Source organism: Mytilus edulis, chromosome 4, assembly GCF_963676685.1.
Source record: "Mytilus edulis chromosome 4, xbMytEdul2.2, whole genome shotgun sequence".
NCBI classification, from domain to species: domain Eukaryota; kingdom Metazoa; phylum Mollusca; class Bivalvia; order Mytilida; family Mytilidae; genus Mytilus; species Mytilus edulis.
This window is the reverse complement of record NC_092347.1, coordinates 81,689,219-81,761,307: the sequence shown is the minus strand read 5'-3', so window position 1 is coordinate 81,761,307 and position 72,089 is coordinate 81,689,219. Positions and strand designations below refer to the sequence as shown.

General features: G+C 30.8%; 3 long non-coding RNA genes across 3 annotated transcripts; 1 reads left to right on the top strand and 2 right to left on the bottom strand.

Annotated features, from left to right (window-relative positions):
* Positions 1-17,138: 17,138 nt before the first annotated feature.
* LOC139520713 (uncharacterized) lies at positions 17,139-21,916 on the bottom strand. Its single transcript, XR_011663946.1, has 4 exons — positions 21,846-21,916; positions 20,161-20,384; positions 19,069-19,128; positions 17,139-17,756 (listed from the first exon to the last, which is right to left on the bottom strand). It is a non-coding gene; the product is annotated as an uncharacterized lncRNA (long non-coding RNA).
* LOC139520712 (uncharacterized) lies at positions 21,860-28,815 on the top strand. Its single transcript, XR_011663945.1, has 2 exons — positions 21,860-22,019; positions 28,266-28,815. It is a non-coding gene; the product is annotated as an uncharacterized lncRNA (long non-coding RNA).
* A 5,058-nt stretch (positions 28,816-33,873) lies between these two features.
* LOC139520710 (uncharacterized) lies at positions 33,874-50,580 on the bottom strand. Its single transcript, XR_011663944.1, has 4 exons — positions 50,271-50,580; positions 36,348-36,571; positions 35,081-35,140; positions 33,874-34,384 (listed from the first exon to the last, which is right to left on the bottom strand). It is a non-coding gene; the product is annotated as an uncharacterized lncRNA (long non-coding RNA).
* Between the last annotated feature and the right edge of the window lie 21,509 nt (positions 50,581-72,089).

Below are 72,089 nucleotides of genomic sequence, written 5' to 3'. Positions count from 1 at the left end.
AAGAGACAATTATATGCAGGAAGAAATGTTATTTCTAATTCAATCAGAAGTTGAGGATAAACTTCAAAAACCGTCTGTCATACAAATTACAGTGTTATATGACAGTTAACAACGAAAACCACTGAACAATTCCCCTTCTTTTATTGTGGAGTTCTCGAGAGATACAAATGAGCAGGGCCAATTTTGAATTTCTTGAATGCATTTCACATAAGAAAATTTTTCTAAAATTCTTCGACTCTTTACTTGTTTTCGTATTATCACAGCCCAAAGTATCTTCTCTTAAATTCAACAATTTCATGGCTTATTTTTGAACATGTCATCAAATTATTAACGCTGAAAATTTTACAAAACTGGAAAATTTTACATATTTTGACAATTTTGGCAGGTGTCCCAAAACTTTATTGGAAGGACAACGTTAATTTGAACCAAAAGTATGCATCACGTAATTATATGTATGCATGGTCCTTCTGCTACAAATTAATGTATTTAGGTTAGCCATGTCCTTCGACGACACACTTGATATAAACTTGTAAAATGAGTACTTATCAGTGATAATTTCCACAACAGCACCATGTAGCGAGAAATAACTTTATGATTTTATTGAAACAAAATTAGGGGGATAAATATTTAAATGCCGATATGATATTAGATTCTTAATATTAAAATTCCAATGAGAATTTGATAATGCTAAATAAAGGCATCAGTAGTATACCGCTGTTCGAAACTCATAAATCGATAGAAAAAAACAAATCCGTGTTTACAAACTAAAACTGATGGAAACGCATTAAATATATTAGATTAAAATATCCCATTGAGTGAAACAATTACAGTGAAAATTGGTCCCACTTATTTACTGTGATATTGAGTTAACACATTCAACATAAAAATGATATTGCGATACTAGCAAGAAAATGAACCAATATGTTATTTAAATCAAGTTTCTCAGATTTTGTTTATAACAAATCTAAATTGAATGAAAAGAATTCTTAAAAGAATAACTTAAAAATATATATTTGTCAACAATTATCAATTTGATTATGTAGCCATGGTCAATCTTGTAGCCTTATGTTCGATGTGAGCTAAGGCTGCATGTTAAACGCCCTACTTTGACCTCCAATTTGTTAACTTTTTACACATTGTGACTTGAATGGCGAATTGTCTCGTTGGCACTAATAACACATCTTCATATTTCGATTATGTTTGACATAATTATGTGAGTGCAACACCGAGACCAAATGCAAAATAACATAACAGAAGAATAAGCAACAAACGATACTTTAAATATTGCTGATCAGTTGAATCTTTTCAAGCTGAAGAAAAAAACAATAATAACATGGAAAATCCCTTGTGTCAGTAGTCGCATTTATTTTGTCTTGCTAGGGTACTGTTATATATAGAAAAGAAAAGAGCAAAATTACTGATTTCCAAGGAAAATTCGAAACTAAAAGTTTTGTATTAAATGGCAAAATCAAAAGCTCAAACACACCAAACGAATTGAAAACAACTGTCGTGTTCCGGGCTTGGTACAGGCATTTTCTTTTGTAGAACATGGTTGATTAAACCATTGTTTTATCGCTATCTAAACCTCTCACTTGTATGACAGTTGCATAGAATTCTGTTATATCAAACACAATCTGCGGCTGACCTTTCTTCGTGTCCTATTATTCAGACGACCATGCGCTGGATTTCTTTTATGAACCTGATCTTGTGTAATTGGCTTATAAAAACTTCTACTTAAATGTCATTTGATCTCCGGTGGAGTTTTTTCATTGGCAATCATACCAGATCTTCTTATTTTTATATTTACGCACTTTATGAAATGCAAATGAACTTTCAGTCATATCATTTGGTAAAAATCGTGTAAACAATTAAACCACTTCAATGGTAATGTATTGTAAAATCATTGTTGTAACTTTTCTAATAAATATTTGTTTTGGTCACATCATCGTTTTACCAAACTAGCATTGAACCTCAGTGTTTCGACGCCCAGCTGATTAAAAGAGAAACTTAATCCTTCCTTAAAATATATGACTTATTTACGCAGCCTCACAGAGTAAACATTCCCATTAAATGCGGTTCGTTTCTTCCAATTTTGGATGTGATTGTTACTGGAGCTCTTAAAAAAATACGCTTATACCATTTCCATTCTTAATTTTAAGAATAATGTTTTAAATAATAATTTTGGATACATGAATATACTACACTCTTTATATGAGTGTTAATGCATAAAATTGAGGATGGAAATGGGGAATGTGTCAAAGAGACAACAACCCGATCATACAACAAACAGCAGAAGGTCTTAAATGCAGCGAGAGATTCCCTCACCCGAAGGCGTCCTTCAACTGGCCCCTAAATAAATATATATACTTGTTCAGTGATAATGAACGTCATACTACACTCCAAATTATACACAAGAAACTAAAGTTAAAAATAATACAAGACTAACAACATAATACCACACATAATGGGTTTTGGTATACACGGTGAATGTGTCAAAGGGACCACAACCCGACCATAGATTAGACAACAGCCGAAGGCCACCAATGGGCCATATTATTTCTCTGTTTTTATTTTAACAAGGTTGCAATTCTATATACCCTAGATCTTTTATTCATATGAGAATTCACAAGCATGTGGCCCGAGAACACAGTTATTTCGTAGTGCATTTCTTTTAGACAATAAATTCAAATTAAAAAAATCGCACCTGCTCTTTCTCAAAAAGATTTTTACAGTGTAGTGTACTACCAGTGAGACAAATAATATAAAAATTATAGAAACTTCTACCAGCTCTAACTCAAAATATTGACAATTCTGTGTTAAGGGGGTGTAAAATTCAGTTTGACAGCTTCAGACGTGCTAAAATTTGACCTTTTAGAACTGGACCAATTTACTTCTTAACATAAAGATTCAGCACCCAATTTTTTTTTACATGTAATTACATCCCCCTACTTGATATTTCATGCATTTAATATCAAGAAATAAATTGGGAAAGTGTATCAAATAAGACATGCAAGTTATACACTGTTTACACTAGGGACTATATTCGTAGACAACGAAAACCAAAGGACGATAACTGTGTCCTTGGACCATGTACTAGTTAATGAGAGTGCACGTGTCAACTAGGATCCTTATCATACGTTTATTAAGAGAAAATACTAAAAATTTTCAATAAATACAAATAAGATTAAAAAAATACGGGGTTATAATGATATTGTTCTAGTTACAGTATTAAAAAATATCAACAGCGCAATTGTTTCTGTTGAATGTTCTTGCATTTATTTGTTCTGTATTCCTGTCATGTAATGGTGTCACTTAAGTGTTATATTTAACATTGCAATACAAGTGCGAGGTTCGGCTAGCCACTAAACCAGGTTCAACTCACCATTTTTTCTTAAAATGTTCTGTACCAAGTCAGGAAAATGGCCGTTGTTATATTATAGTTCATTTCTGTGTGTGTTACATTTTAATGTTGTGTTTTTGTTGTGTTGTAGTTCTCCTCATATATTTGATGTTTTCCCTTAATTTTAGTTTGTAACCAAGATTTTTTTTTTTTTTTTCTCAATCGATTTATGAATTTCGAACACCGTTATGTTGCCTTTATTTATAGACACAATGATTTATCAAAGCGCCATAATCACTGGCCAATTTCTACAACTACAGGCGCATGGATCTAAATCTTGATTCAAACATTGAACTCCTTCCACGAAGTCGAACCAAAAAACCTAACTGACAAATGTTTAGAACTGCATGCAAAGGAAAAGCCATAGAAAGATATTGAAAATTAATAAGGACAATTTACAAAATTGTGCCATTTCGTATGTTCGTACATAAAGCAGTCAAGGAATGCATTAAACTTAGAAGTTCATAGGAGCTGTACGCAGAAAGAAAGAGTTGAACTACAATTTTGAATTTGATGAAAATACATTGTTTCATAGATGCATTGTATTTATTTTATAAAAATTTATATATTTCAAAAGTAACATTTACGTAAATGAATTCTGGCTCATAAAAAGGATTAATTGGATCGAATGTAGAATGTTTAAACACCTACGCTATGGATAAGCAGTTTTATTCCAAAAATATACTGTTTTAAATGGGTTTTTACCTTATATTTATAACTGCATATTTCATTGATATAATTGTATTATAGGTGACACTTTCTCTCACGAGCTCACCTTTCACAAAAATATACAATACAAAGCATTTGAAATATTTAAATACCATTGTGTATTCTTTTTCAAATTCAACGTTGGAATGTTTAACTGCTCTTAAGAACATAATTGAAATCTACCCACATCGAAATTTATTATTACTCAGGTAATATTCTATGAAATGTACCAAAATATTCTATTATTGTTATTCTTGTCTATTTCATATCTAATAACTACATATATTAATTTAAATATTAAATATCTACTAGATATTAAAATATCTAGACACGCTAGACAAACATTAGTTAATGAAGATTACCTATGTTCAGGTTCTTTGCTTTTAGAAACATTTAAAGCTTGTGATGTTGACACTGCAAGTTTTAATGTAATGTTTACTTTATAAGACTAATACTAGCATTAACATGACTGATGTGATTCAAATGTATATAGAACTAATATTTGTAACGGTTCCTTTGAGTTACTCACTGAAAACCTCAATAAATTCTCTAAGAAATGACCCACAAAAATATTTAATACCAAATATACGTTACATAATTATAATAGCGGAACAATAAGAAACCAGCCGACATCTCAATTTATTTATATTCATATGAAATAAAAATGATACCTCGAAAGTACCTGCTCATAAATGAATTTACTTACAAGCTCCCTGATCGACTAATTAATTTTTAGTGAACGATAGAAGAGATGACACAGATGTGTCAATAGATATAGGAAGATGTGGTATGAGTGCCAATGAGACAACTCTTCATCCAAGTAACAATTTATAAAAGTAAACCATTATAGGCCAAGGTATGACCTTCAACACGGAGCCTTGGCTTACACAGAACAGCAAGCTATTAATGGCCAAAAAAACTAGTGTAAAACCGTTCAAACGGGAAAACCAACGGTCTGATCTGCATGAAAACGAGAAGAATGTTTAAACCATCCGAGAAAATGGACAAGAAGTCTAATTACCGCCGATACAGACAAATAAAACCTGAAGAGATTTAAAATATTTCATGTAAAAATGACAATTAGAATGATGGTCGTAGTATGAACGTAGTCAGGTCGTAAGAAGAGCGTGATGAGGACGGCAAGGGCGTGCTAGAATCGTACTATGGTCTCGAACAGCGTGGTGTAAACGTGATATAGTCTTAGTGGAAGCGTAGTTGGGTCGCGGTGAGAACGTGATGGTCGTAGTGAGGTCGTAATAACTTCGCTGTGAGATCGTAGCGCAGTCTCTCCGAATAGAATCACGCTCTCGCTACGATGATACAGCGACATTTCAGTGCGATGGTACTACGACCTTAGTGACCGAACAACACTAATGATTAACTCATGCCGCGCATGCGTGAATCAATGTTTTGTTCGTCACGCTTTGAATTTATTTCTCTATTTGAGTTATTCGATTAGTTATTTCATAATGAAAAAAAAGGTATTATTTTATGGAAGATTGATAATATTCCCTCTTTTTCTGAAGTCAACACTTCAACTTGTATCCTAGTTATTTGATTAATTGAAAGTATTTTCGTAAATCTGGCAAAACATAAAAAAAAAACACACACAAAAACTATAGAACACCTACACTATATAAGGATTTATTTATTACTTTTTAAGTTAGCTGAAAAAAGTTTGTTTATAAAAGTTTATTTTCTTCCTCATATTTAAAACTATTCAAAGTTATAATTGATATATACTAAACATAACATTTTGCATCACGATATCATGTTTGTTTAACAATTGAAAACATTTGAGACATATTTATTTCAATATGTATTCCTTCTGAATTCAATGGAAAATCAAACAACTGATGTAAGCAAACAACAATAGTGTATTGACTTTAACATAACAAGGAAATAAGAAAGAAGTGTAGGAAAAGGTCAAAGTCGAAGTTCAACATTAACACGTAATCTAACTTTTGTAAATTGCTAATATCTCTGAATATATATACGTACGTATAGAGTTCAACTTTTATTAGAACCATTCAACGTACATTTGTACTTTTAAAACACTAAACAAATATTAGTAATCAAATGACTCTTATCATTTATTTTATTCTAGCACCAAAAAGTACACAACGTACTATACTACCCATGTGTATTGCTGCAATTATTTATGGTCTCAACCAGTTTATTTTTTAAATTGCTAATATCTCTGAATATATATACGTACGTATAGAGTTCAACTTTTATTAGAACCATTCAACGTACATTTGTACTTTTAAAACACTAAACAAATATTAGTAATCAAATGACTCTTATCATTTATTTTATTCTAGCACCAAAAAGTACACAACGTACTATACTACCCATGTGTATTGCTGCAATTATTTATGGTCTCAACCAGTTTATTTTTTATTAGTTAAAATATTACTTTCTCGTGGCTAACAAGACGTTGATATAAATATGTATTTAAAATCTGTAAGATTGTAAAGAATAAATGCCAGCTATATTCATGAGTGGACCAAACAGTAATAACTGTGTTCAGAAAACGACCAAAATCTCGATAATTTTAATCAGAATCCTCTTTTTTAATAGTACTGACCACCAAAAGCGTTTACTTCATATAGCGTGAATGTTTTTGTTGCACTTCAGGCTTCCGTTGCTTTTATATATTGTACTGTAACAATTTGAAAGGTCTTGAAAAAAAAATTGTCATATATATTTGTCATATGAAGAAAATAAAAAGGGAAAAGTCAATCGATCGTTCTAAAACGTCACAATGCCTAACCATTCATGAAAGGTAACAATTTCATTAAGTTTTGAACCGTTCAAATGAAAACTGATGTAAATATTTTGAGAAATTTCCGCATATAATTTTATAAAAAGTACAAGAGACAAAGTCCATATTTGTTTAACGAAACGAACAAAAAATAACCAGGAAAAAATGATGTGTTATTATCAGTATGACGCAATAAAGTTAGTTCTCATTCAATTCTAATGTAACATTTTGAAGATTTTACGTCATCAAAATGTATCGTATGTGGAATTGGAAATTATCAAATTTGATCTGATTGAAAATAAAATTTGTTTCGTTGAACATAACTTGATATGCAAATCACTGCTCTATCTCATTTTAAACTGTGGCGGATTCTTTCGTATATATATTAATTATCCGAAATGTCGTAGACACGGCATTAACTTTATATTCATTGCTTATTAAATGTTTAAATCATTTGAAACCCCAAGGTTTGCCTAACAGAAGATATTGGTTTGAAAAAATACCATCGTTATCGATTAAGCTTTTATTTTACGACAATTTTGACTCGAATGCCACAGAAATGTCTTATGTTTCCCTCGGTTCATCATCCGAGTTAGAATCACAAGTCATGTCCACTTGCAAGTTTCACTTCTGTGTAAGTGACAAAACTGGAAATAATGTCAGATAATGTTTGATATATAAGTTTTATGCCGTTATAGTTAAATGTCTTTAGTAAGTTGCATCATTTAAATATGGTATGCCGAAGTCTTGTGAAATAGGCTTTAAATCTAGATATAAACAAAACGAAATGATATCAATAAGCAAATTTTGCTACAACTAGCTTGGTACCATCGATGCTGGACTGAGAGACCATTTGATTGTTAAATGATACATAATGATAGTAGATTTTAAATGTCTATAAATGTTCAGGTTAAGCAACTGAAATTAGGACTTTGTACTATAAACCAAGGTTCAAACTCCTTGGCAATGTTTTGCTATTGATTTTAAATACAAGACTCGTGTGTTTCAAATACCGGGATTTAAATGCATGAATGAAACTACAAGTATGATCTAGAGATAGAGATTTTTGTAAATTGAAATAAGGCAAATATATATTTCGTGCTTCCGTAATGTCTATACTACGATTAACCCCCACCAGGAACGTTCAAACCTAAACATTTGAAAAACACGGATATACAGAATACTAAAATTCTTAAATAATATTTTCAAATAATATCAGTAACAATTTTAAAACAACTGACAACTTATAACACTTTAGACGCTGACTAACGGATTAAAATTTTATGACATGGGAAAATATTTCGTCAATCTTAAAATATTTATGAAGACTGAGTTGTAGGCATAATATTGTATACAGTCGGGGAAAAAATAGTATTCTTTGTTCCTCCCCCATCAAAAATCCGGATATAAACATTTAAAACAATTTTCTTAGAATCTTCTGATGTCTGTTTTTAATAACAATTTGAAAATAATCAATATTAATTAAATACCAAATTTCCCTTTAGAGAATATAATGAATCATTTAGATACAAAAAAAAAAACATCGTGTAAACTGTGTACGATCGTATTTCTTAAGAAATGTCAAAGTCATATTATATGCTTCAGATAATTTAAATAATATTCTTATCTTTAAGAAATAATTTACCTGATATATTATTTAAGGACACTGCTTTCTCTCTTAGCAATTATCATTTGTAATACAAATTTTATGGTATTAATTACTTCTTCACGGCCGACACTCGGCTAACCGAGAGTTTGGTCGGTTAATCTATGTTGAGTATGCGGCTATATGGGCGGTTCGTCTGTTAATCGAGTGTTGGTTATACGTCTGTTAAGAGTAAAATGCACAATTTAATGTTAAACTCTGTTAAATAAACAGATTTTTTGGCAAATTATAAGAACCTAATCAAAAAAAGAAAAGTGTCTGACAAAATGATATATATCATAGAACATTTTCCACCTGTAAAAAAATTCATAGTCTGCGCAGTTTTCAGTAAAACTAAAAGGCGTCGCGCAAGTATGCAGTATTTATGCTTATACGCATAGCAATTTTCTTAATAAAAGGCGAAACAAACAATTTAAGATATATTCACGAAATAGTACTTTGGTTCTAAAAAAAAATTGGCATTAGTAAATATTTCGTAAATGTAAAATAACGTGAATAATAGCACGTTTTAGGGGAAAATATTGGAATAAAGTCTGTTAATGGGTTAGACAATTAAAATTGTGTCAGTTAAGAGTTATTTAGCCACGACAATAGTTTTGCTACCTTTATATTTTCCCATTGAAAAAGTTAAAATTGAGATGTTTTTGAGTAAAAAAAATGACAATACGGTGCAACAGTATCCTTCTAGTAAGAGCATTTTTATTTTGATTTTCTTTGCATTTTATTGAAGGGTGTGTCACTTCAATATAGCGTGAATATGGCCGCTGGAATATGTATGAATTTATGTGTCTGTTCAAAGTAGCACGTTCTAAAACCGATTGAAAGTGTCTATGCACATGCTATTTGTCACTGGACGTTAAAGCCTAATTCGTCAGCATCATCAAATTAATTCTTTTCTTCTATTACTTCATCATAAGTTTTTTTTACAAATCATTCTAAAGAAGTAAATGGAAAGGAGCGGATACAGCCATATTTGGTTATCTTAAATTTTAATTCATTTTATTCCGTTTAGTTCCTTTCTACACCAGTATAGAGGAATTGCAGTTGTCCGCATGTAAACGTCTAGCATTTATCACCAATTTGAGAACATCGCAATCCGTTACTGTTTCAACACCCAGGGATGTTTCATGTCTGTATTCTTAAACAATAATATTTTTTCTCTCTTTTTTTTAGCAATGCATCACTCTCTACTGTCCTTGTATATTATTCTATATTATGCGTCTCCATCTAGATTCTCGTGTATACTATGAAGGTCTAGATTGGGGCTGTTTATTTCTGTATTCTTTAAATTTGAATGTCACTTTTCCCTAGATTTTATTTATTTTACTCACTATTCTTTCTCTATTCTTTATATTTTTGCATCTCAATATATTTTACTTACTGTTGTTTGTTACATTACGACGTTTATCTCTGATTTATATACTGGTTACCAATGTAGATGACAAATTGGTGTCATGCATGACAATTAAACAGAATCCACATGATATATGCGACTATTCTTGGATGAAAGTTATATTACTTTAATATTACACTTTTTGAAACCATTTTTACAGAGGATGACCTTGAGGTCACTCCGATGTATTGTTATCGCTTAAATTTCCGTCATTCATAAATTCTAGTCAAATTAGTTTTGGGTTTTCAACACCAGTGAAAAAAGTGCATTTTCATACCTGCGATTTCTGTTCTCCGGTTGTACGATGTTTCAACAAAATATGGAATCATTTCAGTTGTTGATTTAGTGGTGAAAATTTGACTGAATTATATCTTAATAAATACGATTTTATATGTTTAATTGGTGTTTCAGAAAGAGGTCAGGTGCTCTAGTTCATTCATAAAATTATCGTTCATTCATAAATTTATCGTAAAATAAAAATCACTACACAGGTTATACGTGTAGTGTAAATGACCACCTGTAATCTAAAAATAGCGGTCTCACTAATAACGACAAGAAGAACTTTTAGCGACAAGAAGCGTCAAGAACGGACAAGAAGAATAAATTAAGCGACAAGAAGACTATTTAGCGACATGAAAACTTCTCGTACCGCATGAGGATGACACATATCAAATGAACAATTATGTGTGGGACTTAGTTTTAAGAAATGATGTCAAAGTAACACTATGAAAATATTTTTAGTAAGCTGAAATATATATTTATTTTTTACATGTTTATGTCTTGTAAGTTATTTTATTTCTGTCCCATTTTTTAACATTAGCGTCTCGAAAGGTGAAATGTTTTAACTGAATGGTTAATTTAAATTAATTATGAAAATTGTTAAAATTAAATAAATAAAAGTAATTATTGCCCAGTTACAAACACTACCAGGGGATAATCCATAATTACCCCCAACTTTAGCCTGGTAAACTTGTTGTCTCCTTGTGAAATATAAAACATATTAAAAATGATTTCCTGCTTAAGTCTTTTATTGATATAAAGTCAAAACCTTCTTGCTTTTCCTGTCATGTTTAATTCTTATATATGTAGATGAAAAATAAAAGTGTCCCAAAACATTAACATGGCAGCAATTGCTTTTACAGCCTTTAAGGCTTTGATTTTTTTTACAGAAGAGTGTCCACCATGCACTTGCACTGCACTATAATAATAGTAGAATAGAATTATCATATATACAAATAGATGAAAATGATATTTATCGGTCGTACAACTGTCTCTATCAATCTGCTCAGCTCTTAATAAAACTCCATATCACGGCTTTGTGACGTCAAATACGTTGACCTGGCCTTAATAACTTTGACCCGGACATATCAGCGACGTCATAATGTTTGAACCGACGTTGATAAGTTTGACCCGAACTTATCAAGTCAACTTCCGGTTGCTGGTGAAACTAAGACAATACTTCCAAAAGACGCAAATGCAGCCCGATAAATCGATTTTCAGGTTATCGGCATATTAATATTGTAAAATATCAGCTGCTCGACATAATATGAAGGCTTTTTGATCTCGTTCGCTGCGGCTTACTCGACAAAAAGCTTAATATTAAGTCTCGCAGCTGATATTTTACGATATCAACATGCAGACAACCTGATAATTGGTACATTCATGCAATCGTAATATAAATAATATATATAATAACAAACCAGTGTATTCTCTACGACTATTATTATACAAGTATAATAGTCCAAGGTATACTGATTTCTTGCACTACAATATAATAGTTATTACGGTGAGGTTGAATTTCCTGTCATTTTTTCATCATCCAAGCACGAACTTGTATAAGAAAAAAATATCTTTTTTAAATTAACCCAAGTTTCAGGTATAGAGATGTGATCTGTTTCTGTGACATGTGCTTTTGACCATCCACAAGAACCTGCGGTCATCCGATGTTCATTACTTCAGTACTTTGATTATCAATTTTTAATTTCCATTGTATAAATTGTTCATTGTTCATGTGTTGTTTTCGTTTATTTATGTTTCATTGTTTATGTGTTGTTTCCGTATATTTTAGCCATTCGTCTTGAGCCTACCCATTTGATCCGATAACACCCCATATAGCAATAAAATTATACTTTTATTGTCATTCATAACAGACAGGGTTTTATACATCTGACCAAATACAGATTTTCGTGTAGATTTTTCACACAATGATATTAATATGGTTAACACACATAATGCCTGTCTTTTTTCGACGTTCAAAATATTGTATACAAGTAAATTCAACCAACGTGTCATTTTGTGTACATTTTGTGTGTGTAAAATGTGTATAAATTTATTGATGAGTAACCCGCCTTTTCATTTTAAAGATCGTTTATCGAAGCTAGAAACAAAATAATTACACCACTAGATTCAGTACATTGAATTGTTTTGTCAGACATAAATAATTTTTAGGATAAAAGTATATTTGAAAAGTTATACAATGAAACATACTGAACGTGCAATGATTTTCTCGATAACACCTGATTAACAGACTTTAGCCAACCCGATTAACAGACCAACCGCCGATATAGCCGCATACTCAATATAGATTAACCGACCAATCTCTTGGTTAGCCGAGTGCCGGCCGTGTTCTTGTTGTACTTTTATCAATATAAGAGAATATAGTGACCTATAGTTGCTCACAACGACGTCGTTTTGTCACTGGTTGATAGTTTCTCTCTCTGCAATAATCACATCTTCTTTTTGAATATAGTATTTTCCCTCTGCTGATAATGCATGATTGTGAAAATTATAGATTGAAATCATTAAACTTTTTACTATTGGGATATATTTCTATAAACAAAATGTGCAGTTGACAACTGAAAACGTTTTTGTTGTATCACTAGTGACTACCTGTTTGACGACATCAATCATTGTCAATTAAAAGCAAACTGTACTATTATTTCAGACGGGTGCCCCATGTGGATCATGGTATGCCTTCCCTATTGAGACACCAGTGATCACCCCGGTTTTTGATGGGGATCGTGTTTCTCAGTCTTTTGTTTTCTGTCTTGTGTTTTCGGTACTGTTGTTTTTTCTTGAAATTTTTAAATTTAGTACTGTTATTTCAACCCATATGGGACCAATGGGTTATTTAGGCCATTCTAATCACTTGGCGTCCGTAGTCTTAGTCGTGATCTGTCGATTTTGCACTAAAGAAACTGAAAAATCTCTTGAACAAACCGTACAAATCAATCTAATGATATTTTGTTTTTAAATTTGGCGGATTTAAACTACTCATAAAGCAAAAATCATGAAATGGTCAATGTTGCTAAAAAAATATTGATTTTTTCATCGCAAAAATTATAACAGATAGAGAAAGCCCCTAAATACGTCCAGAGCGACATGATCTCCCATTCTTTGAATTAGTAAGCATACTTGAAGTGAAATGACTCCTTATAGAAGTATCCCTTCTAAATTGTGAAGGAAATTGTCCGTGCCTTCTTTAAAATATATGTCATCTTTGAGAGAATTTACTGTAATCGACAAAACAACTGATCAGCGAGAAAAGATTAATATAATCAACCGATAGGCGTTTATGCTGCTCTCGAATGCAATTGCTTTTCATTTTGACATTTATGCTTATTTCTTGAAAACTATAACATATATCGAGGCCATCTAATAAAAAAACGTGAAGATCGATAAAGTCATCATAGATACTAGGACTGAAAATTTGTATGTTCGCCAGACGTGCGTTAAATATAAAAACATTGGGGAAAATTGTCTTGAAATATGTAATAGACATAGAGCATATAGAGAGAAAATTAAGGCGACAATAGTTTCCAGATGTTCAAATATCATAAATCGATTAGAAAATTAAAAACTAAACAAGTTAATGGCCATGAAACTTGGCAAACTATCTCATAATTGCCTAAGCTTAGGTTATGCAAAGTTTTATAAAGATTGGTCAAGTTTTTCTGTCCTATTAAGATATGGATTCCTGAAATTTAGATTCTGTACTTTGGTATCTTTCCTGAATGATTTGCTGGTTTCAATTTTTCAAACTCAATAAAAGTAAAGGATTTACATCTTTGGTTTATAGAAATTCTGTTAAAATGTGCTATTTTGGCATTCTACGGCTATAATAAGCATTTTAAAGCAGTTTACATTTATGCCTAAGAGGCATGCTGACTTTCTATCTGAAAGCTTTTTTTTCCCTGATATTTGTGTTTCTATGCTTTATAAATCAAATTTAATTAACCATTTGCGAATTCTGTATATAGAGAAAAGTAGATAAATACAGAAAAAAAGTGCAGCATATTTTGTATTTATGGCCCTGGTTAAAAGGCCTAATTGATGTATGTAAAATGTGAAGAGCTTTGTACATCAAATCTGTAGTCCATCACAAATATTTCACTAAATTTAAAAAACTAGAGGCTCTCAAGAGCCTGTGTCGCTCACCTTGGCCTATGTGCATATTAACAATGGACATAGGTAAATTCATGACAAAATGGTGTTTTGGTGATGGTGCTGTTTTTGAAGATCTTTCTTTACTGAACATTCTTTTTGCTACAATTATCTCTATCTATAATGAACTTGGCTAAGTAATTACAGTGGAAAATATTTCCTAAAAATTTACAAAAAGTAAAATTTATGAAAATTTTTAACAATTGACTATAAAGGGCAATAACTCCTTAAGGGGTCAATTGACAATTTTGGTCAAGTTGACTTATTTGTAGATCTTATTTTGCTGAACATTATTGCTGTTTACAGTTAATCTCTATCTAAAAAAATATTCAAGATAATAACCAAAATCTTCAAAATTTCCTTAAAATTACTAATTCGGGGGCAGCAACCAAACAACAGGTTGTACGATTCATCTGAAAATTTCAAGGCAGATAGATCTTCACCTGATAAACAATTTAACCCTGTCAGATTTGCTCTAATTGCTTTGGTTTTTGAGTTATAAGCCAAAAACTGCATTTTACCCCTATGTTCTATTTTTAGCCATGGCGGCCATCTTGGTTGGTTGGCGGGGTCACGCTACACATTTTTTAAACTAGATACACCAATAATGATTGTGGCCAAGTTTGGTTTAATTTGGCCCAGTAGTTTCAGAGGAGAAGATTTTTGTAAAAGTTAACGACGACGGACGACGACGACGGACGCCGGACGCCAAGTGATGAGAAAAGCTCACTTGGCCCTTTGGGCCAGGTGAGCTAAAAAAAGCACTCTACTATATTCAGTACAACTCACTCCTTTCATAGGCTACCATATTTTTTATTCTGTATGATAGTAAATGGTCCAGATTTATGCCTATTGAGACTTAAACTAAATGCAAGTTTTCCTTTGAAAAGTGAAAAAACTGGCCATCAGACCATATTGTCTTTCAAAAATTTAAATCCAAGAGTCCTTTTGCAATTAGACTTCTTGTATCATAACACCTTAGCATAGAAATGAGCAAAAAGTAACACATTTTCATTTCTGATAGCTTCTGTGTGCATTTTCATATGTCAATATGGGCTACCTCCTAAATTGACTCTAAATAATTCTCAGTACTACATGGCCCAAGACCATTTTATACTCATGTGGTATGATTTTGTAACTTTTCTATACATTAAAAGTACATTTAATATATATGAAAGAATAATTCAGGCTTTCCGGCATAGGCTCATATAAATTTGACTTTGGAATAATTACAATACATCTGATAAATAAAATGAGTGTTCATGTGCTTTTAATACTTAATATATAATATTCAAGGGCATTTAAAAAGAAAATTTTTGCAAAATATCAAATTTTTAGGCCAAAATCTTGACAGTTGAAGATATTTAATTTATACGTCAAAAATAAACATCCAAATGTAAATACCAAAATGACCCTAGTTTCTCTAATATATGCCATATGGCCATGAAACTTGGCAAACTATCTCATAATTGCCTAAGCTTAGATTATGCAAAGTTTTATAAAGATTGGTCAAGTTTTTCTGTCCTATTAGGTCCAAGGACACAGTTATCGTCCTTTGGTTTTCATTGTCTACGAATATAGTCCCTAGTGTAAACAGTATAACGTGCATGTTTTATTTGATACACTTTCCCAATTTATTTCTTGATATTAAACGCATGAAATATTAAGTAGGGGGATGTAATTACATGTTAAAAATTTGGGTGCTGAATCTTTATGTTAAGTAGTGATTTGGTCCAGTTCAAAAAGGTCAAATTTTATCACGTCTGAAGCTGTCAAACTGAATTTTACACCCCCTTGACACAGAATTGTCAATATTTTGAGTTAGAGCTGGTAGAAGTTTCTATAATTTTGATATTATTTGTCTCCGTGGTAGTACACTACACTGTAAAAATCTTTTAGAGAAAGAGCGGGTGCGATTTTTTTAATTTGAATTTATTGTCTAAAAAAAATGCTCTACGAAATAACTGTGTTCTCGGGCCAAATGAGAGGTTTATCGCTATAAAACCTGATTCAATCCACCAATTCCTTCATTTGAAAACGTCTGTACCAAGTCAGGAAGATGACAGTTGTTGTCCATTCGTTTGATGTGTTTGATCCTTTGATTTTCCACTTGATTAAGGACTTTCCGTTTTGAATTTTCCTCGGAGTTCAGTATTTTTGTGATTTTACCTTTTTTAAATTCAGTTAAAAGTTTAATTTGTCTATTGTTATTCTATTAAAGGTTCTATTTTCCCCGAAAAAAGGAAGTCTCTAATCAAATGGCAAAATCAAAAGCTCGAACACATCAAACGATTGTAAAAAAACTTTCATAATGTAAATTAGACTGAATTATGAATCCGTTTGAAGTACGGTCATTTAATTCAACCGAAGATGATAATCATTTATGGTTAGTGCACGAAAGCATCATTTTTAGTCGTAGGAGTTGGCAACTTAAATTTTTAAGTTCCATAAAATGTCTCATCATTTATAAAAATAACAGTTTTGTGCATAGGTTATGAATGCTAAAAAGGAGTGAGCTTTCGTGGTCATTTTTTAAAAAACTTACTATTTGGTCCGTAAGCCTTTACTTCTTTATGTGTGTTGAACTTGACAGTATGCATAATAGGTCATAAACATGGTGAATGGTTATCTTTTAACAAAAGGATAAAAAAAAATGAATGTTGCCTCGAGCCTGTGATAGAATATGGTAATCACGCTTTTCTAAAGTATAAAACAGATAAAAATGTACATGGTTTATTGTCTTAGGCATTGGTTGATGAGCAATATATTACATAAAACATTTGTTTAAGTCATGACTAGAATTCATACAAAATAAAACACAATTTCAACATCGAAAAACATATAAAACATATCAGATACAAAAAAATATATATAAAACATATCATATACAAAAAAATATATATAAAACATATCATATACAAAACAAAACAATACAATAAATACCTATAAATTAAGCACCAAGTTGCATTCGCTCTGATAACAGTGTGGTTCCTACTATTGGTGTTAATTATACATAGATTGGACATAATTTAACTCCAATTGAGATCAAGATACCAGAAACCACTAATCAAAACACCAATTGCAAATTATTTTCTAGATTTTCAAGATATGTATGCAAACTTTCTAAAACTTTAAGAGATCTTGCTTGATAATGCGACTTTTGGTTCCAGCTTCTTCTGCAAGGCATATTCCTGCGATGTCTGCGATTATTATTAGATGTGATACACATTGTCATTAAAATATCACTGTTTAATGCTCTAAGTTGTTTATATATGCTTGATGTTGGATCTTGTTCTGACATTTCCATGGAAGAAATGCTTAAGAAATAATTTTTGAAATCTCTGTGCAAGTTCTTTATGAAAAGAACAATATTGTTAATCTGAAATACAGAAAACAAATATTCTCGAAAACGTTCTGTCCAAAAATAAAAAGTGTTTTCAAAATTTATAAACACCATAGCAGACAATACTGTTACATGATCGTTCACTAATAATTTATTTAATATGGTTATATTTTTTTTTTAAATCTCCGTAATGCAATTTTGATATTTTGAAAAACTATGAAAAATATTCAAACAAAGGTCATATGGTCAAATCAGAATGATTTCACAAAAATACTTCCTATTAGAAGTCCCTTACGCATGAGAGTTTTTTTAATATATAAGATTATAAAAGAAATGCAAATGCAAGATTTTATAGATTGTGTTTGATTACGTTTGCAGTTAATAAACTAAGTGACTGAACTGAAACTACAAAGGCTTTCATGTAGAAGTTATCCCTTGTATTTATTCTCAACGACATTTGTTTGTTTTTAGCTTAAAAAAATGAGAAAAAAATATTATTGGAACTCCATCTTCGTCAATATTGCACCTATATAAGAGAATTAGGAGACCAACATACTGAATCATTCAAGTTTACGCGGTAATATTTTATGGATAATGTATGATGTGGGACCAAATTGACCATAGCATCGAATGATCTGTTTCTAATTTTTTCAAATCAAATGATATGTTTCTAATTTTTTTTAAATCAAATGATCTGTTTCTAATTTTTTTAAATCAAATGATATGTTTCTAATTTTTTTAAATCAAATTTTGATTCGATATCCCTCTAAACAAAAAGACATGGCAAATATTCACAATTTCTGAAATTTGGTTTGAAGGTAAAAGAATTTGATTGGTAATGCATTAAAATGATTTTTTTTCCTGTGATTTTACAAGACTAAAAAGGTTTCCACATGCTCCTTCTTCTAAAAACATTCATTAATTGGCAAAATCCAGCAATATTTTGGGTCTTCAATGCTCCTCAGTTTCGTTCTTTGTTTGGCCATTTTAATTTTTTGATTCAAGAGTCACAGATGGGTGTTTTGTAGAAGAAACGTGGGTCTTGCTTACAAAATATTAGTCCTTGTAACGATAACGGGTCAATTAATTATGAGGGGGTTAGGAGAGTTACTGATCGCGAAATCCCGAACTTAAAAACACGAAATCCCGAGGTCCCGAATTTAAATAGATCTAAATCCTGACATCCCGAAATTCGAAAAAAGAATTCCCGGATCCCGAAATGGTCAATCCCGAAATCCCGAGCTTAATAACACCCAATCACGGAGTTCCGATAAAGGTCCTATTCCCCTCAACAATACTCCTGTGTAAATTCGTAATATTAGCAATCAGAGTTTAAAATGGTACTCACCTTAATTGAAACTGGCAAGCTAGACCTTCGATTTAACGATGGCGTTATATGTCTGGTATTCTGAATGAAAAACAATTAGTATTTATGACTGCTTTTAATTGGGATACATGGAACTTTAAATTTTAAAATGGTTCATGGACTGGATATGTTTGATAAAATGTCATGTCTCGGTAGTGCATAACGCTCTTTGCACAAAACAAAGTCATGCTAATACATTCATTACGGGTTCATACCTTTTCAAGGCAAAATTTCAACCTTAATCGGTTGTCTATTGGTTGGAATTTCTTTGCAACGACCCAATTAACGTGGGGTACTATTGTCTTACCAGAATATGCATAAAATATTTTCAACTGAACTCATCTTGTATTATTCTATTTCTCATTTCAAATCCCATTTAATTAGAACCGATTTTTGTTGTTTTGCTTGTAAATAAAGGCAACAGTAGTATACCGCTGTTCAAACTCATAAATCCATGGACAAAAAACAAAATCGGGGTAACAAACTAAAACTGAGGGAAACGCATAAATATCCCTAAACAATCCCTATCGTATAAAATCAAGCAAATAATGTAATATGATTAATAAATCGCACATCCATTTAATAAGTAGCCTCTTTTTGGCTTTACGTCTTCCTTATATCCATTGAATTTATCGACGATATGAAGGTATACTTTGGCTAGGCGAGACAACTCGGAAACACATCCGCTGCATGTATATTAATTGATAAAGTAACATTTTTTTAAATGTAAACTTGTCTTTGTTTAAGCACAAAAGTTCAAATTTTGTTCATTACAAAGATCGAATAAAGCAAGTATTGTAGTAAAATGCTAAACGGAAACTTAATTAGGCAGTGGAGACATCTTCCCATTGTAAGGTTATCTAATCAATGACAAAATGTTGTTTTTTATTTATAATTCATGTTTAGCTAGATGTGTGCAAACATTATAACATCATTCTTTTAGCGGAAAAATTTGTTGGTTTTTTGACATTGAATTAACTGCAATGAAAGTAAAATAAAAACATTTATTTGAACACATAAGATTAAACCGTAAAAGTTTTTTCATGATGAAAATTCATGTGTATAAATACTTACGTAATGATAAAAAAGACTTTCAATTCTCAATCGCATACTTTCAATAAGAGTTTTAAACGTTGCCGAATAAAATTCACCATTGATCATTCTCTCATTGTTTCCTCTTTGGAAACACGGACTCTGAAGTTCTGATAAAGTTCTCTCTGAGAATGGATGACAATTATGAGAATACACAGTTGATCCTTCCCAGTAAATACATACAGAGAAAACAAACACAATTTTACCTAAAATTGAATAAACAATTCAGTTTATATTCTTGTTATAATTTTTGTTAATAAAAGATTGCAATCCATAAAAATAACATGTATTTACAAAGAGAGAGAAAAAGAAATGCAAATTATTGTATGTTACCAAAACATGATTCACCACAATATGATTGTTTTTTCTATAGGATACACGATGAACATTTCATATCTGTTGTAGAGTTGTCACTGACTCAGACGTACTTATAAATATAATTATTTTCTGTGACTGTATATTACATTACTTTGTAGGATCCTTTACTATAGATAATTTAGCTGATCTGTAACAATAACATCTTCATGCCTTATATATCATGTACTGCAGTAAGCCGCTAGATTAAAACTGACGTGGAAAGGTAACACATGGCCAGCGAAAGCTCTTTTTTTGAGAGCCCAGGTGGTCGTGTGGTCTAGCGGGACGGCTGCAGTGCAGGCGATTTGGTGTCACGATATCACAGTAGCATGGGTTCGAATCCCGGCGAGGGAAGAACCAAAAATTTGCGAAAGCAAATTTACAGATCTAACATTGTTGGGTTGATGTTTAGACGAGTTGTATATATATATATATATATATATATATATATATATATGCCATTACGGTTTCTTGTTCAGCCATGCTAAGCTCAAAATATGTTTCGGTATGTACTACTGTCCCAAGTCCTAGCTATAGCCTCTGGCCTTTGTTAGTCTTGTATTATTTTAATTTTAGTTTCTTGTGTACAATTTGGAAATTAGTATGGCGTTCATTATCACTGAACTGGTATATATTTGTTAAGGGGCCAGTTGAAGGACCCTCCGGGTGCGGGAATTTCTCGCTACATTGAAGACCTGTTGGTGACCTTCTGCTGTTGTTTTTTCTATGGTCGGGTTGTTTTCTCTTTGGCACATTCCCCATTTCCATTCTCAATTTTACTACTACTACTTCTACCACACCTACAATTATTAGAACTATTACTACTCATTGCTGCTGTTGTTGCTACTACTAATGCTACTACTTGTAATAATAGTAATACATCTTTGAATTTAAGAACCGTTCCTCGTCTATGTATTGCTTTTAATTAAGTGCATATATAAAGCAATTTTTATAGGTGAACGTCTGATTATTGTGAGTTGGTCACAAGTGTAAATGTACCTCTGGAATTATAATAAACATAACACATCTCTTTTACATTTAAATATGTTAACAGTTTGTAAAAGTCATTTTTAAAATTCTTAGCCTTTTTCATATTTTAAAGGGACTGCAAATATGATTATGAAGCACTTTACAAGTATTTCAAAAGATAAATAGTTGAACAATATACTCGATAGTGTGGTATTACAAGAAAATTTAAATAAACAGTTTGTATTTCATTTTAAATACAAACATTTTTTTAGAGACAAAAATTAAATATGTCAAAAGATAAAGAATTGGAATAATATGCTCTGGAGTAAACAATCATTTACCATACTTCCTTCTTGATTAACGACAAAATCCGAAACGGTGGTAGCCTCATTCTTGTCACATAACGTTGAGCAATCTCTAGAGCAAGGACCGATAACCCTGCATAGGAGCTTGTACATTCAGTTGACTAAGTTTAGCCAAGCTATTGTTTCGGAGTTTTGATTTACTACGATTGGGTGAGTGTGCGAGATACTTATGATAACGTGTCAATTATTTATGGTGCAGATTGTTGAGACTTTCATATTGGTTGCCAATACATAGATTGTTGATAAATTACAAATCTCTTATAGGTTAAAACTGTTAAAAGGTGTTCTAGAGGTAGAGCTGCCCAGAACCATAAGTTGAGAAAAAAACGTGTACATTTACACCATTAGAAAATAAATATACTTGGTATTATGCAGTCTTTGAAAAATAAGGGGAACGGTAACTTCTAATACTTCAAAAAGAAAAGAAGATGCATTAAAAGATTGGACAATAAAAAACACGAATAATCCAAAACAAAAAAGTATAGCACATTTTAAATAGAAAAGAAACATTGAAAATTGATTAAATCATTTGCTTTTATTTAATTGCGTTGAAAAAGTGCCCTCACTATCTTATAAACCAATTTTAGTTTTAATCGGTAATTTGTATCTTAGCCGCGTATCAACATTTTGAATACATCTTTTAAGATAAGGAACTTTCCGATTTTAATTTTCTGCAGAGCTCCTTATTTTTGATATTTAACTTTTCAAGAGCTGTTCAGAACAAAATAATTAATTTAGTTCAAAATTTGTTTAGAAGTGTCAGTTTGCAAATGTATACGTCGGATTGTTGTGAAAGTTGCAAACATGAATGTTAGTATTTACCTGAATGTAGGACTCAATTATAACGAAATTATTATATCCTCTGTGGTATTACAAGTATGAAAAGTTAAAAACTTTTAAAGGGAAATGATTTATTATTTTCTATTTTTTGATATGTGAAAACCTTTTATGGGTATGATACGCTTTGTTGGTAATTGAATAAATTACTAGATTTTCAGCATAAAAAGATGTTTTTTTGTTGAATTATAAAGTATAATAAATCTATTATCATTCAATTTGTATTGCTATGTTAAAATTGGGCAAAATAAATAAGGTCATGATTGCTAAAACATATCATTCTATACATACGTAGGATATCCATCTAGTTATACTGCAATTTAAACTATAAGCCTTAATACTAATTTTCAATTATATTTATGCTGTTAAATTTGGAGATTTCCGTTTTCGTTTTCAAAGAAAACTCTAGGAAATTTTTTGAACGAAATTAAGAATAGATCATTATTGGGCATCTAAATATTTTACTCCCCATATCCGGGCGCCCCCTAGTCCTCATTTTCATTTTAATATATTTTTAGCCTGATCTTTTTTGCTGCAAACTTTAACAGATGTTATGTCGTGTCATTCAATAGTTATACAGGATCGGTACATATATGTTTTGGTTTTTTTTTTTAAGTTTTTTTTAGATACTCAACTCCAAAACAAAAAGGCTGGAAGTTCATAAAACCTGACAAAATCAAATATATCCATAAACGGAATAAATTTAAAATATGACTTAAAACAGTGAGACATTCTTAAAGATTTTCAACTTTTCATTAAAGTTATAAATGACATCAAAGAAATCATAAGCTAATACTAATCCCCAATAACAGAATAAAAAAAAATAATACGACCAAACCAAACTATGATTAACTTTACGTATTAAGGTATAAATTTGACTAAATAAATATGCAGTTAAAAATTGTGATTCTATATTATAATATGAACATTTGTTTGATACTCATAGTTATAGCACGTGCAACAGATGGTTATTTGGAGTCTCAGTATATCTTCTAAAAAACTATATATTGAACCTGATCAAATTTACAATGGGGCGACAAAAGAAATATAGAAAAGAAAGTGTCATTTTTAACGTTAAAATGCCAAGTCACTGTTGACAACATTATATAATTGTATCCAAATGACTATCTTTACATAGAAATGAAATTCAAAACAGTGTAGCTGTGGCCATTGATTGACACATTAAAATCATCCATTGACTGGGACAATTTAGGTGAACGTTTGTATGTAACGACCAATGCTCACTATGTACTTTTTAAAGACACTTAAACTATGGGGTCACCAAAGGTTCTCAACACCTAAATAAAGTAATTCGAAAAATTAATCAGAAATAACACGATATTTTGATTTGTATCAATTATATAAATCAAAACACAAAGGTTATTCCTGATTAATTTTTCGAATTATTTTATAATTAAAGGCGTTAAGAAACCTTGGTGACCCCACAGCTTAAATGTCTATCGTAGGTACGTCGTGAACAGTGGTCGTTGCAGACAAACGTTCACGTAAATTGTCCCAGTCAATGGATGATTTTAATGTGTCAATCAATGGCCACAGCTACACTGTTTTGAATTTCATTCTATGAAAACTTATTGAAGATATAATATATTATTATTTGTAGGGACAATGAGAAATGTAGTGAATTTTTAAGACGTTGGTCCAAATCGTATAATGTTCTCTAAATTTTCAACTAACACTTTATTAATTTTCAGTGTTTCTATTCTAATACCCTATCTGTGACTTCTTCGTTAGCTTCTAAGTTGGTGTCTCTCTCGACCTGTCATGTCCAGCTAGCTGAGATACTAATTAGGTAATAGTAATAACATTAATTGTACCAATATTTCTGCACCAGATGTTTATTTTACATTTAATGTTTCTACACTGATGCGAGAGGCCAAAATTTTAAAGAGATTTAAAAACATTTAGATGATATTTCATTCAAATCTTAAGCATACAAGTAATGAAATGAATTTGTGTGGACGTTATAGTTATTTGACGCAATGTTTGCTGTGACAATAATGCGCCGAAATCATTAACAATGGTTATTTTATAAGGGTTTTTTCTTTCTTTTTTTAGGTGTTACAGTTAATTTATATGAAGCATAATTTCTTAATTAAAAAAAAAACTGTATTTGAAACGCTTTTGGAGAATTTGGATGTCGCTAAGGCTGTCGACTTGGTAAATTAAATATTATATTATTAATTATCAAATTAACAGCCACTCGATGAATGCTGCTTTCTGGTGGCCTATAGTCACGTAGCAAACTAGGAGAAGTGTCGTCCCTCAAACATAAGTAAAAAAGGAAATTTTGGATCGCTGCTGATTCATGCAATTTCTCAAGACAAAAAGTTTTCTGTGAAACATATTTTTTTCATATTTGATTTCCGGTGTCTTTTTTTTGGGGTCTTTTTATAGCTTATTGGTGTTTTCAAGTTATTTTTAAAGACCACAGTGTTACATTGACATTCCAACTACTTTCTTTATATAATGTTATCTCATATCTCAACCTTAACATATTAAAATTTTGAATGCCCACACCTACATCCGAGATTTTCAACAACGAAAGAAAATTAGAGATCTTATTCCTCAAGTGCAAAATTTAAATCTACCGACTGCTGTTTTACATACAATTTTCATCCTATTGATCATATTCAATTTTAACAGAAGATTTTGACATCGTACATACAAATACTCAAAGAATTGTAAGTTAAAGGCCCGTTTATCGAAAACCCAAGCAAATTCACTGGAAGGAAAACTCAGGGTAACTGACGAGTTAACTGACATTTCCTCTCGATTTATCAAAGCAATCCAGTTATACATTCAGAAGCGCTTAAAACCTTTATGAATACTTAATTTCTTAGCACATGGATTTCTTACCTTCCAAGAAGCCTGCGTTGTTTACCTTTCTTCCACTACAAAAAAAAAGATGTTTTCCAGCTACCGATCCTATAAAAAATATTGTTTATACATGCAAGTTCTATTTAGAATGTCTGGTAATAGAATATATGTGTCACATATGACTACGTTATACGTTTTATTTGTCGTAACAATACCGTCTATTATTATTTTTTCTCGACTATGAAAGCGATTTTGTTCTTGCTTTCGTAACACATAGGGTGCTATATTAAGGGCAAGAAATGTTTACTTTCCGGTGCTCTTTAATTCACGGTTTTAGTGCAGTTCGTGTTTAATTGTTCTATGTAAGGTTGGTTATTGTTGTTTGACCTTTTATCCCTTTTATTTTTGTCTGTTTAATTAGAGTAGTGGCATATTTTACCAGCAGTGTTTATTAAAGTTATAACTATTCTCAACTCAATTTCGCATTATAGTTCTCTTTGCAGTTGAAGATGACATTTAGAAATATTGTGATGAGATATGTAGTTCCATAAGAATCGATCAGATGTGGCCATAGATTATTAAATTTAAAAGATTTGTTACAAATTCTCCAAAATTTAAAAACAATATCTTACTTTTGATTTGTCTATGCTATTCATTACTTGTTGCCATATATATTCAATTGAAAAATCGACTACATCTTCTGATTTTACACAGCTTATTTTACCAAATCTCTGCTACATATTCCTTGTATAAAATCATGTAAAATTTTACTAAATGAATCTGATCAACTATATTTTGATATTAGTTGTCAATATGTGCATCTTGCACATCAACACTGGTTTAGTTTGACTGTCCCTCTGGTATCTTACGTCCCTCTTTCATATTATTGCACATCGCATATGCAGCTGCAAAGTAATATAATAGCTTGTCTTTTGCTTAAGGTACGCAGATCCGGTACGGCAGAAGGTCAAGAAATCATTGCACAGTTTTCCAACTATTTTTTTCACGCTTGAATATTTTAACTCAATTTTATGAAAAATGAGGTTGAAATGCATATACTTTTTTGTATTGTTTTTCTTTATATATAAATGTAAATTGTTCAGAAAGGATTTTACTCTTATGTATTGAAATTCTACTTTGACAAAATAGTGTGGCATTTGCGACATTTTCTCTTCCCTTTTGCATGTTGTATCAAATAAGTGCAGAGTGTTGCTTTGGTTACACAAAACGAGTTTATGTGTCACAATTTCACAATTATTTGAAATCAAATATATGGAAAATGATGTTTCCATTCAAATGAACATAAATGATACATACAGAAAGCTTAATTTGTTAGAAAGATTGTGGTCAAAAATGGTAATAGCAATGAAAAACGGTTTGATTAAAAAGTTATTTTAACCTAACCGTTCTTTGTCGTCTTTTAAAGCAAATGTTTTTTTTTCGGTAGCTGGAAGAAGAACTTGTATCTTGTGCAGCAATCAACCATTTTACTATTTAGATACATATTCGCATAAATATCCAGTATCCTGCTTTTATTGGAAGCGAACGGGTACATTAAGATTATTGTTTATGTTGCAGTTTACTTTGCGGTCCCCGTTAAAATATTGTCGTTTTTATTGAAAAAAAACGTAGGTAAAACAAAGTTACATGTTTTCATGCGTAAATTATAAATTGTGCCCGGCTAAAACATTACTATGTACATTGTACATGTTGTAGGTAAATATAAATGTATGTGTAGTCGCTACTAAAAAGGAGAAAGCTCGTATTTATGATTAAAGCTTCAACAAATAAATGTCACATATTCCGACAAAAATCGAATTTTGTATTTGTATTTTTTTCACAATGACGACTGTAAGGGGATGTGTTCCCATTAGTGATATAGTGTGTGAACGGCAAGCTACGACAGTTATCACAATAATTAATACGCCAGAACTGTTAAAAATTATTTTACAAGAAATATAGTATTCTATGACACTCAAATTACCTTTTAGAAATCATTACGAGGTCGGTCTAAGGACTTTTAAATTTAGAAACAATAGCTGAATCCTACCATGCAGTAGAGGATAATGCCTGTTATATATGGTATACCTTAGAATACTAGCTTTTGAAAAAGGACTATATTTATATCGAATGTTCTTTATATTTTTAAAAGCCATAGAACATTACCCTATTGATCCATCGCACTTTAGCTTGATATACGATCGTAATTTAACAAACAAAATACCATCGCACTTTAGCGTGAGACACCATCGTACTTTAGCGTAGACCATCGCACTTTAGCGTAACCATCGCACTTTAGAGTACCCTCGCACTTTAGAGTCCTACATATTTAAATGTCTTTTGTCGTTGTTTCACGGATCTTATTATAAAGAGCACATAAATAGACCGATGGTTAAAGCTACACGTGTATGAAATACTTGCCACTGGCAAACACCAATACTTTGATGATGATGAATTAAATTATCATATTTCCTTTTTTTTTTTTATTTAGAAACAAATTTCAACTTTGATTGATTGTAATATATACATGTAGTATCAGAAGTCCAGTCCATTACTGGACTTCTGGTAGTATATAAAGTAATAAGTAAATTTTGATGTCAGACCATTCCCTTCCATAATTGTGCATTCTTTTTATTTTTACATAACACAGAAATGAGGAAAGTTTTAACATTAGAAAATTTATAGTAGCCTTTATAAATTCATTACATTTTCTTTCCTCAGAATGATTAACAGCAATGGAGACAGGAGCAGACATGGGAATGTTCGATGTGAAAATTGAAGACCTATAAACAAAATGATGTATCTAGACAATATGGCACTCATCAGGAAAAAAAACCAACATTTAATCATGAACCATTGAATCCTGAGTTTCGTACAAGTACCAAAACATAAAAGGTGGATGCTTATAATGAGCTCATATTAGAACTAAAGTGTCCTCTTGAATTACCACTGTACACGTAAAAAGACACATCATATCCGGGACTGAATTGAGGAAAAGAGCCAGGAAACTGACATTTAACAAAGCATTCCAAAGAAAAGATGGCGTAGGGGGAGAGCAATGAAACATGATAAATGCAAAATTAATTGTTTCTTTGATTGTTTTATTTATGAGCTTTAAAGGGTCATAAAATAACCAAGGGGCATGAAAATGACAGAGATTTTTGCCACAAACTTCACATGTTGGTATGATATTGAATGTTTTATTATATATTAAAAAATGGTTATGATAAATAAAAGAAATTCCAGTTATGATTAAAAATAAGGTAATCGAGACATTGTTTTGTGTTGATTATAATGCATTGCCTAACATAGTAACATCTGACTGCATTAATTACAACATATTTTAAGCAATAGCAAAATACCAAAAAATGAACAGTATTGAAGATTCTAATCTTGTTTGATATATATATAAATTATGAGCTATTATACACATTGATACTGTAAAATATCAGCCTCGAACCACAGTGTGAATCTCCCTGATGTCGAGTTAGTATTATTTTTATAAACACTGAAAGACAGTCACAATCAAAATCAAGAAGTAAGCAAATAATCACAAAACGAAAGGGCATATACAACAACACATTGAAAAATACATATATAAAAACAACACGAACTCCATTAAAAACCGGGAGTGAATTCAGGTGCTCCTAGAGCGTATTATTTTTATAAACACTGAAAGACAGTCACAATCAAAATCAAGAAGTAAGCAAATAATCACAAAACGAAAGGGCATTTACAACAACACATTGAAAAATACATATATAAAAACAACACGAACTCCATTAAAAACCGGGAGTGAATTCAGGTGCTCCTAGAGCGTATTATTTTTATAAACACTGAAAGACAGTCACAATCAAAATCAAGAAGTAAGCAAAGAATCACAAAACAAAAGGGCATTTACAACAACACTTTGAAAAGTACATAAAAAACAACACGAACTCCATTAAAAACCGGGAGTGAATTCAGGTGCTCCTAATGGGTAAAATCCGATAAACTGCTTATCTTGCTTCATTTCTGTTTTCTCCTTCGCTTCAATAGTTTTTCGATAGACGAGAGAAAGCTTGATAATTTTCCTTGGTCATGTTCACGTAGCTAAAAAAAATCTGCGCAGCAGGGTGATATAGTCAAAGAGAAAAACGTAACCAGCTAAAAAAGGATAATAATAATATTGTCACAGAATTATCAAACCTATATTTGGATACCAATTGTACTGAGATGCACATTGTAAAAACTTCTCTAATGATAAACACTTAATCAGAGATATCTACAAAAGATACAAAATATGCCACAATTATTATATAGCATACTTTACTTACCTAGTTTAAAAGTTTTCAGTTCCAAATATTTTTTGAAACAATACACATTCAAGTTAAAAAGATTAACAACACCAAATCTACTGAAACAGTACTGAAAATAACAAGACCGAAATAGTACTGACAAAATCAGTACTGAAACAGTACTGACAAAATCAGTACTGAAATAGTACTGAAAAAATCAGTACTGAAACAGTACTGTCAAAATCAGTACTAAAACAGTACTGTCAAAATCAGTACTGAAACAGTACTGTCAAAATCAGTACTAAAACAGTACTGTCAAAATCAGTACAGAAACAGTACTGACAAAATCAGTACTGAGATTTCATTCAAAGTATAACATTATAAGTTTTCAGTCTTTCCTAACAGTACTGATATGCACGAGGGTAGAAATGTACCAAAAAAGTGTGGGTAAATTATTGGTAGTGTATACAATGATAAAAAAAAAGTGATTTCTCAATTATCAAGCATACACATATTTGGAAATGAAACACAGGTATGTTGACTTATTCTGAGTTACTCCTGATCGGTGTTTGTAAAATCACAGGAACATGCTAATACGAAATCTGTTTTGTGATCTGTTGCATTTGTATACGAACTTTTTTACAAAAAAAAGATTTCCAAGGAAACTCAAATTGGGAAATCTTTATCAAATGGCAAATTCAAAATTCAAACACAAAGCTCAACCCTTTGAAATTGTTAGAATATCCGCCATTAAAAATGAAATTCAACCCATTGTAAAAAAACATGTCTTTAAAATATAATAGTCCATCCACTTTTGACAAAAGGCACATGCACATGCTTGTTGAGTTGTGTCGAACATACCAATAAAAAAGGAAATAACAAAAAATACGAATTCCAAGGAAACTCAAATCGGAAAATCCCTTTTGAAATGTCAAAATCAAAAGAACAAACACAAAGCTCAAACCTTTAAACTTGTTAGTAAATACCTTTAAAAATAAAATTCAACCCTTAGTAATAAGAGTCAGAAAATATAATAGTTCATCCTGTGTTCATAACAGTTTAACCGTCGATTTTTCTTTTCTGTCATAAATTTCTGCATTTGCAACCAGCTATTTCACAGTGTGGGAACGGAACTGTACGATTATGTAATAGTTTGGTCATTCAGGAGACTGTCAAGCAGGGCTCCGAGATTTGCAACAATAACAAGTTGATTGATGAAAATTCTGATGAACTCAAATACTTACTATATAAAGGTTCTGCTTCAAGTTTTGGTAATCGAAACATTCTATATGTTAATATAAACCAATCAAATAAGTGGATATAAGCAGAAATGATTGTATTTTTGTCCATCTGATGAGTTAAGCCTTTTTCAACTGATTTTTATAGTTCGTTCTTATAAATTACTAATACACCACTGTCCCAAGTTAGGGGAAGGGGGATCCAACTAACATGTTTTAACCCCGCTGCATTCTGTTTGTATGTGCTTGTCCAAAGTCAGTAGCCTACAATTCAGTGGTGACCTATAGTTGTAAATGTCTGTGTCATTTGGTCTCTTACAGACAGTTGTATTATTGGCAACCATACCACACCTTCTTTTTTATATTTTGTAACATGTTGTTCGAACTCAAATATGCTGTGTGATACTGCTTATTATTATGAAGAAATTTATAAAATATAAGGATTTTGTGTTTTCGTTGTCATTTGAATAAAAAAAACCTCACACACTTATCATTGATACATTGTATCATTAAGAGAGCTTCGTACCACCAGTAGCAAAGCTATGATTAATCCACCGTTTTCTACATTGGAAAATGCCTGTATCAAGTCAGGAGTAAAACAGTTGTTGTCTGGCAATTATACCACATCTTCTTATTTTTATATCATGTTTATTGACTTATACGTGTATTTTCTTTGTTTGGCGAATAGATGCGTTTCACATTCGAATGCCTTTATCAAGTTAGAATATCCCGATCCTCTGCTGAAACATTCTTTGTTGTATTGTTATTATACTTATGTATTATTTTTTTTTAAATGTTGGGTTAACAAATTAAGTAAACTTCAAAATATTATTACCCTTCCGGAGCACCTAGATTATTCTTTTTTGTACGAGCACTGTTTTTTAGTGATTTCTTTACATTTGTACTGTCCTTTTATTTTGTCTTGTATGCTTATTGTTCGAATGTTGATTTTCTCTCTGATATAGACACCTTCAATTATGTGTCCGTGATAGATTGTTAACTATCTTTATTATTCGGCAAAATGACTGAATCCGTGCTCATTTTTATTTCAAATACCAAAGATGAATATAATAAGACAGACAAGGAACAACCAATGAAACGCATATTTAATGTATTTAATGAATTTGGCTAATGAAAGCTCCATGTGAGTGTACAGGACAGCTCCGAGTGATAGCAAAGTAAACTTGCAAGCGATTGTACAGTCAATTAAAATATACGACATTGAGAAAATGGTTCTACTGGGACAATAATTTTTAAACTTTCAGAGAGGTAAGACTATATATATGAAAAGGTACTTGTGCAAATTCGGTAGGAACGATGGATTTTTGGATATTTATTATACATTTTTGATCGCTGCTCCGTGACAGTTTTGATCGATTTACTCGGAGCCCCACCATTCTAAGGAAAAGTTAAATAGTAAGTTTTTGAATTCATCAAACTTTTCATCAAGCAACTTGTTATTGTTGCAAATGTCGGAGCCCCGCTTTGCAATCTCCCGAATGACCAAAACATTACATTACCGTATACAGTTCCGTTCCCACACTGTGTATTTATTGTAAATAAAATCTCCGATAAAAAGCAAAGTGACTCCTAGACAAGACATAACATTAAGTAAAGTCTACTGCTTATCACTGAAACATTGCAACTTTCTTATTTATTACATTATGTCTAGTCAAATTTTCCCCTAACCTTCAAAGATGTTATCTTATGAATTCTAAAATAATAAAAAAAAAAAACAACCATCTCCGAGGAAAATTCCATAATCACATTGCAAAAGTCAAAGCTCAAATACATAAAAAGAATGGAAAACAACTGTCATATTCCTGATTTAGTACAGGCAAATACTCACAAGAGTCATTCCATAAACACTAAAGTACATAGTATTCTAGAAGCTTTTTCTATGTAAAAGATTATGTTATACCTTTTAAACTTTTGTTTTTTTAAAGTATCAGAATAGGTTCATAATTTAATGTGAAATGATTTCTAATGTGTTCAATTTTCTCAGATGCCGCTATATCATTTTCATAACCGAATGTCTACAACATAAATGATTGGTAACTAAACAGTCAAACAGAGGCGAAAGATACCAGAGGGACATTCAAACTCATAAACCGAAAATATACTGACAACGTCATGGTTGAAAAGAAAATGACATAAACATAAACAATAGCTCACAAAAACACAACACAGAAAACGTAAGACTAAGCAACATGAATCCCACAAAAAAACAGGGGTTGTTCACAGGTGCTCTGGAAGGGTAACCATATGCTGCTCAAGATATTGCATCCGTCGTGTTGCTCATGTGAGTGCAAACCCTGTTACAAGTCTTATTCGGTCACATTCGTGAAAAAGGGACGGAATTTTAGAAGGGAACATGCCCGCTCTAATTTGAAACGGATATTTCATAACGGTTAATAAACGCATGATGGCGTCCGTAAAATTTACGAAGGGATGATCAAATCGCTAAACGGAACAAGACATTTAAGAGAGTTATCTACCGTTACTCAAAATATTAAAGAATGTCATTTATTGGGTTAAATGGAAATTGATGAGTCTATCGTACACGTGAGAGGTTTAGTGCTATAAACCAACTTCAATCCACCATTTTCTACGTTTGAAAATGCTGTATCAAGTCAGGAATATGACAGTTGTTGTCCATTCGTTTGATGCGTTTTATCAGAAAATCTGATCATCTAAAGGTTTGTACAAAAAGAAATAGTTAAACGTGTAAAGTATTTATTGTGTTGAGCATTATAAAAATAGGAAATATATAATACAAAATATCAGGACTAGTTTTCACAACAAATAAAACAATCTCTTAACGTTTAAATAAATATAAGAATGATAAATGCCAATAAATAGAGCACCAAAAATGTAATGGATATGTTCAACGATCAGTTCATAGTATTGATTTCAAAAGAAATTCCAAAAACATCTCCACCAATAGAATTACTGCAATCGAGATCAAACTACCAGATTCCAACTATTAAAACAAAAAATGTAAATGTTCTTCTAGATTTTCTAAATATAAATGCAAATGTTCTAATACTTTCAGAGATCTTGCTTGATAGTGAGACATTTGGGTCCAGCTTCTTCTGCAAGGCATATTCCTGCGATGTCTTTGGTGATTTGGTGTTATGTTATTACATGTGATACACATTGCCATCCGGATATCCCTGTTTAGGCTTCTAAGTTCACTATATATAGTTGATGTTCCATTTAGCAACAAAGGATCTTGTTCGGCCACTTCCATAGAAGAAATACTTAAAAAATAGTTTCTAAAATCTCTATGCAAGCTTTTTGTAAAAAGCAAAATGTTGTCAATCTGAAATGAATAAAAACCATTTTCAATTACATCTTTGCCAAAACAAACTGTTGCATGCTTGATTTTTGAAGTACCAAGTATACAGTAAAACAAATTATTTTCGCGGATAGTTTACTTTATTTCGCGTTATACCAATTGTAGTCCATTTCGCGGTTTTTAAAGTTCGCAATTTTCATATTTACTTGGTGTAGATTAATAAAGATTTAATTGATCGCGACGATTTATATTCGCGTTATTTTTCTCCTCGCAAAACTCGCGAAAAAAATCGCTCGCGAGAATTAGTTTGTTTACAGTATATAATTGTTAATCTGTATATTTAAAGGTAACAAAAACAATGTGATTGGTAATAAACGTCATAAACGATGGTTATCCAAACATTTAGGTCAAGTGATATATCTATTTTTTGAACGAAACTTGAAACTTTATACAATCCTTTATGTTCATTAGGTTGAAATAGTATATATTTAGAATTAAGTTTTATTTTTCATATATCATATAAAAATACGAAATATTTGAATAATCATATATAAAAGATGGGTTGACAAAACTATCAGTCATCCAAAATAATAATGATAATGCATTACTAGAGAGTAAAAATTATTTTATTTTTAATTCTGGCTTTATGTTTTTTGACGATTTCAGTCGTTATTCCTCACACCTCTGTTGGAATTATTCCGAGGCTGAAAAAGTACTCACTTTTTTTACAACTGGTAAGCTGGATCTTTCATTTAGAGATGGCGTTATATGTCTTGCATTCTGAAAAATTGCAATTATTGACTTTATCTTAACCCTGCATTATACAAGTAAATGAATTAAAAAAAAATAAAAGCAACATATTATTTCTTGCGTCTGAGATGCTTTTTTTTTGGAATTACCATCATCCGGAACACTTAAAAACCAAATATTTGAAAGCCTATGATGTACAAGGACCGAAAAAGTGGAGTATCTTTATGACCAAAAAAGAAACATAATAAAGGCAACAGTAGTATACCGGTGTTCAAAAGTCGTTTTGACTGTTAAAACAATTCACTTTTAGTTTAATAGCTTTTCAGGCAAATCAATATAATGTTGATGGATACAGAAAGTTGAAAATTACTAAACAGTTTAACTATTGCCGAACAGTATTCTAAAAGAGGGACGAAAGATACCAGAGGGACAGTCAAACTCATAAATCGAAAATAAACTGACAACGCCATGGCTTAAAAATGAAAAAAAGACAAACAGACAAACAATAGTACACATGACACAACATAGAAAACTAAATTTCCCACAGTGTGTAAGTCTGCAATTGAATTGAAATGACAGAATAATTCTAATGTATAGTCTTTTTATAATCTGTAAAGATCAAAATAACCGATTTAATTCAAAATCTGTTAACTAGCTGAAATGGCAGATCTTTAAAAACGGGACTTATATTGTTCGTTCAGATCGAAATTGAAAGTTATTAAATCTGATGACACGTAAAAATAGTGCATAAAGTTTATAATTATCCCAAAAAGTCACGAGTAGAATAGAAACATTTTTGATTTGAGCGTCTTCGATAAGTCTTCGGTAAAAGAAAAACGACCTTGCGTAAACAATGTTAAGCATGGAATATTTGACGAGTAAGCTATGTACCCTTCATGGGCTCCATAAAAAAACAAGTTTTTGATTGGGTTCGTGATCCTCAGTGGTTTGATTTTGTACTTTTATGTGTTTCGTCGACTTTTTCTTATTTGTGCAATAGGTTTTTCAGTTTCTACCGATTAATTAGTTTTGAATGTCGCCTCTTTTTTCATAAGAGAAAACGTATAATTTTCAAAAATGGCGTTACTCTTTCAGCGTGCGAGGACATATTTTTGTTTAAGATTTTTACATAGTCCACAAAATATCTTTAAAGAATGGATTAAAGGAAAAACAAGAACTACATAATGAATATAAATGTAAAACTAAATCTTATTAGATAAGATTTCTGAATACTTACATATTGGTAATTTAGACGTTCGATTTTAATTAGCATACTTCTGATATTATTTGTAAACGTTGCCGAATGAAATTCTTCAGAGATTGATCCCCTGTTTTGATCTCCATGGAAACAAGGACTTTGAAATTCCGATAAAATTCTGTCTGGGAATCGATGACAGTTATGGCAATATACAGTTGATCCTTTCCAATAAACATATACGGAGAAAACGGACACCATGTTATCTATTAGGAAATCAAAGGAAATAATTGTATTATAAACAAAAAAGGATTATGAGTTTATATAAGAATTGCCATTGCAAAACAAAAACATTAGATCATTTTCATTTATAAAATAATGCAAACAGAAAACAATTATGCCATAAGGATACCCTAATATTGGAATTTTACAAGTTGAACCTTTTATAACAAGAAATGAAATATGGTTTTATTACACACAAGTTTTGTTCAGAATACGTATGGGCAAAAAGTAAAATCACAAAAATACTAAACTCCAAGGACAATTCAAAACGGTAATTCCCTAATCAAATTGAAAAATCAAAAGCTCAAATACATCAAACGAATGGATACCAACTGTCATGTTCCTGCCTGGGTTCAGGCATTTATAATAAAAAAAAAAAAGTAATTTTAAATTAGTTTTTTTTTAGAAAAAAATATTCGAGTTTTTGTGTTTACTCTACGGAAAAACGTGCATATTTTTTATAAGTTAATTGTAAAGGAGCTATCAAAACAGATTGTGACAAACAAAAAGTTAGCGTAAAGGGTGAAAGAAAAAATAAGATTTTACCTCTCAAAGTATTGTTCAAACTTTTTTTAAACATTTGAGCATCCTTTGTACAGTATTGGTGTGTCAGTTTTTAAAGAAAAAAACAACATTTATCATTTCCTTTAAACATATTAGTCAATCGTTTTTTAATATGGCATGAAGAAAAAAGTGTTTTGAAATATTTATTGGTTTACAGTATATTCATGTATATGCATGTTGTATTTCACGTCTATTTTGAATTTGATATAACATCATTCCTATTTTCATTGACTAAGTAAACAATAAAAGATAAAGTCGAAAATATGCAATAAAATTGTTATCATGAACATGCAATTCAACCTTCTTCTTATACGGCTATAGAATAATTGTATAGATACTATTATTTCTTTTCTGTTTATGATGCAAAAAGTTGTAATGTTTTTCTTTTCTTTTTAAATGCTTGCAAACCCATATATATTTGTTTAGGGGCCATCTGAAGGACACCTCCGGGTGCGGGAATTTCTCGCTGCATTGAAGACCTGTTGTTGACCTTCTGTTGTTGTCTGCTCTTTTATCGGGTTGTTGTCTCTTTGACACATTCCCCATTTTCATTTTCAATTTTATTGCAAACCCATGAATATTCTAGACGACATTGATATTTAACGGGATTTTTTTAATGTTTTAATTCTTTCTTATAGATTGTTTTAAAATAAGACCAATTTTACTGACTTTTTTGGTCTTTTTTCCAAAGCAAATGCTTTCAGCGAGTCACAACTAACTGTTTTTGTATTATACAATTATGTTTTTATATAATTGAGGATAAATATGTACTCATTATTATAAAAACAAAGTATAATTTAACAACTCGTTTTCTGTTTAGAATCTATATGAGATAATGATGAACAGAAGGAGGATGAAATATAATAAATCGCAAACTATAATTAAACGGATAAATTCACACAATTCATCCCTTACATAGATGTTCTGAGTCAATTTTGGCATCTCTTTTATTAAATGCTTTGGTTTTCAATGCTTTCAACACTATAATCAATTCAGAATTTCATCTTTTCTTTTCCGATTGTAAGTAAGTAGTGAATCTTTTGTAAACAAAGACGAAACATTCGCCTGGGGTAACAAATTTGAATGTTATTATTGTTTTCTTATTTGTGTTTTTTTATATACTGATCAATGAGAATAGTTTGTCCCTATTTTATTCTCTTGTAAAATGACCTTGAAAATAAATAATTAAAATTGAGAATGGAAATGGGGAATGTGCCAAAGAGACAACAACCCGACCATAGAAAAAAACAACAACAGAAGGTCACCAACAGGTCTTCAATGTAGCGAGAAATTCCCACACCCAGAGGCGTCCTTCAACTGGCCCCTAAACAAATATATACTAGTTCAGTGATAATGAACGCCATACTAATTTCCAAATTGTACACAAGAAACTAAAATTAAAATAATACAAGACTAACAAAGGCCAGAGGCTCCTGACTTGGAACAGGCGCAAAAATGCGGCGGGGTTAAACATGTTTGTGAGATCTCAACCCTCCCCCTATACCTCTAGCCAATGTAGAAAAGTAAATTGTCTGAATCAGATATCCGTAAATATTATTTTATGTTTTCTTTGTTATTAATTGTGTGAAAATTTCAAATCAGTTTAACATTAAATTTATTAAATTGACACGGGATTGTTGGTATTTGAAAAGATCTCAAGGTTTACAAGATTAATAAATCCATTATAATACTCTCTTCAAAATCATTTTGATCTTTACTATATGAGAAAGGTTCATTGTATCTTTGATGAGTTTGTGTATAAACATTCAATGTGTGTTTTTATGTTAGATGAAAGACAAGTAAACATGTATAGAATAAATAAAAAAGATTATAAAGTTATCACAAATACATACATATAATTAAAATGTCCATCTTGTTTTACTGCAATTTGTCAAATGAACTAAATTGTCAATTGTCCATTTTTATTAATGCCGTCAATATGGGAGATTTCCATGTTGCCGTTTTCGGAGAAAAAAATCTAGTAGGCTTTTTCGAAAAAAATAGAAGGGATTGCTGCAATTTGTAAACTCATCGCATCCGGACTGTCCGTTTATTAACAATATGTTTCTTGCTCCAAAAATGTAGAATATTTCAGGTATTTTATCTGACTAAGACTTATTCACTCAAAATGTTTGATACATTATAACTAGGAAGTAAAATTGTTTCATTACAATTTTACATAAGATTTATTTCTCCTCGTTATCCTTTGAACATTTGCACTTGTTCTGCTAATTTATTCATAAATTAAAGAATATATTTAACACCCATTAATTATATAACAAAACATCAGACTAAAAATAACCAAAATTATTACTTTTTGTTCTTGTTAATTTGATGCGTTTACTTTTACTCTTTTTTTATAAGTTTATTTTTTATAATTTTAGCATTCGATTATATTTGTTGCTACAATAAATCACTGTCGTTCTAGTTAGGAAAAGTATTGTATTTCATTTTTTTTTTCTGACTTATTAATTTAAAACGAGGAGAGGCAAATCGCTTGAGACTTAATTAGTTATTCTTTTTCAATGTTACAATATTCAGAATGATATAATCAGATAAAGCATGTATACTGCCTGAAGCTATGATTTTATTATCATAAAAATTATGAGCTCGGGTTGGTAACTTAATTGAAGGTTCGTTTAAGCACATGTAAATGCTTGATTTCAATATACTCTTTTGGGGGAGTAGGGGTAGTTAGAGGATGTCCTGTTTCTCTTTTTATTGTGTTTGATTCTTGGTTTTATTTTTAATGTTGGGCGATGTATTTTTGAAGGTGTTCAATTGTCAAAGTTGGACACAATTTATTATCAGTTTTCTTTATTGGAAGTCTTTCTTCGTATGTTATCAAAAAATATAAACCCTTTTTAATAAAATATTATAACTTTAATATAAGTTTTCTATATTTAATAAAGGGGCAAACAAGTGTTCAAATAGAAAACGTCTATCTAATTACACCATGGCTCAGTCCAAATATTGAACTTTTCGATCTGAAACAAATATGTTGTATTTTTTCGCAGGAGAGTGGTTATTAATGATTTGGAAACAAGTTTTATAATTATTCTAAAATATAGAATAGACGAATGCTTTTCATATGAAAGAAAATAATCCATACAATAAAATTTGCAACATTGTCAATATAATGGAAATTTATGCGACTGTCATATATGTGAGAGGTTTGACTAGCTATAAAATCAGGTTGTTATGTTTATATGTGTATTTCTCTGTCCTAACTGTTCTTGCATTTATTTGTATAATAGTCATGTCATGAAATGTTGTCATTTTATTGTTATATTTAACATTGTCATAAAGGCGCGAGGTTTGGTTTCTTAAAATGTCCTTTACCAAGTCAAGACAATGGCAGTTGTTATCTAATAGTTCGTTTCTATGGGAGTTGCGTTGTCTTTTTGGGTTTTTTTTTTTTGTTGCACTTTTGTGTTTTTGTTGTTTCGTTGTTTTTCTCTTATAGTTGAGGTGTTTCCCTCAGCGTTAGTTTGTTTCCCGGATTTGTTTTCTCTCAATCGATTTATGACTTTCGAACAGCGGTATACTACTGTTGCCTTTATTTACTCCTCCACTTTCTTAAGAAAATGCATGTACCAAGTCAAACATATGACAGTGGTTTGAGCTTTTTGATTTTGCGATTTGTTGTTTTCCTCGAAGTCAGTATTATGTTATTTTAATTTTTGCAATCATCAAAAGGGATTATCATAAGTTTCTTCCGATAATAACACACCATTATGGGTATAAAATGTCGGTCAAGATAATTCGGTGATGATGATTATTGAATTTTTTTTTATTACTTTAATTTTCATCAATTTAAAAAAAGTTGTATTCCGTCAATCAACAATTTGTGTGTCTCAAGTTATTTAACATAAATCTATTTTTTTGCTTTCATACAATTTTTTTTAAACATTTGGCTTGAAACAAGTAAAAAGCAAAGGTCTTTCTTCTTTTTTTTTTTTGTGATTCTTGACGCTTTTTATATATCCATAATATTAAACAGGGAAAATAAAAACAACCTAGAAATTATTTAGACGTAACCGGAAACATGTTACTCTATATTTCATATGTTGAAATGCGACTCTTTCTTTCAATAACAAATAAATTCTTATTGTCAGTACGTCAATATTTACATTAAGCATACTGACAATTTACTATTTATGCATAATTTAAATATTGGAAAGTTGTTGTGTGGATAATTCTAAAAATGAAATAGGGTTTTATCGAAAACGGAAATTATCTATTCCGTAATCAAGAGAGTTTTGCACAGGCACTTGTTTCTATACATGTGAAGACCCGCTATCAACGTATATTTACGGTAGGTACCCAACTACTTGTTTCATCTTTGCTTATTCTTTAGTTTTCCATGTTGTGTCATGTGTACTATTGTTTGTCTGTTTGTCTTTTTCATTTTCAGCCATGACATTGTCAGTTTATTTTCGATTTATGAGTTTGACTGTCCCTCTGGTATCTTTCGTCTCTCTTTAATAGCAGTGACTGGGACATGACTTGTACTACGCATATTTGTATAATTTTATTCACAAGCTGTTCTTGATTTACAATCTAGGTTTGTTTCATAGTTCTAAGGTTCAAGCTATATAAATAGATCTGTTGACAAGGAAAGAAGACGTATGATACATTTGTAGTATAACCTTAAAATAAAGAGAGATGGTGTACAGTGATCTATAGTTGTTAATTCTGTGTAATTTTAGTCTCTTGTGGAGAGTTGTCTCATTGGCAATCATACCACATCTTCTTTTTTTATATTATAGACCCTTTAATATGAAGTATTATATCTATCATTTAATTTCTCTCATTTGTTCACAAGACATTAATTAGTCTGCCGAATACCAGTCTTTACAAATTTTGAGTTGATTATGTTTGTTGGGGTTTCGTGTTTCATTCATTTGATTGATAACCTACAAAAACTGCCAAGAAAACATAAATTATAGAACTTGTCAGCAATATTGAGATACAGGCTCACAGGGTAATATCAAAAAGAATTCTGGCTACAAAATGTCTATCTTAAATATGTTAATGAGGGTAAGATATTTATAAGGATAATGTTTAAGCTTACTACTAGTTTTACCAATACCTATATGTAAATCAAAATTATATTTTGAAACAGTTACGTCCCTTTTAATATATTTATGGCCTACTTTTTATTTATTTACTCCAATTAAAGTTTTTGCAAATTTAATTTGGACTTTGATGGTAGCCAATGACCAATATTTTGACTCTAGATTTGTAATATCTTTTATCATATACAGAGACCAAACTTCACTACAGTAAAGAAGTATAGGTTTAACACAAGCATCAAAAAGCTTTAAGTGAGGTAATACATTGATATCTTCAGAAAATAACAGTTTTCTAATACAAAATATAGCTTTTGAGGCTTTTTACAAAGAAGTCTCACTGCTTCTGTAAAACTACCAGATGGTTTAAACAGTATACCCAAATATTTATATTCTGTACAGTGTTCCAAAATATTATCACTAAAAACAAACTTGTCTTTTGTAAGTTTTTTACCTGATTTGTTAAAAATCATAACTTTGGTTTTGTCAAGATTTACTGTTAAATCCCAACTAGTGCAATATAAACTAAGCTTGTCAAGGCATTTTTGTAAGCCATTAGCCGATTCAGAAATAAGGACTAAATCATCAGCGTATAACAGACATGATATATCATTATCATTTAACTTGGGTGGTTCACATGTTGAGTCAAAAATAGATGATAAATCATTAATATATAAAGAAAATAATGTAGGGCTTAAAATACACCCTTGTTTTACCCCAACTGAGGAATTAAAAAAATCAGTGATACCTTCCGAGATCTTTACCGAGTACAAAACCTCTTTATACATATCTTTCATTATACAAAAAAAGGGACCATCTATGTTGTAATAAGACAATTTTTAAAAGAGGGCATCTCTGTTAATAGTATCAAATGCCTTCCTGAAATCAATGAAACAGGCATATATCTTTTTTGATGATTTAAATGCTTTATCAATTATAGTTTTTAGAGTTAAAATATGGTCACTTGTTCGACTTCCCTTTCTGAATCCAATTTCCTCACGACAAATAAGTTCATTTCCTTCAAGATACTTTTTTAATCTGTTATGTAAAACTTTTAGAAAAAAATTTCCTAAACAACTTGAAAGGGCTATACCTCGGTAATTAGATGGATCATTAAAACACCCACCCTTGAAAATGGGCTTAATAAAAATTTTTCTCCATAAAGTTGGGTAGATACCAGACTTAAGTATAAGATTAAACAATTTTACATAAACATCAATATTCATATAAGAAGATATTTGTAACATTTCATTTGTAATACAATCTGAACCACTTGCTTTATTATTCTTTAAAGATTTTGCTGCAATAACCACCTCCTCAGTTGTAATAAAACTATTTAACATCTTAGTACATGTGTTACAATCTTTAAAAGTAGTATACTCTTTCTTATCATTACAAACATTTTTATCATAATCAGTATTCATTAATTTATTAAAATATTTAAACCATTCTTTAGGTTGTATGTTAGAACTAGGATCCTTGAAGTTCTCCTTTTTTAGTTTCTTAACTGTATTCCAAAAATCATTTGGACAGCTGTTATTTGAATCTATAATCTGTTTTATCATTTTATGTCTAAATTGTCTATATTTTTTCCTTATAAGTTTATTCAGTTCCTTTTTATTATATAATACTTTGTGTCTAAGACTGTCATTCCAGGGCTCAGTACATAATTTTCTAGTCAGACTCTTTAGGGACCTATATTTAGATTCACATTCATTATCATAATATGGCTTTTTTATTTTTCTTCGTTTACTTCTCTTGGTTTTACCAGGGGTCTTATTAGTATTACTTAAAAAAGCAGCATTGTATAATATTGATGATATACTAGAGACTGTATCGTTAACACTTTGAGTTACATTGGAATTACATGTATTATTCGCCTCTATTTTTTGGGTTAAATTATCTACATCAGAATTAATAGTCCCAAAGTTCACTTTCAACATATTGGACTTAAAAATTTCTTCTCGTTTAGTAGTCCATTTAACTCTTCTAAGAGTTGGCTTAACATAATTATCACATGGCTTATTTACTAATTGAGAATGTATAGTTATTGAAATTGGACAGTGATCAGATATTGTTGGTTCAAATTGTCCTACACTAAAATTGACAATATTTGGTAAAAATTCAGATGAACATATACAATAGTCATCAATTGACACACCATTATGATTATAGAAAGTGATTTTACCTTTTGAATCACCGAGAGTTCTTCCATTAAGGATTCTTAATTGAGATTCTGTGCATAAGTCAAGTATTAATTTTCCATAGTTATTAGTTTTTTGGTGTACTTGAGTATTTCTAAATTTGCATACACTATCTTCAACATAATTAGTGGGAAGAAAGTTGTCCAAACTGTCATCTACTTCATTTGTTATGAAATCTAACTCTTTACAGTTTATATGTGCATTTAGATCTCCCATAAGGATTACATCCCCTGATATACTATATTTCGCAATATCTGCCTCAAGTTTCTCAAAAATTTGTTTATCAAAATTTGTTCTTAATGTGTAAGATGAGTTTGAAGGAGGAATATATAAAAAACATAAAAATACATTTCTATCAAAACTGAAAAATGTCTTGTCTAGTTTAAACCACATTATATCATCCATTGTTTTATCCATCAACTTTACACCTGATAATATTTCCTTCTTAAAAAATGTAGCTAAACCACCTCTAACTTTATTTGAATCAGATGATCTACAGTTTACAAAACATTTATAACCATCATAGTTTAAAATCTCATTGGTGGGGATATGCGTTTCTGAAAGACCAACAATGTCTGCAGTCATAATTTGACAAATATTATCATCGTCTAGTTTACAAACTCTGTTACCACTTATTCTTTTAAATAATCCATTAACATTCCAAGAGCTGATAGATAATTGCTTTGAAACTTTTATACACATGATCAAAATCTAAATTTGAATTAGCCATTCAAAATGCACAGGGGTCGGTGAACTGTAAAACAGATAGAGAAATTAAAGTGAAAAATAAAATAGAAAATTACTATCACTGTTTAATTATTTTCAAGAAAACCTTACTTGCTTAAATTATTTGCCTTTTATCCAGCTTTTGACTATAATGTGTGAATTTAAATAAAAGTGCTTGCCCTCTACTAGCATACAAGCTGGAAAGTTACTTTAAATACATGTATTTTTAAAACTATGATAGAGTATAAGTATTACAAAACTGTCTTTTGCCATCCTTGGCTAAATTTATCCCTAATCTACATACTAATAGTAAATACTGAGAAATATAACTTCTGCAGAATCTTATAAAAATAATAATAATAATTAGAACCAATAATGAATTCTTAATATATATACATGTATACCAAAATACATATTTTAATTATGGAAAACAAGTAATAAATTCTGTTATAGTCTACATTCTGTACGTTATGTTTTTTTTTGGTTTTTTTTAAGATCCAAATTCATGATACTGGTGGAAAACACTGGCTACTGCTGATGCAATACTATCCGCTAACTTTATAATTAAGGATAAATATGTACTCATTATTATAAAAACAAAGTATAATTTAACAACTCGTTTTCTGTTCAGAATCTATATTAGATAATGATGAACAGAAGGAGGATGAAATATAATAAAACGCAAACTATAATTAAACTGATAAATTCACACAATTCACCCCTTACATAGATGTTCTCAGTCAATTTTGGCATCACTTTTATTAAATGCTTTGGTTTTCAATGCTTTTCAACACTATAATCAATTCAGAATTTCATCTTTTCTTTTCCGATTGTAAGTAAGTAGTGAATCTTTAGTAAACAAAGACGAAACATTCGCCTGGGGGAAACAAATTTGAATGTTATTATTGTTTTCTTATTTGTGTTTTTTATATACTGATCAATGAGAATAGTTTGCCCCTATTTTATTCTCTTGTAAAATTATCTTAAAAAAAATAATTGTCTGAATCAGATATCCGTAAATATTATTTTCTGTTCTCTTTGTTAATAATTGTGTGAAAATTTCAAATCAGTTTAACATTAAATTTATTAAATTGACACGGGATTGTTGGTATTTGAAAAGATCTCAAGGTTTACAAGATTAATAAATCCATTATAATACTCTCTTCAAAATCATTTTGATCTTTACTATATGACAAAGGTTCATTGTTTCTTTGATGAGTTTGTGTATAAACATTCAATGTGTGTTTTTATGTTAGATGAAAGACAAGTAAACATGTATACAATTAAAAAAAAGATTATAAAGTTATTACAAATACATACATATAATTAAAATGTCCATCTTGTTTTACTGCAATTTGTCAAATGAACTAAATTGTCAATTGTCAATTTTTATTAATGCCGACAATATGGGAGATTTCCATCTTGCCGTTTTCGGAGAAAAAAATCTAGGAAGCTTATTTGAAAAAAATTAGAAGGGATTGCTGCAATTTGTAAACTCCTCGCATCCGGACTGTCCGTTTATTAACAATATGTTACTTGCTCCAAAAATGTAGAATATTTCAGGTATTTTATCTGACTAAGACTTATTCACTCAAAATGTGTGATACATTATAATTAGGAAGTAAAACTGTTCCATTTCAATTTACATAAGATTTATTTCTCCTCGTTATCCTTTGAACACTTGCACTTGTTCTGTTAAATTATTCATAAATTAAAGAATATATTTAACACTCATTTATTATATAACAAAACATCAGACTAAAAATAACCAAAATCATTACTTTTTGTTCTTGTTAATTTGATGTGTTTTTTACTCTTTTTTTATAAGTTTATTTTTTATAATTTCAGCATTCGATTACAGTTGTTGCTGTAATACATCACTGTCTTCTAGTTAGGTAAAGTATTGTATTTCATTTTTTTTCTGACTTATTAATTTAAAACGAGGAGAGGCAAATCGCTTGAGACTTAATTAGTTATTCTTTTTCAATGTTACAATATTCAGAATGATATAATCAGATAAAGCATGTATACTGCCTGAAGCTATGATTTTATTATCATAAAAATTATGAGCTCGGGTTGGTAACTTAATTGAAGGTTCGTTTAAGCACATGCAAATGCTTGCTTTCAATATACTCTTTTGGGAGAGTAGGGGTAGTTAGAGGATGTCCTGTTTCTCTTTTTATTGTGTTTGATTCTTGGTTTTATTTTTAATGTTGGGCGATGTATTTTTGAAGGTGTTCAATTGTCAAAGTTGGACACAATTTATTATCAGTTTTCTTTATTGGATGTCTTTCTTCGTATGTTATCAAATAATATAAACCCTTTTTAATAAACTATTATAACTTTAATATAAGTTTTCTATATTTAATAAAGGGGCAAACAAGTGTTCAAATAGAAAACGTCTATCTAATTACACTATGGCTCAGTCCAAATATTGAACTTTTCGATCTGAAACAAATATGATGTATTTTTTCGCAGGAGAGTGGTTATTAATGATTTGGAAACAAGTTTTTAAATTATTCTAAAATATAGAATAGACGAATGCTTTTCATATGAAAAAAAATAATCCATACAATAAAATTAGCAACGTTGTCAATATAATGGAAATTTATGCGACTGTCATACAGGTTGTTATGTTTATGTGTGTATTTCTCTGTCCTAACTGTTCTTGCATTTATTTGTATAATAGTCATGTCATGAAATGTTGTCATTTTATTGTTATGTTTAACATTGCCATAAAGGCGCGAGGTTTGGTTTCTTAAAATGTCCTTTACCAAGTCAAGACAATGGCAGTTGTTTTTAATAGTTCGTTTCTATGGGAGTTGCGTTGTCTTTTTGTTTTTTTGTTGCACTTTTGTGTTTTTGTTGTTTCGTTGTTTTTCTCTTATAGTTGAGGTGTTTCCATCAGCGTTAGTTTGTTTCCCGGATTTGTTTTCTCTCAATCGATTTATGACTTTCGAACAGCGGTATACTACTGTTGCCTTTATTTACTCCTCCACTTTCTTAAGAAAATGCATGTACCAAGTCAGACATATGACAGTGGTTTGAGCTTTTTAATTTTGCGATTTGTTGTTTTCTTTGAAGTCAGTATTATGTTATTTTAATTTGCAATCATCAAAAGTGATTATCATAAGTTTCTTCCGATAAAAACACACCATTATGGGTATAAAATGTCGGTCAAGATTATTCGGTGATGATGATTATTGAATTTTTTTTATTACTTTAATTTTTATCAATTTAAAAAAAGTTGTATTCCGTCAATCAACAATATGCGTATCTCAAGTTATTTAACATAAATCTATTTTTTTGCTTTCATACAATTTTTTTTAAACATTTGGCTTGAAACAAGTAAAAAGCAAAGGTCTTTCTTCTTTCTTTTTTTTTTGTGATTCTTGACGCTTTTTATATTTCCATAATATTAAACAGGGAAAATAAAAACAACCTAGAAATTATTTAGACGTAACCGGAAACATGTTACTATATATTTCATATATTGAAATGCGACTCTTTCTTTCAATAACAAATAAATTCTTAGTGTCAGTACGTCAATATATACATTAAGCATACTGACAATTTACTATTTATGCATAATTTAAATATTGGAAAGTTGTTGTGTGGATAATTCTAAAAATGAAATAGGGTTTTTATCGAAAACGGAAATTATCTATTCCGTAATCAAGAGAGTTTTGCACAGGCACTTGTTTCTATACATGTGAAGACCCGCTATCAACGTATATTTACGGTAGGTACCAAACTACTTGTTTCATCTTTGCTTATTCTTTAGTTTTCCATGTTGTGTCATGTGTACTATTGTTTGTCTGTTTGTCTTTTTCATTTTTAGCCATGACATTGTCAGTTTATTTTCGTATTATGAGTTTGACTGTCCCTCTGGTATCTTTCGTCTCTCTTTAATAGAAGTGACTGGGACATGACTTGTACTACGCATATTTGTATAATTCTATTCACAAGCTGTTCTTGATTTACAATCTAGGTTTGTTTCATAGTTCTAAGGTTCAAGCTATATAAATAGATCTGTTGACAAGGAAAGAAGACGTATGATACGTTTGTAGTATAACTTTAAAATAAAGAGAGATGGTGTACAGTGATCTATAGTTGTTAATTCTGTGTAATTTTAGTCTCTTTTGGAGAGTTGTCTCATTGGCAATCATACCACATCTTCTTTTTTTATATTATAGACCCTTTAATATGAAGTATTATATCTATCATTTAATTTCTCTCATTTGTTCACAAGACATTAATTAGTCTGCCGAATACCAGTCTTTACAAATTTTGAGTTGATTATGTTTGTTGGGGTTTCGTGTTTCATTCATTTGATTGATAACCTACAAAAACTGCCAAGAAAACATAAATTATAGAACTTGTCAGCAATATTGAGATACAGGCTCACAGGGTAATCTCAAAAGAATTTTGGCTACAAAATGTCTATCTTAAATATGTTAATGAGGGTAAGATATTTATAAGGATAATGTTTAAGCTTACTACTAGTTTTACCAATACCTATATGTAAATCAAAATTATATTTTGAAACAGTTACGTCCCTTTTAATATATTTATGGCCTACTTTTTACTTCAACCCGGACATTTTTGAAGATATGTAAAGATTATACAATCAATCATTTTTATTTATTTATAAAACATACAAAAATTAACAGAATTTGGGGAGCTAAAAAGAAATCGAAATGTTAACCAGGGCAACTCTGATATACTTCTTTTTCTGATATCCTTTAAGAATTCTTAATATCAGAGTAGTGAGTGTGAGCAATTTTTTATTAGGTAAAGCCATACAGCTTGGTGACTATGTTAAACGCATCTATCCGATTGAAATAAAAGATACAACTGATACTATAAAGTCAGCCTCATATCTTTACATCTAGAAGACATTGACAGTGAGGGTCGTTCGAGAACAGTCCTTTACGGCAAACGAGATGTATATAGCTTCTCATTTGTGAACTTTCTGTTTTTATGTAAACCAACATTCCGACAGCGCGTGCATATATATGCATAAAACATAGATCTACAATCCTCAAAACTATTCGGTATGTCAAAGCTTGCATTTCCTACCATAATATACTTGATAGAGAGTTTCTACTTACAAGGAAGTTTTCATACCAGAGGTTCCACGTGGTGGGGTTTAAGTCATCCCTACGAAAATATAATTATAGACGCCATTACGAGCTGGTTGACAGTTTCGGATTCTCTGTTACATATGCCGACGAATATGCTTCAATTGTCGCAACCACATTCCCGTCCTTTGATCCTCGAATTTAAAACCATTAAAGTAGACGTATCACCAAGTTTGTAATTACATGAACAACACGACGGGGACGTGTTAAATAGGGAGCAGGATGTGCATACTCTTCCGGAGCACATGCGATCCCCTTGATTTTTGGTGGAGTTTGTGTTGCTCAGTCCCTAGTTTTCTACATTGTATTATGAATACTGTTTTCTGTCATGCCGTTGTCCATTTTCCATCGACATAGACAATTGAATATTCCTCTGTTATATCCCGTTCCTCTTTTACAAACAACTCTTTTTAACAATTACACCGATGCACTCCTGATCATTTGCATAATGGCACTATGAACAAGCATTTCTATGAAAGAACACATAATTTATCTCCCATGTGTTCATAGGAAAGTCCAAAATAATTGATGAAAAGCGTCATGGAAATGGGTTTCACCACCTTTCAAACATGACTATATTATACGAAACCTTTTCTTCTTGTAAACGATTATCTATTGTCAGGTTAAAGTGAAGTGGATTATCACATTGTATTATCTGACAAACACCTGACTGAAGTAGATTATCACATTTTATTATCTGATAAACACCTGACTGAAGTAGATTATCACATTTTATCATTGTGAGGTGATAAAGCTTTGTTTGATTGTAAAGCTACCAAAGATTGATTATTTATTTTCATTAGTTCGGTTTCTTTTGTATGAAAGTCGTGGGTCTTATAAAGTCGTGGGTCTTATAAAGTATTGTTATGAAATATACAGTTCAAACGATTTTATGTCTACGGTTTACTTTAATTTATTCATTCTTCTAACCGTCATATTTAAACGAGAAAATTAAAGGCCCGAGAAATGATTAAACAATAACAAAATATATGACAGAAAGCAACCAACGTCAATCTGCTAACTTGGGGCTGTCCCCTAACCATTGGTGTAATAGTTGAATCGTGCATTATGATACATGAAATGCATAATACAACGGAAGCTGTATGGTATGTGTGAAGTAAATATTTGCACTTCAATTCTCAATTTTATTTACTTAACCAACCAAAATGAAACTTAGAGGCCAGCAAAAAGCATATAAAATAGCAATGAACACAGACACGATAAAACAAAACAATGTGCAATTACAGTTAATCCACTGTAGGCAATCCTTAACCTTTTATCAATTGTGTACGTGTAATAAATGTCCCTTCAATGCCCAATGAATTATCACATGGTTATTATTTCCGGGGTCACAAAAGTGGACACTGGTCTTCACAGGTAATTTAAAAATTCCCAGCTTAAAGTTTCAGTGAATTAAATATAGATGCTAGAATATCTTAAAAGTTAATCAAATGTAATACGTTCAGCGGCAATTAGTACATGCATCTTCATCATGATTTCTATATAAAGTGTTAATAGATGTATTATAAATATACCAACCGACTCTCTGACTTATACAGTGATCCTACAGGTATCTGACCACCAATTCAAAATCTCAATAAAATCAATCCATTTTTTTTAATTTTCACAGCTATGAATGATTTTGCCTTAATTTGACTTCACAGACACTATTTATCTCTTGTATTGAAACGCCATCGTTCGAAACTCAACTGCTTCTTGTTTTCTTGAAATTTGAAATGATATATAAAAGTTTTCAGGTTTTTTGGTTGGGTTGTTGTGTCTTTGACATATTCCCCATTTCCATTCTCAATTTTATATGACGCACGAATTCTTAATTTCAAATGCAAATTCACAGACTATTAAATTTTTGCTCAAAATGATATTCATATATTTTTCTTTAATCAAAAATTTCATTTCTGCAAATTTGGTTTTTAGTTTTAGTGAATAATGTCATTAAAAGCATTAATGTTTTTTGTCTCGGAAAGGCTTCTTGCATATGTTCTTAATTGGCATTTTATGAATCCTACAATTGAGGGAAACATGCTACAATAATAGATACAATAGCCATGCCATAACCGATTCCCCAATTCATCGGAGGACCATCCTATTCCTGATGACGTAAGTTTTCAAGTTTCACTTTAGTCTAACAACCACTATTATTGAAATTTATGAATAAGCCCATTTAAGCCATCAGTTTGTAACACAATTCTGCCTCCAATCATTAAAATTTCTAACTTAAATTGTATTAGCCAATTTTTGTGTATTTATGATTATTTATAGGTCTCAAGTTTAGGTGCAAACGTCTAAAAGAAGATTTTCTATTAAACTCTATAACAACACTCATGTTTACAATAAGCATAACTAATTGTCATTGGTTATAAAAATAATAGATAGGAGTTAACTTTCAAAACGAGAGATAGCCATCATTCTTTATCCAAGTAAATTTTATTTGCTTTTATAAATATAAAATTATGATAATGATAATAATAACTATGCGTTATATAAATAGTAAATACCTAGGAAGAGTGAAACTGATTACTGATCTAATTGATAATTTTTCAACACGTTAAACTACCTTAAAATAAATTTGGTAACTCCATAGTTATTTTGATATAAACATAAGTTAACTGAAATTAATTATCTTATATTTATTACAAATTATACGATCAGCATGGCCAAACAGTTTACAGACGGTAGGGTTTTGTTTGTTGATGTTTTTCGTATTTGATAGGGAGTGTATCTTACACATAAAATGCAGGTTTTTATCGTGAAGATATTTCTGTCTCCTTCAAAATAATTTGAAAAAATCAACTCAGTTTTGAAATTCTTATGCAATTCTGTTGCATTTACTTATTATGATGTATCGCAATGTATCTTTACCAACAGATCACATGTTTATTGTAGACTATTACTTTTGATTTAATGCTAAATATTTATCCTCAAAGTATTGTAATAAAATCATTCACCAATAAAAAAAAAAAAAATACTTATTTTTGTTCATATTTAATTAACACAATATTGTTTACGCTCATCGTATCATCAACAAAGAAGATTTAGGTTTGTCTTAATATTTGTGCAATGTAGATCTCTTAAACATTCGTTGAATTAATTATTATCTAAAATCTTGTATTTCAATTAGTATTTGGTTGTTGAGACAAGTTGAATGCCAAGCCCGTATACGATTTCGAAATGATTCAGGAAGATCTTGTTAACTCTTTCTGTGAAGTCAGGTATGCTGGGCTACTATTTCTAAAATAAGCATGTGGAATTTCTACTCTGGTTTTGCTTAAAAGTAAATTGATAAAAATTAAAAGCTTTATATATCTTGTCTATTTTGGATGATTTATTCATTTCCATATGTGGAGGTATGTTGAATTAATCCTTTTAAATAAATTTGTGTAATGTCAATCTGATTTTGCTTATAGTAATTGTAAACATATATCAAATCATTTTTTGGAGATGATGTTTTTCTTTCGAGGAAGTAATGTCTATGGAATTTGTCCTTTCCAAGAATGATGTTTTATCCGAATTTTTTTTTTAACTAACTTTGATTAAAGTAAAGCTTTCGTAAAACATTTTTATAATCATTTCGGGATAGTCTATTAAATCTCTCCGCTAAGTGGGGTTGTTCGTTTTGTCATTTCTTAAACTAGTCTTTAATTAGGTGTTTGTTTTTATTTTTAATCTGAATTTGCATAAAAGTAAAGTTATTGTTATACACTCAACAAAGTTGGCGAGATTATCGAACAGATACTTAGCATATCACACTGCAATGTTTAACCAACGATAACCTAAGCTACTCTGCTGATACGGGTATCTTCCAAAAAACTAAATTCTGATTGGTTGATTATTTTAGGTGCTGCGTGGGATTCCGAATACTTCGGAAATAAAATTTTCTAATTAATATATGTTTATGTGTATATAAATACGTGTGTGTGTATAAATTAAATGTTGAATCTATAGCTCTTTCATCTGATGAATCTATCTGAAATAATAGCCAAGATGAAAAGTATGTCATAAAGGTTTTTTTCAACAATTGCTCTATATTGTACAATATGTACATATCATTAATAAGTCTTTCGGATGGTCTAACTCAATTACTTAATTTAAAAGATTTCAGCAACATCATCAATATGGTCTTAAATCAGATGTTTAAGGCTTATCTAGAATAACAGATAAAAAAGATTTGTTAAAACATGGAGTAATTGATGATAGTCAAACAAATTATGTAAAAAATGTATTCAATTAATCTATGCAGAGATAGAAAAACTTTGTATACACTTAATTGTAATTACTATGTAGAATATTCGCATTTTCGGGGAACTTTACCATCAGGGAGACGATATGGGGCGTTTGACACACCAACACCAATGAGGCAAATAACGAAAAGACGTACATTTATAACAAATAATGTTTGTGTGTCTTTGGTTTGATGCTTTTTTTTATGTATTTCTCACATCTCGTTCTATGAATAACCGAAACTAAAGCTTACTGCAATATATTTTTCAACGGAACATTTAAAAAACAATTCGCTAAGAAGTATTTTTACTCGTATACTCAAAATGTTCTTTTTTCCTTCAGGTACATTTGTTTTAGTGACAATCATCGTTGTAATACTACACACGACACAGGGGTTTATCTTACAAAACTTACCCACCACTGGGTTCGAAGCTACCAAGCATAGTCAAACCACAGCCTCCACAAAATTGGAGTCATCACATAACAGCGCTGGCGTTAGTGGACCAAATGTTCATTACAGTGCTAGCCAATCATCAAAGCACACACTGGATACTTTAGTGTTAGATCTTGACAACTTTATTCAGTCAATTGTAGGTATACTCTGTTTCTTAGCTTATTTATCTTTATCATTTGATAACGTGACAACGTAATATTTGCATGTTTCTTCATTTATTCTTTTATGTTTAATTGTAAATGTTGAACTGCATCCGTTTAACTTTTATTTTGCTCTGAAAGACAACCTTTATTGGCATTTTCTGGACCGCATATAATGTCTGTTGTAGTTGTAAAACAATTACCAAGGATCTTACGTAAAACAAGAACACTAATGAAAGCAAAATATAAATAATTTGATATTGATCAGAAGGAAACTCATTCTGTAAATACAAATAAATGTATTAACGGGTGTTATTTTCTTTTTTTACAGAAAAACGGAGATGTAACACTCACTGAAAATATTAAGCAGCTACCAAATATCCCTTCATTTGATTCTTTGAGATACCGAGAACAAACGGAAGATGATTTTTTCGTATTTCTGCGATACTTTAACGCTATAAAACACTCCGGAGTAGAAAGAAACATTGTTGCATCGCTAAAGCAAGCCATTTGTAGTATGAGGGCTGACAACTTAATTACCACTGCTAATGACTGGTGTAGACCTGGATTTATGAGAATTCCTGATAATGTACCAACAGTGACAAAAATACCGACTCAAAAGGCGAGTATCTATCTTGCCGAGGTATCTGTTATTCTAACAGATCTGAAAATTTACATCACTGAGTTATATGCAAAAATTTCAAAAATGTAAAAGGATGCAGGATAGAAGAGGATTTCTATGTGGACATATTCTTAAACCAATACTCGGCGTGCAATATTTTTGTGCAATACCATACCATGTTATATACTATATATTATAGTATACACATTTTACTTATGTTAAACCTATGTTAGGTTTAATTTTTTATGACTTTAGAACATTTTTCAAGTTACGGAAATTTTGTATTTCATATTGAGATTATTTTATTGACTTTGGTTGAATATTAATTAAATGTTGTAAGTTTGTATGTAGTGTACTCGTGTTTAATTGTCAAATGTCTTTTATGTTAAATAGTATCATTGTGTTCTTAAATAATAATAAAAAAATGTCACAACTGATGTTTTCTTTATTAATTTTGTTAATGAAGCTTTCCTGGGTTTCCGATGGAACCCTTCATACGAATGAACCTCAATTGTTTGACATTTTTACCTATTATGTCTGTATGTTTCAATCATACATTGTTGCCCATATGATGGAATGCAATATGACTGTGAAACAAGTGGGAGGTTACGCTAGCTACCAAACCAGGTTTAATCAACCAATTTATACATAGGTAAATGCATGTACCGAGTCAGAAATAAAACAGTTGTTTCCCATTCGTGTGATGTGTTTGCGCTTTTGAATTTGCCATTTGATAAAGGAATTGCTATTTTTAATTTTCCTTGGAGTTCGATATTTTTCTTATTTACTGTATACTATCTCTTTGTTTAATGCTTCTTATTTTTAAAAATATATGGAGTAATGCAAGATGTATGAACGGGCTTACTTTATATCCGTTTTCATTTCAATGCACAACAATTCCAATTTACAACAGTTTTGGAATTATTATTATTTTTAACCATTTTTACAAAAAAAAAACATACTTCACAAAATATGTTCTATCAAAAGTACCGATTAAAGAAAGAAGGTATGTAGCCTGAATTATCGAAGGGAATCTGAAATGTCCTGTGAAGGGTTTGTTTCTTTTGAAATGTGTACTACAGAATGGTCTTATTTCATTGGATGTATTGATGAATGACATTTTTATTGAAACAAAATATTAATCTACAACAAACCACCTTTACAAACGTAAGTATTAAAAAGCTACAAAAACTGTGTTGGTGATTGGCAGGGGGACAGAATAATCAATTGAAAAAGGAGAGAAAAATAAGCACCATTTCAAAAAACAAAAATAAACTAACAAGCTGCATTTTAATCCTTATCTTAGGAGAAACCAAAGTTTAGAAATAAAGTTTGTAGTCAAAGAAGGCCCAGTTAGACAACATCATGTATATATAGAAAATAAACGAAAAAAGCAACAATACAAAGGTTAAGAATTAGAAAACTCAAGCTTAAGCAACATGAGCCTCCTAAAAACCTTGAGTCAGTCTGTACGTATTTGTCACGTCATGTTAGTGTTTTTGGGGCAAACTGAATCCTGCATATTTGAAAGTGTAAAGTAATTGTTTGACCATTTCGAACACTATCATTTATTCCTATGTTTATTATCCAGCCCTTCCTAAGGAAATAAATTAACTTTATCGTTGAAAAAAGTTGTCGAAGCAGTCATATAGAATGCATCTCCAATATAATATTAATCCTTTAGCTCAACATACTGCTGTAGATACTCAGCAAACGCACAAACGACGTCAAATAACGTCATATAAAACCAAACACTTTGATGGAAAGACAACGATTGGAATCAACCGTATTCAGCAGTTACTCCTCTGCAAGTGACAAAGAAGTATTGCTCGCTATATTTAAGTATACCACAAGTCATAGTATAGTATGTAAAGCAAATATTTGGATACATTGCTGATATATAAGTTGATTGATTGTTGATTGTATAATTGTGTATTTAATTATTTACTTGCGACTTGAGATATTTATAGCGTGGTAATTTCCAGTATATTTTATAACAGTGTCTAAATACGAATGAAATTTTCTAGAAACAAATGACGTGGAAGAAGATTCTAGAAATTACTCGTAGTCTGTCATTTAAGATCATTAATAGGTCATTCGAAGAGTTTATTTCGAGTTCATTGTATGTTGCAGGGATTTACGAGTTTTCATCGTTATCATTTCACGTTGTTAGTCAACATTCACTGGGGTAAAGCTGATGACCGTAACTGCATTCACGGTCATCCCAAGATGTCGGATGAAAAATTAGGTCAGTTTCCGTATTGTCTGTTAAAGTGTTTCTATATCATTTTCTTTACAAATCATACATTGAAACGATGTAAATTTATAAAAGAATCACTCGAAAATCACTAATTACTTCCGAGAAATGTGCATTAAACGGGAAATTCGATGTGAAAAAATCGCCAAGATGACCGTAAATCATAATCAAAATATTTTCAAGATGACCGTAACATAAAACAAGGATGACCGTGATTGGTAAAAAGATGACCGTAACTTGTAAAGGATGACCGTAATTTGTAAAGACTAACTGTAATTTATATAGGACGACCGTAACTTTTATAGGATGACCATCAATTCTAAGAAATATCCGTATTGTATTCAAAGCTTTTTTGTTGAGTTTGTCGATCTCAATAGGGGCTCGGTTAGCGTATATAAATATGTTTCATAAATTTCTTTTTTTAAACTATAATATAATTGGCCATATTTAGGATTTATAACAATGATAGTAAATTGCATATTTCTCGTAAACAATGAAATATTTATTGATATCGACGTTAAAATTTTAACACAAATTGACAGCGATACGACGAAAATTTGAAAAAACATGAATGTGTCCCTAGTACACGGATGCCTCATCTACACTATCATTTTCTATGTTTAGTGGACTATGAAAATGGGATAAAACTGTAATTTGGCATTAGAATTAAAAAGATCATACCATAGGGAAAATGTGTACTAAGTTTCAATTTTATTTAACTTGAAGCTGGACAAACGGACAAACAAACAGACGAACGGACGAACGTACGCACAGACCAGAAAAACATAATGCCAATAAATGGAGCTTTAAAAACATTAATAATACATACGAATATTTGGTAATCGAGCCCATGTGTATGGTTCCAGAGGAAGCAGATTAAAATCTTAATTTGTCTTGATATATGCAGGCGGAAACACTTATGAAATAGAACAAAAGAATCGAAGCTCTGTGTTTATCGAGAAAGCGATAAATGTTAACTGTAATGTTTGATATAGTAACAAAATTTAAAAAAGTTAATAGAAACAAGTAAAACGACAATTTTCTTATTTTAAAAACACCATTTGCATAAGTTTTCAATGTATCTATTACATAGTAATGCAAAACAATAAGATATCAAGTCGACGACATGGTTCTTATCGGGGCCTTTTATAGCTGACTATGCGGTATAGGCTTTGCTCATTGTTGAAGGCCTTACGGTTACCTATTGTTGTTAATGTTTGTGTCATTTTGGTCTTTTCTGGATAGTTGTCTCATTGGCAATAATACCACATCTTCTTTTTTATATATAGTATCTATAAGTTGGATGTAGAAAATGCATAACCTCCGATTTTTTTTTATCACGGACGGAGAACATATCAATCTTTTAGTTCAGAAATTTTCGTGCCTGCCCTTCCATTATGTGAATCAAGAAAAAAATCCCCAAAACAGGTAACGATTGTATCGAAAAGAGAAAAATCGAGTGCACCTTTTTATGTTAGGGCATGTTTGGGGTGTATATTTTGTCTTTAAAACGTACAAAGCAAGAGTATTTTATATAGCATCTCGCTTCAGTTTCTATCATTATTATATATCAAAGCTACAGGTTGATTTTATAACGTAAAAAAAATGACAGTACGAAAAGATGAAATATATGGGTCAAGTGAAATACCTATCTAATGAATCACAAAAACAAAGTAGGTGTGTTCGAAGAGCTATTTTTTCTAAAAGTACTTGACGACAGTCTTTTAATTTGGATGATGAAAATGGATATCTTCGAAAAAATATGATTTTCTTGTGTGTGATTACTAGGGTTTATAAATCTTCAACCACTGAAAATGTTTAGTCTGCCCTTCCACGAAATATTTAATTAGAATTTTTTTAAATGCTTAATTACAGGGCCGTAACTACATTGAGGCAAATGAGGCAAATGCCTCATGTTAGAAATTAAAAAAAAAATGAAACAAAAGATTGTCTTAATATCAAATTGTTTTCACAGAAAGTGTCTTACAAGAAGCAAGTTCTCTGAACTCTCTGGTGTCGCCCCTGCATGTTTTTCGTGATCCATGTTTCTTTTTTACTTTTAGTTTTTTAGAGTTGATGGTACTATTGTTTGAACTTCTGTGTCCCGGGTTTGTCTTTTGCTCATTTATTGTCCTACTTTATGAAAATAGTCATGCTAGTCTGAGTGTTGATTTTCACTTGTAAACGTGCGGTTTTGCAATGTTTCATGCCCACCAATGTCCAGATATTGTGCGAGAAAATGTTTTAAGAATATACAAGACACAGAAAAAAATGGTCGTTTCTGCATGGAGAATTGAATTTGATATTAAAGAATTTCACAACTGGCTTCTTTTGGTTGATAAAACTAGATAGCTGACATGGTTTAAATTAAAGTAAGGTCACCAATTTTCCGGTATCAAATGATTTGAAAAAAGAAATAATGTATTGCCATATGACCATTTCCATTGATGGGTAAAACTTGCATTAAGTCATGTTCAGACCTTTTTACAGAAAATAAAGGAATATGGAGTAAATGTGCACGAAACCTAATCGCACACAAAGTCAATGCATAAAAAATACTAATGATCAATCATTTGGTCAAAGTTGCTGGAGGGTCTTCAACAATAAAAGAATCATTAATACCGTAAAACAGGGCCCGGTCAAGATGGTCCCTAGTGTCGACTTAAGCAGTACTAGTATTTAAAGCATAATACTGCACTGTCACTATATTTCAATCTAGTCATAAAAATATCACTAAAGTCTAAGCACAATACAAGAATAAAACAGACAGACAGATCCGGTATTAATGATTAAATGAGAATTACGAATTTTGCTTTGTCCTACATATCGGTCTTTTAATGTTGTCCATAAAACCTTAAAGTCTTAAATTACAATGAAGCTATGTTTTTGCTTTCAGACCAGAATATTGTCGAAAAAAAAAGCTAAAAAATTAATTGCGTTTCAATGCCAGAAAGAGTGTGGGAAACGCTCAGAATGCACGATTTTGCGTTATTTTTCTCAGAGCTTCTGGGGGCCTTCAGCGGCCCCCAGTCCCCTCGCCAAATTTTTTTGCCTCGCTAGGCTCGGCGATATATTTTGCCTCACTATTTGAAGAGGCTAGTTACGGCCCTGAATTATTTTCAAAAGTTCCATCTGACATCCGAACAGACAATATTTTTGAATATTTGAAAGTTGAATCAATGCAGACAAGATCATTAACTAATGCTCATTAGCTAGTAGATACATTTGTCTTTTAAAATATAACTGACATAGTATGAAATTCAAAACAGTGTAGCTGTGGCCATTGATTGACCCATCAAAATCATCCATTGACTGGGACAATTTACATGAACGTTTGTCTGTAACAACCACTGTTCATGACGTACCTACGATAGACATTTAAACTGTGGGGTCACCAAAGGTTTCTTAACGCCTTTAATTATAAAATAATTCGAAAAATTAATCAGGAATAAACTTTGTGTTTTGATTTATATAATTGATATAAATCAAAATATCGTGTTATTTCTGATTAATTTTTCGAATTACTTTATTTAGGTTTTGAGAACCTTTGGTGACCCCATAGTTTAAGTTTCTTTAAAAAGTACATAGTGAGCATTGGTCGTTACATACAAACGTTCACCTAAATTGTCCCAGTCAATGAATGATTTTAATGTGTCAATCAATGGCCACAGCTACACTGTTTTGAATTTCATACTATAACTATCGATCTTAATGGTGCTATGTGGATAAATTTATCTCTTTTCAAGAGCAAAATTGGCAGAGCGTCATCCCTACAATGGCTTCCAATTCTACGATTGTGAGCATGAACTGGCGTAATGGGGAGATAATTTTGAAGAAGTAGAATCCTGACTGTATGAATAACATTTCTGTATATACAAATTGACAACGTTCCGCCTTGTGATACGCTTTTCGTACAATACTATTTTAAGGATCTACTTTGCTGGAGCTCACCTTAACTAGTTTATTTGAATGATATTTTCAAAATATTTCTGTTATTTTATTTGCACGACAAAATGAAAGACGATATAATATCAATGGGTGTACATGCAATTTTTTGGCATTTTTAAAAATGTGTATTTATTATATGTCATTAAAAGGAATCCCAGAAACACACAAACAATCTTTTGTCGAGCAGTTGAAGGCTGTGCACCGCATTTTTTTCATTATGCTTGTAAGGTGTCATTTTATCGCGCTTTTGTAGCATGTTTTCCCTTCCTGTTCATTTGCATGTCTTTTGGCAAATTCATTTTAAAAATTAAACCCTCTACTGTAAAAAAGATACATATGGCAATCTTTGCATTTGAAGCACTTCTTATTTTCTTCTACCTATAGGATAAAACTCTCATATTAATATGTGTATACCAACACGATTAATCATTTGATACAAAAAGATAGTTATATAAATACGGATATTTCTTAGAATTGAGGGTCATCCTTTAAAAGTTACGGTCATCATTTACAAATTATAGCGGTCATCTTAAAAGCAGTTACGGTCAGCCTTGTTATGAATCGCTGATTCTGTTACGGTCATCTCGATTGTGATTTACGGTCATCTTGGAGATTTTTTCAAATCGAATTTCCCGTTTCATGCACATTTCTCGGAAGTAATTAGTGATTTCCGAGTGATTCTTTTATAAATTTACATCGTTTCAATGTATGATTTGTAAAGAAAATGATATGGAAACACTTTAACAGACAATACAGAAACTGACCTAATTTTTCATCCGACATCTTGGGATGACCGTGAATGCAGTTACGGTCATCAGCTTTACCCCAGTGAACATTACACGTGTTACACATTTTCATGGAATTCTTTAGTAAGATGTTACATAGCAAATCAAATAGCGGAAATTCTGAGAGCAGCTTTCTATTTTGTACCTATTTGTACAGAGAATCAAATAAAGATGGAGCCCGTTAAATTTCTATGGAGGTGGCTTCTACACCACCATTGGTTACAATACCATTTGTTCAAATATCTTGCTTGTAAAGGTTAAGACAACAGTATAGTATTTCGCTGTTAGTTTAAACATACTTATTTATAGTGGATTAGGAAACAAGTTTTGCAACTTATATTAATTTCTTTCCATTCCGCTGTTCAATAGTCATAAATCGATTAAGCGAAAACAAATCCGCTAAACAAAAACACATCAACTAGAAGAGGAAAACAACGGAATAACAGAAACATTGAACTGCTACAAAAATGAACGCCAAGATACATAGAAACAGACTATGTGAGAACAGCTATAAGCAACATCCCTTTATCAAAGAAATCATTACAGGAAATGCAAACTTTGGAGTAAAATCTGTATGAAGGGAAATACATAATCCATGTGTTTCCTGCTGTCAGTTACAAAGTGACCAGTTTATAAAAAAAAATACGCACCGTTTCGTAGCTACTTGGCCCAAAATTTAATTGTTGCCAGATATTTTTATAAACTGTTCATTTATGGTTTTTTTTACTACTACTTCTTTTTGAGTTCATGCAATTATTTATTTTTTCTGGTGCTTTAAATTGTCTCTATCTAAATTACCGTATTCATAAATTGCGTTAATATCGCTCATAACAATTCAAATTGTTTCAGCTAAAAACAGCGCCAAGACCTCATCAGTTGCAAAAACATGGTAACTATTATACAGCTTTTTAATGTGTCTTCCACAGCTTTTGTTGTGTATCATATACAGCTTTTATTGTTATCTTCGACGGCTTTTATTTTGTATCTTCAACGGTTTTGATTGTGTGTCTTCGATGGTTTTTATTGTGTTTCTTCTACGGCTTTTACTGTGTATATTCTACAGTTGTTACACATGTATCTTTTACAGTTGTTACACATGTATCTTTTACAGCTTTCTTAGTTATCTTCGACAGCTTTTATTGTGTATCTTCAACGGCTTTTATTGTCTATCTTCCAAAGCTTGTATTGTGTATCTTCTACAGCTTTTATTGTATATCTTATACACCTCTACTTGTCCAACTTTATATCCAATCTCAAAGAAGTTTTTTTTTTATAATTTATTTTTTTCTTCATGAATTTACAAGTATCAACATATATTTATCTTGTGGCACAATAAGCAAGCAAGTGAAATAAATAAGCATAATAAGCATTCTCTGAACTAACACTTAGAAATCTATGGATTAAGTATAGTAATAACATTTTCATTCATATAGTAATAGTAGTGCAAGAAATATATGAGCATACATATGGTATGGTATAACAGTATACAAATAATTTCAAATGCTCATATACATACATGTTTATATTTAATTAATGACCTTAGCCCAGGGGTTCCAGTACAAGTTGTGTTCTTCCACACTTAAGTATTTTGAAGAAATATGTTTCTCTAAAATCAAGTTTTCTTTTATGTAATTTTGAAGGCCTTTTATATTAGGTTTTATATCTTGCATCTTACATCTGTAAATAAAGTACTTCGTCAGTAAGATAACTTTATTTTTAATAAAATTCAGTTTATAATTTTCATAAAGGCCAAAAATGACAATTTTCAAATTAAGTGGAATTTCAATAAGAACCTTATCGAAAATCCATGAATTTAGATTGTGCCAAATGTCGGCTACAATATGACAACCCCAAAGTAAATGTTCTATAGTTTCAGGCTCTTCCTTGCAGAATGTACACAAATTACAATTAACAAGCTTCATTTTAAAAAGTAAAGCATTTGTCCCTAAAATATAATGAATAATTCTATATTGAAACCAACATAACCTAGTGTTTTTTGAAACCTTGGTAACACACAAGTGTATTTTTTTCCAATTTTCTACAACTTTGTTAAGAATACCTTCCCATTTTTTTTCTGCTACAAAATCTGTAGGTAAAATTCCTTGATTTAAAATAGTATACATGTCCTTTGAGCATTTTTCGGACTTGAAGAAAATATTAATGTTAAAAGGTATAATAGCCTGATGTTTTTTTTTTTCACTTTCAGTGTTGATTCCAATGTCTTGTAGCCACTTTTTTAGTGCTAATATAAGTCCATAAAACTGTAGAAACATGGGTTTGAAATTATACATAATTTCAAATTTTTCATACGTTAATATATTTCCATGTTCATCTAACAGGTCATTTACAGTCCATACCCCATGATGTGCCCAATTTTTATAGTAAACGCTGACATTATCAATTTTGATATGTTCGTTATGCCATATAGATGTAGAGATGACTTCCTCAAAATAAAATGGATGTCTGAGTTTTGACATAGTTTTCCAGGCATGAAAAACTTCATCCCAAAATTTGTTTTTTGATTTTTTAATAATTCCAAAATAAGCCAACTCTGTAAAATTTATATTTTGGGTGGAGGTAAATAATTGAATCCATTTAGATTTTGACCTGAATAATCTTCTAACCCAAGTAAGTTTTAACCCTTGTATAAAATTTCTCAAATTAATCATTTTTAGGCCCCCTCGGAAGTATTCCTGACATAGACGATCCCGTTTTATCTTGTCAGGCTTATCATCCCAAATGAATGAATAAATTTTACTATTAAGTTGACTTATCATATTATCATCTGGACCTGGGATGGACAGGAACAGATGATTAAATTTTGATATAATTAATGACTTTATAATTGTTATTTTACCAAACGGGGTAAGTGACTGTTTTGACCATTTTTGTAATATTTTTTCTATTTCTTGTATTCGAGGAGCATAATTTAGATTTAACATTCTATCTAAATCAACGCAGAAAGTGATACCCAATAATTTGAAGGTACTGAAACCCCATTTCAGTCCCCACTTTACACATATTTTGTCTTGGCTATGTTTTTTTTAAAAAGAAGTTGGTATTCTGTATGGCTTTTTAAAATTAACTATGCAAATGGAACGAACACATCGCTACACTGAGCTAGTTAAGAATAAGGAAAATAGATGATACCACAATAAGTAGACATGACCTGATTTTTTTAAATTTAGGAAAATATATACAATTTAAACGAAGTAGTTTGCTCTTATATATCGTCAAAAATATTTCTGTGTTTGATTTAGAGCGACAATTCCTTTCCTGTTTTCAATCAGAAATAGTTTTATCATTTTCAAAGATAACTATTGTATTATCTTTAGCTTGTTAAATACAAATATCATATGATAACTGCAATTTACTTAACAAGATATGAAAACAAAATTTTGATTGCGATATGAAGCAGTGAAAGTATCCTAAATTCTTCCTGTTGGTTATAATTAGCTCTGGGTATTTTAGAGTTTAAATATAGAGAATAATTAATTAATGAAATGGAAGTTAGCATTAGGTGGCAGAAACCAGTTAGTTTACAATAAATCTTTAGAATATCATTGATTTATGATTTTATTTTCTTAAAAATTCATTCAAGCTAGTATACAAATAAAATGTATGGTTTCAAGTAACTAAGATGTGTGCGTGATTATGTAAATATATAGAAAACCTTTAAATTTGGGTGTCTATTCAGCATAAAGATTTTAAAATTTATAAATTCGTTGCAAATAAGGCAAAAAATGTGATGCTCTGATACCAATCTAATCCTCACCTGCAGAATCCTGGCGGACAAGAATTTTAGGCAAAATTCAAGAGATAAATGATTTTCAGTGAATTAGAGCCTTGTCGGAACCTATCCATACCATCAAAATCTCAAGATATTTTTGTTTACATAAAAATAAATTTTTCCCCCACTTTGATTGGATGCCGTCAAGTGAGGAGACCACAATATTGACATCTGATTGGACCTATATGTGAAGGAAATACCCAACCTGTGTATGCAACTACTTACTTGTGTAGTACAATAGCATAGAATTCACATTCATTTATTTTTTCAGTCCATATGATGCAATTATATACCTCAATGCTTAACTATAACAAAATTTCTGCGTGGAACACATATTCTGGTACACCAAAACTGGTACCTGCCACATTACGATATGCAATGATAGATAAGTGTTTACCACTGCATCGAGTGTGGACCGATATTTCTCAAATCTAGACCGAAAATTTTAAATTAAAATAAACTCCTAGAATGCCATGCTAAGTTTTAAATATTTGAGTGTTGAGAGAGGAGAAATATCGCATTGCTGATATTCGATGGTGGACTCGTTAATAATGTTAAGACTATATGTCAAAAACGTAATCCCCTTTCCACAAATCTGCAAAAAAAAATATATTTTGATTTTTTTTGTTGAGGTCATAAAGGTTGCCTTTTGTATGACTTCACAATAGCTTAATGTGCGAATGCAAAACAATTTGACTTGAGAATATTTACCAATTAAGAATTTAGATTAAAAAAGCCCCACATTTGGTGATTAAAAGAGATAGCAATCGGGAAAGTATATACATGAATCGACTAGGAATTAGAGAAAATGTTACTTTTTGGTAATAATTTAATTTTTAGACATAAAAGGAACAGTGGATTTTTAACCTGACTTTAAAGGGATATTTGTACAGTTAAAAGAGATATGGTATATTGCAAAATAAAATTATTAAACGTTATAACCTTATAATCCTCGTATTTTGTGTTCCTTATAAATAACTGTTACCAAGATATGCTTTATAACTAGATATGGAAATCTATTTTAGCTTGATGACTTGTAAAGAAACTAGCATGCATTGTACAAAAAAATATTTTGCATTTTGATTTTGATTATACTGTATGCACACATACGGAATACGTGCAGCTTAACTAGGAAAGTTACGTATTTGCATGGTTGTTTAAGTGATTAAGATTATAACACAATATTGACTGCTGTATTTTTTGACATTTTTACCTATTACGTCTGTTTGTTTTGTTCACGCATCGTTGTAAATACAGAGGAATTTGATGCTTCTGTCCTAGAAGTGAGAGGTTTAGCTAGCAATAAAAATAGGTTCAATCCACCACTTCCTACTGAAGAAAATGCATGTACCAAGTCAGGAATATGACAGTTGTTATCCATTCGTTTGATGTGTTTAAGCTTTTGATTTTGCAATTTGATAAGGGATTTTCCGTTTTGAATTTTCCTCGGAGTTCAGTATTTTTGTGATTTTACTTTTTAGCATATGTTTTCGCATTTCATTATATGTATTCATTCAGTCGAACCATTAAAATACTTGGTTTTTCTATTTATCTTGTATTTTTGTCTAAACTTATTTATCCCTTTCATTAATTTGGTTCATATATTTAGTAGGTGGTTCTCTACTGGTACATTGACTTCCTCAACAAATAAAAGCTAACCCATGGTCTGCTGAAAGTGTCGTTAAAACAACAACAAAATCACTTATGCACGAATTGTAGTAATAATATTCAATATTGAGTAGAAATGTGGTACATGTACTCCACATGACGAAATATAATAAAATATTTGTTAATATAACGTTGACGGTAAGTATTTACTCAAATTAACGCTAACGGTAGCTAAAACTGAGATTTGACGATAAAAAAATGATAAGGCTCATTTGAACTTAGCGAAGGCAAAAAACATATTTGATGCTTGACTATAAAGGGGATTCCTACACTCATGTATTGGCCTGAAAAACAAAAGTATAAATTATAATTGAACCTAGTGCATAACTGTTATCATTTCTTTCACTATTTAATATCAGTAACGATATCATATAATCAAATATTTACACAATTTACATAATTTGAAGTCTCCAATCAAATGTTGATTGGCTACTGTATACCACTAGAAGTCTTTTGCGGTTTTCCATTAATTATTATTACTTTTAATTATTATATATAAACATCAGTGAAACATCAGTTAACTTCATTCCAATCCAAGCTTAATTACAGATACATGTAAGTTTCTATCTTTCTAGTTAAAATCTAACTCATAGTTAAGATAAAACTTTTAGATTTGTTGGTTCATAGAGGAATTGTGCACTTAAAATTTATTTTAGCTAAATATTTATTAAGTTTCCCCATAGCAAAATATTGACTTCATCTCAGCAATTCGGAAAAGGAGTATTGTGCTTACATTTTCCTAGTTCTGATAAGACTGTATTTAAGCAAAGAGGCATCCTCTTCTATCACAGACCTATTTATGATTATATCATAATTGAACGATGACCACGATAAAAATGTGTTTTAAATTAAGTTCGTTTTCTTTCTTTCAGATTAAAAAATAATATCACAAGAAATGGACACTCTAATCAAATTGTCACACAGCTTTATCTTACCACCCCAACATAGAACTATGGATATATCAGCGTTTATTCCAACAACGTTTCATGTTGACGACATTCGCACTATTTATTTTACGCAATCAGAATTTACCTCACCACTTGATGTTTCTGTTGATGATATAACTGATGATCATAGCATGATTTCTTTGCTGCTAAGAGATATAATACTCAAAATACAAACTGCACTCAATCACTTTGTAAGTTTTTATTAACTGAAATATTATCTTTGAACATTATGTCCTAAAACAAAACAAAAATGTGTGGAGCATTTTCTATTCCTGTTTCGCACCCTTATTGCAATGACATATATATGTCTGGAACAAAAGATTATTCGACTTTCGTCTTAAGTGTTTCCGTTTGTTACGAAATGTATATCAAACTTACTTTTTAAGAAATATTTCATTGTTATCTATAGAACGAAAATTTGTAGGAAAAAAAATGAATACGTAAATTTCGACATTTCTCTCTTGATTGTGAGCACACAACTTCTTTATATTTTAGTGTATGTACAAATTTAGACATTCAAATGTGAAGCTTATCATTTTTAGGAGTAATTATTTCATCCATATGTTTTCACGGTGTTTAAGCCTGTGTAATACCATTAGTTAATGCAATTTATATTTCCATGTGCACTTGTCTTTATTAAGATTTTTATTTTTAATTTGCAATTGCATGGTACGAACGAATTTTTTTTTAATTTATTTTATATTGTTGGGTTGCCTTTTTGTTTCAGAAATCTCGGCCTGTCACTCCAACGCAACAACAGATACAGCTGCCATCTTACAGATCGTCTACAATTATAAGGGATGTAAAAGTCTATTACAAGTATTTGTCAGCTATAGAAAAATCGGAGGATGGTGTAAAGATAAATAACTTTTTCACACAGGTTTACAGTGACGACATGCGCGAGATGAAGCAGATTTTGCTAAATATTCTTGTAGTTCTATCGAAAGATGCAAATATTGGGTCGGATTTGAAAAACCAGTCTGATCCAAGTTTACCAGACAATTTGAGTGAATATCAAGCCTCCGTTCTAGAGATTTTGACAGATCTGAAGCAATATGTTTACAGTATGTTGAAATAGCGGATGTAAAATCCATAAAAGATAGTATGAAAACATTCCGAGTGATGGAAACTTGCTGTATTTCATATTGAAATTTACCTTTACTGTGAAATTTTTTTACAAATATTCATATGTGTATACTTTGTATGCTGTAATAAACATAATGTTAGTCGTTTTTACCTTAGAATGACTTTTGTGGATCGAAACAGAACACGCCAAACTCCTCCGTAACCAATCTTGTAATTGGCTAGGTGGTTAAATTATGGGGTAACATGAGGTCGAATTATTCATTTTAAGTTAATATTTCATCAGCAATATTTATTAGCTTGTTTTATTTCGTCCCCGAGGGTATCACCAGCCCAGTAGTCAGCATTTCGGTGTTATGAATATAAATTATTTGGTCATTTTAAAAAATTTACTGGTTGCAAAAATATGAATTATTCGAAATACTAAGGATTTTCATATCCCAGGCATAGAATTTCTTAGCCGTATTTGGCACAACTTTTTGAAATTTTGGGTTCTCAATGCTTTTCAACTTTGTACTTAATTTTACTTTCAAACTTTTTTGATCTGAGCGTCAATGATGAGTCTTATGTAGACGAAACACGTCCGGCGTATAAAATTATAACCCTGGTACCTATTAGGTATATTGATAACTATTTTAACAAATGTGAACCAAACTTCCTGCTAAGAGATATAACAACAAAAAAAAATTCATTATGTTACTTTACAGTAAATCATTAATGATGGAACAAAAAAAATCATATTTAATTTCTTGTTATATCTGGTAGCTAATGCCTCTTTAAGTGTTAAATTAATTTATCGATGTGGGATCACAGGGGTGTGTACACTGTCTGAACTGGGCATGATCGACGCACGCGGTATTGCTTCTTTTTGATGTCATGCAATTCACGGAGTTTTGGGTTTATATCTGGATTTGTACCTTCTTGGTGTTTTTATAAGATATGAACATCAATAAACAGTAAATTCACAAAAATACTGAACTCCGGGTCAAATTCAAAACGAAAGTCCCTAATCGAATGGCAAAAGCAATATCTCAAACACATAAAACTACTGTGACCGCAGAAAAGCGCAAATATGTAATAGTCAAAAGGTCAAAATTATATGAATGTCTATGTGTTGTGACAGATTTAACTAATGAGAACTTGTTTTCTAAACAAGTTAGCATAATAGAGACGTATGGGAAGTGACACACGTTACACATAGCAAATATTTGCGAAATAAGTTTTAAAATGAAAAACGTGTGAACATGGTCTAAATAGGATTATCTCCAGTTAACCAAAATAATATCAAATAAAAACTGCTTAATCTACTCATACATCAATACTTATGTCTGCAATTTTAGCAAAGTATAATTTGTGTTCTTGGAATTTTCTTGGAGTATTCATCAGGAATCTAGAACGCATAAAGTCATCTTGATTTTAGTTATATATTTTTTCATTATAATTATACAGGCTGTAGTAATTAAAATGTAGGTAGGTCACTATGTGTTTCGAAAAATATTCAATGATATACATATAACTTAGTAGTTTTGAGTTCAATTAAGAGTAAGTCATTGTTTGTAGCAAGACCATTTGCACAATATAATTGCATTTTATATAAGTGAAGTTAAAGGTTTAGCTTGCTATAAAAAAACAGGTTTAATCTACCATTTTCAAGAAAATATCTGTATCAAGTCAAGAATATTACAGCTGTTATCCGTTCATTTGATGTGTTTGAGCATTTGAATTAACCATTGGATTACGAACTTTTCGTTTTGAATTATTCTCGGAGTTCGGTATTATTTGTTATTTTACTTTTGCAACAATAAGTCAAACAAATATGTGAAATATTCAATGGTTATCAAATGGTTACTTCATAT